At 33.4% G+C, this 72,089-nt stretch overlaps 3 protein-coding genes and 1 long non-coding RNA gene across 9 annotated transcripts; 1 reads left to right on the forward strand and 3 right to left on the reverse strand.

The window, feature by feature from the left end:
• Nucleotides 1–12,695: 12,695 nt before the first annotated feature.
• LOC114278148 (uncharacterized) lies at nucleotides 12,696–13,496 on the reverse strand. The gene has a single exon (XM_028220151.1). It carries the CDS (start codon nucleotides 13,494–13,496, stop codon nucleotides 12,696–12,698), a length of 801 nt encoding a protein of 266 aa, XP_028075952.1.
• A 3,253-nt stretch (nucleotides 13,497–16,749) lies between these two features.
• LOC114278150 (uncharacterized) lies at nucleotides 16,750–20,599 on the reverse strand. 2 transcript variants are annotated; one of them, XR_014362956.1, is made up of 5 exons: nucleotides 20,196–20,599; nucleotides 18,962–19,158; nucleotides 18,719–18,773; nucleotides 17,612–18,602; nucleotides 16,751–16,987 (listed from the first exon to the last, which is right to left on the reverse strand). It is a non-coding gene; the product is annotated as an uncharacterized LOC114278150 (long non-coding RNA). The 2 variants fall into 2 exon arrangements; XR_014362955.1 differs by having other exon boundaries at nucleotides 16,750–18,602.
• A 5,270-nt stretch (nucleotides 20,600–25,869) lies between these two features.
• Nucleotides 25,870–38,165, forward strand: LOC114278165 (phosphoinositide phosphatase SAC8-like). 5 transcript variants are annotated; one of them, XM_082919043.1, is made up of 21 exons: nucleotides 25,870–26,313; nucleotides 27,307–27,378; nucleotides 28,463–28,587; nucleotides 28,711–28,802; nucleotides 28,923–28,980; nucleotides 29,440–29,496; nucleotides 29,701–29,733; nucleotides 29,864–29,945; nucleotides 30,035–30,141; nucleotides 30,317–30,403; nucleotides 30,485–30,562; nucleotides 30,920–30,984; nucleotides 31,989–32,087; nucleotides 32,211–32,310; nucleotides 32,537–32,645; nucleotides 32,735–32,807; nucleotides 32,890–32,983; nucleotides 33,089–33,175; nucleotides 34,955–35,021; nucleotides 36,129–36,206; nucleotides 36,700–37,051. In XM_082919043.1, exons 1-20 carry the CDS (start codon nucleotides 26,163–26,165, stop codon nucleotides 36,191–36,193), a joined length of 1,701 nt encoding a protein of 566 aa, XP_082775169.1. In that variant the 5' UTR covers nucleotides 25,870–26,162; the 3' UTR covers nucleotides 36,194–36,206; nucleotides 36,700–37,051. The 5 variants fall into 5 exon arrangements, with proteins under 5 accessions (XP_082775169.1, XP_082775170.1, XP_082775168.1 ...); XM_082919044.1 differs by lacking the exons at nucleotides 36,129–36,206; nucleotides 36,700–37,051 and adding an exon at nucleotides 37,183–38,165; XM_082919042.1 differs by lacking the exons at nucleotides 36,129–36,206; nucleotides 36,700–37,051 and adding an exon at nucleotides 37,188–38,165.
• On the reverse strand, nucleotides 37,668–53,483 carry LOC114278166 (acyl-coenzyme A oxidase 4, peroxisomal). The gene is made up of 15 exons (XM_082919046.1): nucleotides 53,318–53,483; nucleotides 49,065–49,169; nucleotides 48,433–48,539; nucleotides 48,111–48,188; nucleotides 47,903–48,026; nucleotides 47,702–47,775; nucleotides 47,529–47,593; nucleotides 44,554–44,562; nucleotides 43,632–43,727; nucleotides 42,847–42,888; nucleotides 40,159–40,258; nucleotides 39,421–39,497; nucleotides 38,746–38,917; nucleotides 38,577–38,669; nucleotides 37,668–37,958 (listed from the first exon to the last, which is right to left on the reverse strand). The coding sequence occupies exons 1-15, from the start codon at nucleotides 53,343–53,345 to the stop codon at nucleotides 37,827–37,829; spliced, it is 1,302 nt and encodes a 433-aa protein (XP_082775172.1). The 5' UTR covers nucleotides 53,346–53,483; the 3' UTR covers nucleotides 37,668–37,826.
• Between the last annotated feature and the right edge of the window lie 18,606 nt (nucleotides 53,484–72,089).

The raw sequence follows: 72,089 nt of genomic DNA on the forward strand, positions 1-72,089 counted from the left end.
ATGCCCTATACTAACCATTGTAAGCGAATAAATAAAAGTGAGAAAGACGTGGAGTTGGTAGACATACACATTATTACAACAATTGATCCCTCACGCAGGAAGGTGCGAATCAATGTCTGAAAGTCCGAATTAAACTAATTATTATAAAACCGAATGAATGGATAAATAAGCAACTAGCTAACTGTGCTATTACAACAAGGATAACTAAGCTAAATAAACTAGCTATTTAAACTAATTAATTACAACAATTCCAAATAGACAATAATGAATAATTACAACAATTAATAATTAACGAGACTAATTACAATAAACAACATTAAATTAATTAATTACAATGATCATAACATGAGCAAGGATGCGCAAGAATTGCATGCATGCACATGCACAATGTTCAAGAACAGCCCTGTCTGCCCCAAGCTTGCTCTATTTTACCTCAGCCACCGCCCTCTGTTTTCTGCAAAAATACACTGCTGACCAAACTTTGAGGGCCACCCGGCCCTCAATGAAGCTTGGCCGAGCATAGAGAAAGCCGGTCGTGCCTCAGTTTTATGCAAAACTCTGTTTTGTGTTCTGAAGTGAAAATAGTGCAGACAGAGTTGTTCAAGCTTTGTTTGTCCCTTTCTTTCTTCTCTGTCACGGAAAAGCCTCAAGAGAAGGTTAGAATTGCTTCTAAAGCCATCAATGAGCAAATTGATTGCTTTATGATTTCGGATACAACTTTGGACAAAAATCAATGAAATGCAATGGATATGACTACCTCTCCCTCTTATCATGGAATAAACTCAAAGATGGTGGTAGAGACGTTTAAAAAATCATCAAAACGCCATGAATTAGCGCATGATCGTTCTTGACTCGATTAACTTGGCATAACGTCTGGCTAAGCCTAAGCAAGATGACTTATTTTCTTTAAGTATGTTGGTTGCTTTTAAACCAATTTTTTTAGTCATTTCCATTCTTTAGTCCATTTGTCCGAAATGATGATTAAGTCCTCTAAAAGGAGATAAGCATCAAATGGGAAGCAATTCTCAACATGAAAGAGAGATTACGCCGTTGACAATGAATCTCCATAGAGATTAAGCCATTAAGCGTAAGTCTTTAGTTCATATGTTGAATAACCATCAACCGATTGAAACAACTCTCAAATGAAAGAGATGAATGGCAAGTTGATTATTAAAATGAGGTTATTGAACATGGAAATGAGTTGAAGAAAAGCTACAACAACATGCAACAAGCTATGTACAAGGACTTATGATACAACAAATGAACTAATCAAAGCTTCAAGTAATTAAATAGAATAAGACAACCCTAAAACAATCTAAAATAAGCCTAAAACAGTGGTTGAAAATGCAAGAAAAAAGCTCAAAAGCTAAGCAAAAGCAAATACATTAAAGCTATATAAGCAAAAGAACAAGGAGGGATGGCCAACCCCTCTAATTTCAAGACTTCAAATCATGTTTTTGGCCTCAGCTTAACTCTGAAAATTAGTTCAAAATCTAAAGAAAAATAGTGTAAAAGAACCAAGGGTTGAGCTACAAAAATAGGTACAAGTGAGGGTGTTAACCTTACCACCTTTGGTAGCTTATCCAAACCCAAGTTCCGAGCTACAAAAATAGGTACAAGTGAGGGTGTTAACCTTACCACCTTTGGTAGCTTATCCAAACCCAAGTTCCAACTCTTAGAATAAGTGTAAAACAATCCAAGGACACAAGAAATAAATAGAAATGAAGAAATTAAAAGCAAGAACAAAAGTTATAAGCTTATACCTCTCAAAATGAAGTAAGCTTTGGTTGATGATCAAACTTACTCTTGACACACTCTCAAGCTTGAATTATGCTTCTCAAGGGTCAAACAAGGCTCTAAGATGATGAGTCAAGGTTGTGTATGGTGTATATAGATGATACAAGGTTGGTAGGTCAACTCAAAGGTAGCTTGCAATAGAAGAAGGAGGAGGAAGGAGCTCTCTCAATGTATATAGGCTCTTTCTAAATTGTGTAACCCCCAAAATAGAGGTATATGGTTGTATTTGTAGAATTTGAGCACAAAAAGTGATAAATATCTTCAAAACAGAACAGCTGGCGAGCTCCCGACCAGAACAGTGTTTATCGCTATCGAAGCCCAGCCGGTCCTCAATGACTTCTCCTGTTTTTCTGTTGCAGCCTCAACGAAGGATGGCACAAGATGTGAAAATGGATTTCTTGGGTGTAACCATTAGGAATAGGGAAGGTTTGGGGTTGTTTCGAAGCTTAAACAAGACTCCCTCATTGAGATCTCGAATCACGCATAATACCACTTTCATCATCGAGTGTACCGCGCAAAGCGCTCGAGCCTTGCGAGCAGTCAAAAATGGGATGTCTACAAATGGCGACATCGGTGGTTTGCGACGTTGATTTCGGCTCTCTCTCTATCTCTATGTCTATTCACCCTCCCTTTTCTTTCTTTCTTCTCTCTTCCTCTATTTTTCTTCTCTAGCCTCTCTATTTCAGAGAGAAAAGAGAGGAAGAAAAAAAAAAAAAAACCAAAACGACGTCTATAACAACCCCAACCTATGATTAGATGATAAACCATGATTAATTATGTCATATGAGTAATTAGGATGAAATTCTGAATTGATTGCATATGTGTTGCATTATTTATGTTTTTATCAGTTTATCGTAGGAATATATGTTTAAGATTCTGTTATATTTGCGGACTGAAGGCCTTATCGACATCCGATCATGAAATTGAATTGGTATATGTGTTATGTGAAATTTTTAGAATATTATGGTAGGTTGAATTGAAATTCAATTCGGAACAAAATAATTAGAATATACTAATCGTCATTACTTAGTTTAATTAGAAATCCCTAATCAAGCCTATTTAAGGCCACTTCTAGCACTATTGAGACACCATACACTCCTATGACATCACTCTTGAGCCTAAAAAACGTGAGAGAGGGAGACTTTAGAGTGAGAGACTTGAATTCAAGAAGGAAATGAGGATTTACTAGGGAATTAAAGGGCAATTGAAGAATTGACCAAGAACTCACTAGGAATTCAAGAAATTGAGAACTTTAGGTAAGACTTTCAAGAATTAAACTTGTGTTTGACTCACTCATGCTTGAATTCAAGAGAAGTTAGAGGTTAAGAACAAGAATTGACCTTAAGAATAAGAATTAAGATCAATTCATGCATTGCATGCATAATTCATGATTTTTTAGCTTCATTTTCACATATTCTTACATGCAAGTGCACACCATTGCTATATTGTAAGAGCTCACTATGATTTTCCTTGAAAACACTTCATCTATTCATGTTTTGGGAGCTTTGTATTCAAATCATTGCATGCATGTTATGTTTTCATAAGTTTAAAGTTTACTTTAGAAGAATTCACTTGTTTTTGGACTTGATTTTGCAAAATGACTTTCAAATCATGAAGTTCTATGAGTTTACAAGTGTTTTCTCTAGTTTTGAGTCCAAAAGATGTGTTTTGAACCATTGAATTCGCGTTTTGAAGCTTAGAAGCAAATTTGAAAATTTCAGAATTTTGCTTTCCGCTCGAGCGACAGAACCTGCGCTCGAGCGACCACTCTTTCTTTGGCACTCCCGCTCGAGCGGCCTAAAGTTGGCTCGAGCGTAAAATGCATGCTCCCAGAAGTTTACAATTTTTGTAGATCGCTTGAGTGATAAGAGTTGCGCTCGAGCGAAGACATCAGCCTCACGCTCAAGCGACCGTCGAGCGTGCGACGAGTAGAAAAATCAAGCAACCAGTACTTTTGTAAAGTTTACAGACCGCTCGAGCAAAGAAAGTTGCGCTCGAGCGACCACTCACATGCTTGGACGTCCGCTCGAGCAAAGGAAGTTGCGCTCGAGCGAGACTCATGTTTCCAGCATATTTGACTCAGTGTTTTTGAGTGCATTTTAGTATCCTCATTGCATCCTAGGCCTACCTAGGCCAAGATTAAGATATAATAATAAGGATAAGAATTAGAAACACACTAAGAACGAAATGTAATGAGTTAAGTATATTCTGAGCATGTGTTTCAATATGTATCTGCTATGTGTTTGTGTAGGTCACGCGCCATAGACTATCCGAATCGCCCACTTTCTCTATTTTGCTATCGGAGCCATCTATGAGTAATAACTCTGTAAAGTTATGTTTAACTTTAATTATTTCTGATGATACGGAATGATTAGTTTCTGAACTATTATGTTTTGTTTCAACGAATGATTGTCCAAGTTTCTGAAATGTATTCGTGGCATCCTTAGCATCATATGATATGTGCCCCTTTATGGGTCATGGAATGCCTTCACGGCCGTCCCTTTGTAGGTCATCGGATTTGTTAACGCTAATGGATGTACCACGTACTATCATGTGAAATGTATGGACTTGGAATACAAATATGATTATGTATATGAAACTATTTCTGCTTTGAAATTTGATTATGTGCAAGACTCTGTTTTTGTGACGAACATCAGTCATTAAAACCTTTACTTTGTTATTATTCACTGGGCTTCCGTTCACTATTTATGTTATGTATATAAGTGAGCAAATGCGTGACTAGGTCTAAGCTACTACTTGGAGAGTTTTGGGTCAGCTAGCCACCGTGCCTCCAGGGGAGGTTTCCGTTTGTGAAGTCAAGTTTTGTGATTCATGTCAAGGATGTTTTGTTATTTTGTTTTTGTCTACCTGTACACTGGGCTAAGTCCCTTATGATGCTACCTGTATGGTGATGTAAGACTTAAGGAAGTTTGACGTCACTTATGTATGTATATATCTGTTTTGAAATCTTCTATTCCATGTATGTCTACACAGCTCTATGGACATTCTATTTTGTATATTTGCTTCCGCAGCCCCTCTACTATTATGATTTTCAGGTCAGAGGCCTTTGGTAATCCTAGGATTACTGGCCGGTTACAACGATAAACCCATAGGGACGGGTTTGGATTGTGACAACGTCGTTTTGGAATTCGGGTCACTCGAGCCTTCAAAATTTCGAGCTACGAAGCAATTTTCATTTCACTGACTCAGCGTCAGTGTTCCTAATTATTATATCAACCAAGCACACGATGGTTTTGTGAAAGAAAGATAGAAAATGGCGTATCATGATTTTAACTTCCCTAAAATGCGTGTCTCGATGATTGTTATGAAATTATGAATTAATATGATTTAATTTTGAAATATCTATCTGAATTGGGAAAATATCTGTTGGGCCTATGACTTCGGAACTTAAATTGATGACCTTAATGGGTTCAGAAACCGAAATTGAGTACATGAATATACTAATGAAAATTTTTAGAGCTATTTGGGAAGTTTAATTGAAAATTGATTTCGTTTGATTCACTAAGCTGTGTTTGGCTCTTTATTTTGCAATTAGATATGTATATATGAGATAAGAGCTAATATCAGCTCATCCTTATCAATTAAGAGCTCAAAATATCTAGAGAAAGAGAGAAACAAGAGGAAGAAAAAGAACAAGAGGGGATTAAACTAAATTTTCACCAATTAAACCATCCAAGGTAGGATTTATCCTCTAATTTCATGAATCTATGTTGTGTTACCCTTGACATCTAGCAAGTTAAGGAGTTTAGTAGTGTGAATTCTTGTTTAGAACTCTCATGAGTTCAAAGAGAGAATTGTAAGAAAGAGCTCAAGATCTTGACATACTTGGCATGAGTTCATGAAATTCTTGTGCATACATATTTACTTTTTACATGGTTCTTTAATTTGAGAGGAAATCTCCATGGATTTTGAGTTTGGAACCCAAAAGTCCATGTATTATGATTTTACATTTCAAGTCAAGAGTTTGATCTTGTATATGGAAACTTGAGTTTTGATTTGAAGTTATAAGGTTTATTTCAATATGTTTCCAAGAGTTTTGAGCCTTATTTTGTATACAAAAAAGTGAAGATTGCAAAAAGGGAGAACGTCCATTTTTAGCAGATTTTCGGACTATGTTTCAACCCAGACCGCTCGAGCAGCCTGGGCCACCGCACGAGCGGCCAATCCCTTTTTGGCCAAAATAGCATTCTGAAGTTCACCCGCTCGTGCGGCCAAGGCCACCGCACGATATACAAAGCATCCCACAAGCATGATAGAAAGTCAATGAAGCATGGAGGTAACTGAACGAATGAGTGGCGGAAAATCAAATAAGGTTAAGAATTAACTGAATGACTCGAATGTGTCTTGAGAAATTGTGCTATGATGTTTGTAATTGTAGGTCAAGACTTGAAGACCAAGCAACCAGTTTTGGAAGCCCACTATGAGTAACATTTTTGTAAAGATATATTGATATGACTCATGTTTTAACTACTATCGATAAGTTATAACTTCTGAAATGCTATTTTGATCATGTGAACGAATGTACTATTTGCGAATCTATTATGGCATCCATGGATAGTCTCAAGTCATGGAGGACGGCATGTAAATGCGGGTCCATGACATATATGTGATACAAGATCTCATTAGCCACTTCATTGTGGTGATATGTGTTTAATCGATTTCCGGAACCGATTACTCTAGTCGGAAGACGATATGTGATATGTTCTATGGGATGTACCATTATGTTATATTCTGATATGAGACTGATATGAATGATTGTATCATGATTTGTTTTACAGATATGATATATTTGGAATTCGTTCACTAACCCCTTTACTTTAATGTTATTCACTGGGTTTTAGCTCACTGTTTATTTATACATGTATAGGTGAGCGTTCTGGAGGACAAGCCTAGAAAGGGTCTTTAGTCGAGCCACCGTTTGAAGCCTACCGAGTTGTTTGCCTCTGAGTTAGGGATAGACCTGGAAGGCCGTTGTCAAGCTTTGATTAAGATGTACACTTTTGACCCGTGCATATGTTTTGTATACAATATTATAAGTTATGTATTGTATGTGGGTAAATTAATGATTATGTAGGTACATGTTTGTTCATATAGATGCACAGTTCATTGGATCATTGATATTTTTGTATATTACTTCCACTAGCCCCGATTATTTTTAATTGCACAGGAAGGCCTTTGGTAATCTCGGATTACTGGCAAGTTACGACGCCAAACTTTTAAATGCGGGTTTGGGTTATGACAACGTGGGTGTAGGTTTTTTTGTTTTTAATCATTGTGAATTCTTTTAAATTTTTTGATTATACTTGAAAATTATTTTTCAAAAAAAAAATGGGTAAATTATCCTGATACTTGTTAATATTTTTTTTTAATACAGATTTTATCCTCACATTTAAAAAATTATATTTCCCTCCTTGAGATTTGTAATCTCATTACAAATTATCCTCTGAATTGTTGATGCCATCTTCTAAAATTTTTTAAATGATCATTTTGCATTTTTTTTCTATAATTTCTTCTTTCTATCACCATGACTACATTTTACAACTTTTCATCATTAAATTATACCTGAACGTATTCTTATTGAGTAATGATATACAAAAATAATTTTATATACAATTTTCAAACATAATGATATAAGTTAACGGTGACCTTTCATTTTAAAACAAAATACACATAAACATGATTTATATTTACAATAATATCACTATCATAATATTTTTATGATATTTTTTATATAAATTTTATATATGAATATAATTTTTCATTTTTATTTTCATCATTATATCTAGATTAGATCAATTTAATCTAGATATATTTAAAAAGTATAAAATTTGTATAAAAATTTTTAAAAAAATTCATCGAATACAACAAAATAAGAAAATGTATTGAATTTTTATATTTTTTTTATTTGGTAAATTTAAAAAAAAAATCACAAAATATTATACTTTTTAAGTATATTTAGATTAGGTGTTTCTAAAAAATAAAATAAATACTTAAAATGTTAAAAAAAATTAGTACAAATAAAAAAATTCAATTTTTTGTGTGAGTTGAACTAAAGAAGATGATTATTATTTTCTTTAAAATGACATAGATAAAATATCTGTATTATTTTATTATTTTATATGTATAAAGGTTAATGTGCAAATATGTCAATTTAATTTAACAAGGGAGAAAGTGTAATTTTTCAAATGTGAAGAGGGGATCTGTATTAAACAAAAATCTCAAAGGGTATCAGTGTAATTTACCAAAAAAAAAATCCACATAAGTTCAGAAAAAACAAAATAGTAAAAAAATGTTTTTTTAAGCTAATTTTAGCTTTTTATTTTTATTTTTTAAATTTATCTACACAAAACGAACAGAAAAAAAAAAAAAAACTTTAACATAATTTTGAAAAAATATTTACTAAAGATAAAAAAAATTCAAAAAATATGACTTTTTCTTTGTTTGGGGGGGGGGGGGGGGGGGGGCGCATGCAATTGAGTTGCAATACAATGAGGAAATAGATGTAAAATGTGCAATCAATTAGATGGTTGGAGTCCAAAATTGACGAGAGAGTCAGTGCATCTATTAGCTTCTCGAAATATATGATTAATTGAGTGCACTCCCAGATGATCAAAAAATTGTAGGTAACTGTAATGACATATGAAGTTACTGATAAGTTGATGATTGTTATTTGGTTCACCATATATGAGTTGGATAGCAATGAGAGCATCAGTTTCGACTGAGATGTTGGTGAATCCGTCGTCTAGGCAAAGTTTGAGCCCGTCTCTGATGCCCCAGAGTTCTGTAGTGATGATAAGTGGTTATGCCAATATTCCTTGTGAAACCAGTGATCCATCTCCCTAGGTTGTCTCTAATGATGCTACCACAACTATGTCCCATGGATTACCTTTGGCAGCACCTTCAGTGTTGAGTTTGAAAAGGCCTGGGTCAGGAGGTTTCCAAACAATATTCAGCTAGTTTAGTTTTGGTTTCAGAAAGTACTTTTTAGAAAATTTTATTTTTTTTATTTTTCATATATTTTTTTGTTTTTAATGAATTTTTTAATATTTTAAATAATTTTTTTAATTTTTAGACACACCTAACATAAATACACTTTAAAAAATATATATTTATGATTTTTTTTATAAAAAAATCACTAAATACAAAAAATATAAAAAAATAAAAATTCAGTACATTTTTCATATTTTTGTGTATTTATTAATTTTTTACAAATATTTTAGTATTTAGACACATCTAAATAAAGTGCATCTAAAAAAAGTAAAAAAATTACTTAAAATTTTAAAAATATTCACTAAAAATATATATATATATATATATATATATATAAAATAAAAAACTGAATTTCCAGAAAACTGAAACTAAACACACAGATTGTGAGTGTGTTCCAAACAACTTGGCATTCATGGTCCAACTTTTTTTCATCTCAGTTAGACGTCACTATAATATGTAAAAGAGTTTTAGAGACCAAGGCTGTGTTTGGAAAAAAGTTGTAATCATAATTCCACACTCATATTTAAGTATGGTGTTTGGTTACAACTTTCAAAAATTAATTTCATACTACTTTTGAAAACTCGTTTCAGAAGGGATTTTAATTTTGAAATTTGGCCTATCCGGTCGTCCAGCCGATTGACGAGAACAATGCAATTTTTTTTTGGCAATTGGCACATGTTATTTTTCATCTATTAAAATATTTTCTGAATTTTTTAAATTTTTTTTTGAGGTTTGAATAAATTTTGGATTGTATGTTTGATTATGAGTTGTAAGTTTTTGAATCAAATATCATATGTCACATCAATTATTCCAAACTCAATTCAAAACTCATATCTAAACAAATTTTTCACACTCAAATCATAATTTCAAAACTCACAAACTCAAAATACAACTCTATTATCAAATCATAATTCTAAAATTCTACTAAACGCAACCCAAATTTTTTCATTTTTTAAAGTGAAAATTTTGTTGCAAAAAACATTTATGAACCAATTTCTATCATCATGAGGATAGTTATTGAAAAGTCTTCTCAAAAAGTCGAAAACAAAACTTTTAGCGACAAAATTTTGAACATGTCACTAATACATACATTTTTAGGGACAAAATAATTTGGTCTCAAAAAGATGTATTTTTTAAGATAAAAAAATTGGTCCAAAAAAGATAATAATTTATCATTAATGTCTATTTTTCATTGCTAAAAATATAATAACAACACCTTTCGCAACAAAAATATTTGGTTACTAAAAAATAATTGTCCCTAAATTTTAGTCTCTAAAACTTTAATTTTTTTGTAAGAGCATCTCCAATGGATGGCTAAATCAGCTACCAAAGCCATAATATAGCAGCTTGGCAATCTGGGCTTCTCCAATGGCATGCTATAACAGCTGCCAAATTTGGCAACTGCCAAATCAAGTGCCAAACTTGGCAACTACTTTGGCAGCTGCCAAATCTGCCAAGTCACCCAAAATGAAACTGTTTTCTTTCTTCTGTCCTTCCCTCCTTCCCTTTCAGTTGAGATTTTCCAGAATGCATGAAGTTTTATATAAAAATATTGAACAAGAATGAACAAAACAGATTTCTCAAATAATTCATCAAAAATTAAACAAGAGCGAACAAAACAGATTTCTCAAATAATATTGAACAAGAATGAACAAATCAGATTTCTCAAATATTGAACAAGAATGAACAAAACTGTTTTCTTTCTCAGATTTCTCAAAATATTGAACAAGAATGAACAAAACAGATTTCATTCCAGAATTCATCAATATTCAATACCAGAATTCATCAAAAAACATATTCAATATTCAATTAATGATAAAAAATTTGATTTGAACAAAACAGATTTCATACCAGAATTTCATATTCCAACATAAAACAGATTTCCTAAAATTAATTTCATATTCAATATTTCATACCAGATTTCATAACAGATTTAAAAAATTTCAGGAATACCAACATAAATAATCTGAAATTAATTTCTCAAATAATCCATTAAAATCTGAAATAATCCAAAGAAAAATACCTAGATTTGATGGGGGGCTACGGCTTCGATCTGAAGAGGGTAGAAGATGAGGGTTAAAAAGGGTTGGAGAAGAGGGTTGAAGAGAGAAAACAGTGGCATCCGAAGCTGCAGTTTATCCGATCTGATCGGAAGCTGAAGTTTATCCGAAGCTCTGATCTTCACTCAGATCTTCACTCTGATCCGAAGCTCTGATCTTCATTCAGATTTTCACTCTGATCCGAAGCTCTCTCTCTCTCTCCCTCTGATCTTCACTCATCCGAAGCTCTCTCTCCGTCTCTGAAGTTTCCTCTAATCTTCCCTCTGATCTTCACTCATCCGAAGCTCTCTCTCTCTCTCAAGTTTCGAAGCTCTCAAATTGTCAAGAGTAGATGTGCAAAACTTTCCTAACTTTATTGATTAAAAAAAATATATATCTACAACGGCTCTTTAGTGCTACTTTATTCATTAAAAAAAATTAAATAAAAACATAACTGAAACATGACTACAATGGTTCTTTTTTATAAAAAAACATATCTGCAACGGATATAAAAAAACGGCTCTTTTTTTCTATAAATACAAACATTCTCTTCTCTTTTTTTACTCAATTTCATTTCACAACAAACTTTGTAAATTACATTTTTATTTATATTTTCTTTACACAATCGGTATGGAAGGTTCATCAAAAATAAAGAGAGGAAAATCATTCACCATTGCTAAAGATATGGCACTTTGTAAAGCTTGGTGTCACATTTCTAAAGATCCAATTGTTGGCAATTCACAATCTTATACTCACTTTTGGGAGAGAATTTATGAAAATTATTGCTCTCTTCAGAATGATCAGTCAAGAACACAAGTTTCTATCTAATCTCGATAGGGTACAATCATGAAATGTTCTAACAAATTTCGTGGATATTTAGCACAAGTCGAAAATCTACGCCCAAGTGGGATGTCTCAAGTTGATCTAGTAAGATTTCATCTTCATTTATTACGTTAGTTTTTATTTGGGCAAATTACATATACACCCCTCCAGGTTTGGTCAAATTACAGATACCCCCCTGAGGTTTCGGAAATTACATCTCGCCCCCTGAAGTTTGTATTTTCATAACAATTTACCCCCTGAGGTTTATATTTCATAACAAATTACCCCCTAATTTCTTATGCAAATATAGCATTCAGGGGGGAATTCGTAATTTCTCAAACCTCAGGGGGGTATCTGTAATTTTGTCAAACCTGGAGGGGTGTATATGTAATTTGCCCTTTTTATTTTATTTTATTTCATCTCATATAAAAATTAAATAATTACTTAATTCAATGTTGATACATATTTTATTTTATCTAGTAAGATCTCGTATTTTATTTTATTTTATTGATACATACTTAATTCAATATTGATACAGATGCTTCAAGCAAAATTTTTATACCATCAAGATGAAAAGAAACATTTTGCTTTTAAACATTGTTGGTCAATCTTGCAAAACAATATCAGGTAGCTGACATTAACTGACATTAAAAGACATTAACTGACATTAAAAGACATTGTAAAATAAAAAGACATTAACTGAAGAACATTTTATTAGAATAAAAAGACATTAACTAACATTAAATGACATTAACTGTCATTAAAAAGATAAAATGCAAACTTAATCTAACTCTCCAGCTCGGGACCACAAGTGTTCAATTAGATCATTACGAATTACATTATGGGCTTCAATAGATCTAATCCTTTGCCGATTCAATATAAATTGAGCATACTCGTCATTCGGATCACGTGACACTTGACAGCCCAAATTACTGGTATCAGTCTCAAGTTGTGCTACATTGGATTCATTTTCTGGAATAGTACGCTCGTCTTCAATGATCATGTTGTGCAAAATAATGCACGTCTTCATGATTTAGTACAGATCCTCATCACTCCAACCTCTAGCTGGCACGCTGACAATATTAAATCGTGCTTGGAGCACTCCAAATGCCCTTCGACATCTTTCCGACATGCCTCCTGCATCCTCACAAATAGTTGTCTCTTTGCGCCTTGAGGTTGAGATATTATTTTCACAATCGTTGCCCAACGAGGATAGATACCATCAGCAAGATAATACCCCATGGTGTATACGTGATTATTGATGGTGTAGTTGGCAGCAGGGGCACATCCTCTAGTTAATTCAGCAAATAAAGGCGACCTGTCAAGAACAGTAATATCATTTAGAGAGCCAGGCATGCCAAAGAAAGCATGCCAAATCCACAAGCCATAGGAGGCAACTGCCTCGAGTACAACTGTTGGTTTGTGATAGTGTCCAGTGTAAGCACCGGCTTGGGCACTTGGACATTTATCCCAACGCCAGTGCATACAATCCAAACTCCCTAACATTCTAGGAAACCAGCGTTGCTCTCCCTCTTGCAATAATCTGGCGACATCTGCTTCGTTTGGAGATCTTAAGTAAACGGCTTCATAGGTAGCAACAATTGATCTGGTAAAAAAATTTAAGGTGGCAATTGCAGTACTTTCGTCGATTTTAATGTACTCGTCTACAGCATCAGCAGGCACGCCGTATTGGAGGATCCGAAGTGCTACAGTCATCTTCTGTACACCGGATAATCCAAGAGCACCAATAGCATCACGGGTTTGGATAAAGTACTCATTCACTTGTTGAATATCGTGTAAGATACTAACAAACAATGACCGCCTCATTAGAAAATGTCTTCAGAAGTATTCTTCTGGATAAATAGGATTATCTGCAAAATAATCTCTATAAATTTGTTCGTCGCCTTTGACCCTCTCACGATTAATGTATCGACGACCACTTGTAGAACCAACACGTCTGGTGTGTTGGTTTAGGCTTAACATCTGTAATCTTTGTTGTTGCGCTGTGAATAGTTGCATCATGATGATATCATCATCAGATGATGAAAATTCATCAAAATCTCCATTTAATATGGCTTTACTCAAATTGTTCATTGTAGGTGCATGGGTGAGTGAGTGAATATAAAAATTGTAGAAAATCTTTTTGGTGGGTACAAAGAGTTTTGAAGATATAAAATGATAGGTAGGTGAATATGAAAATTGTAGAAAACCTTATATTATATTTAGAGAGAAAATTATGTGTGAGTGAATGATGGATGGTTGTTGGGTGGGTGGATGAATAATGAGTGGTTGTTGGGTGGGTAGATGAATAATGGATGGTTGTTGCGTGAGTGGATGAATAATGGGCGGTTGTTGGGTAAGTGAATGAATAATGGATGGTTGTTGGGTGAGTGGATGTGAGTGAATGAATGCTGGGTTAATAATGGATGGTTGTTGGTGGTTAGTTGTTGGTGGGTAATTGGTGATTGTTTATTTTTTATGTGTAGTCAAAAAAAATTATTAAATATGTAGTGATGTTTTTTGGTGGGGTGAATTAATCAAAGAAATTTTTTTTTTCCAATTTTTCATTTTTTTTAAATTTTTTATATTTGTCTAGGTGGGAATAATATAAATATATAATTTTTTTAACAAACAGATAAAAAAATGTCACAAAAGACAAAAAATAAATAAAAATAAAATCACAAAAAATTTATATCCAAACAACACCTACAAACTTGGAGGGAAAGTTAATTGAGATTTGCCAAAAATAATAAATGACTATTGGAGCACCATTACTATAATTTGGCAAAATAACACTATTCATTGTCAAATTATAACAATAACAATAATAAAATAGCAATAACCATTGGAGATACTCTAATGTGTACACGATTGCACCCATTTTTTTTTCCTGAGAAAATATAAATATCACCATCAATGAAAAAAATATTAAGACAAATTTTACTTTATGTACGAACTAGCATAACACCCGTGCTATGCACGGATTGTGTTTCACCACTTTGTCTTTTTTTTTTTTATACTATATTAAAATTTCATATTTTGATACCAATCATATGTGTTGGACTTTTCAATGAATTTTTTTCATGCTTGTTCTTAATGTATTAAAATGTTATTATGAGGGATAATAATCATGTGTTAAATTTTTCAAGGAATTCATATGTATTTCACAATTATTTTTATATATGTGAATTGTGATTTTTAAATGTCTTTTTTTTAAATGTCTTTTTTTTATATTATATTAAAGTGTAATATTTTGATAATAATCATATGTGTTGGACTTTCAAGAAATTCATATGTGTTGGACTTTCAAGAAATTCATATGTGTTGGACTTTTCAAGGAATTTTTTTTTTATGATTGTTCTTAATGTATTAAAGTGTTATTATGAGGGATAATAATCGTGTGTGTTGGGACTTTTCAAGAAATTTATATGTGTTGGACTTTTTAATTTTTTTTTTTTTTATACTTGGGGGTTGGGAGAAGTTAATAAATGCTAAGGTTTTTTTTTTTAAATAAAAAATCCAAAAATTTAGATTGGGATATTGGAGTTCCCACAAGACTTGGGGGGTTAGAAACCCCATTTTTCTTAATATATATAGATAGATAGATATATAGATATTTTTATTTTATTTTTGTGTGGTTTCTATTCGGGTATTTTTTTTCCAATTTATTTAAGATGGAGTTGTGGGTATCTTTTTTTTTTAATTTAATTTATCTGCGATTTCCATTTGTTTTTAATTATTATTATTTAGGTAAGTTATGATGTGAGTTAGATATGTAATAGACATGTGAGTTTTATTAATTTAAAGTTTAAAAAAAAAATTAGTTTTTTTTGTTATGTTATAATAGAATATATAAAATATAGGTAGATATCTATAACTTTAATAAAAAATATTATCTGATTTTTTTAGAAAGAGAAAAAGAATGTAAGTTTTAATATTTTTTTTTGAAAATTTGTGAGAGAGATTAGAAGAGAGAGATTATGAAATATTTTTGTTATTAAATAAATAAATCAGTCAATAGTTTTTTTAAATCTATTTTGTAAATTAAAAATAAATAATTTTGAAAAATTGATTAATTTTTCCCATTAAGTGATTTAAAATTTTGATAGATATACATAAAAAAAAATACATAATTATATTATTGAATCATAATTCAAATTTAGATGTTATATCTTTTTGAGATTTATAGCTAAATTCTTATTTTTTTTATTTTTGTGTGTAACCATAGTGTATGGGAGAAAATGAAAAAGGTGTTGCAATAATTATGAGAGAAGTCAAAAGGGATTGTGAGTTGGGAGATGTCAATAAATGCTGAACTTGGGTTCGGAGAAGTCAATAAATGTTGAGATTTTTTTTTTAAATCAAAAATTAAAAAATTAAGATTAAGAGATTGGAACTCCTACAGGCCTTAGGATTAAAAACCCCTTTTTACTTAATATATAGTATGAATTATTCCCTCTCATTTAGGCTGAGATGTTGGTGAATCCGTTGTCTAGGCAAAGTTTGAGCCCGTCTCTGATGCCCCAGAGTTCTGCAGTGATGATAAGTGGTTATGCCAATATTCCTTGTGAAACCAGTGATCCATCTCCCTAGGTTGTCTCTAATGATGCTACCACAACTATGTCCCATGGATTACCTTTGGCAGCACCATCAGTGTTGAGTTTGAAAAGGCCCGAGTCAGGAAGTTTCCAAACAATATTCAGCTGGTTTGGTTTTAATTTCCAAAAAGTACTTTTTAAAAAAAATTATTTTTTATTTTCTGTAATTTTTTGTTTTCAATCAATTTTTTAATTTTTAGACATATCTAACATAAATACACTTAAAAAATATAACATTTGTGAAAAATATCTTTAAAAAATTCACTAAATACAAAAAAGGTAAAAAAATAAAGTTCAATACATTTTTCATGTTTTTGCGCATTTATTAATTTTTTAAAATATTTTTTCACAAATATTTTAGTACTAGCGTATGCCCGTGCCTAAAGGCACGGTGTAAATAATTTTAAGATAAAAATGTAGTTATAATTTAAAATGCAGCTAAATTTACAACACCATATGTATCTCATTCTATGAAATCTTGATGTGCAAACTTTTATTTATTCTAAAAGTAGTAATTAAGGAACATGCCTTGACATGGGCCCTGTAGTAGGTTTTGAGAGTTGGATGAGTGAAGAAATCATCTGAAGTCAAATTCAAGCCAGCAGCTTTACCCCATTTCATGTATTGTGCTTTGCCACCATATGCATCCCAGTTGTTGGTTAATGATAATATGAGTCTGATCTTGTACTTCCATGCTTCACTGACTACAAAATCCAAGGCCTGTAATTCATTGAGAAAAAATAAAAGAAAAGAAAAGGAGGAGGAATTTATATACTCACTCCATAGTAAATGCTTACTTAATTGCCTACATTTACAGTCATTGAGAAAAAGAATGACCTTAAAAGCATTTTCATCATAGACAGAGGGTGAAATTTGAAGAGCTCGCCATTGGCCATCGTTGAAAGCCCAAGTACGACAAACAGTTTTTTTCTTTTGTTATTTCTTTAACAGAGCAACAAAAGAGATAAAAAAACAAAGCAGTTGGCTCAACTATTTTTTCTTTAACAAAGCAACTATTTTCTTTAACAAAGCAGCCATGATATAGTCTAAACCATAGCAACCATGGTATAGTCACTTTGTTAACAGAGCAGCAATATTTTCTTTAACAAAGCAACTATTTTCTTTAACAAAACAGATCAGTTGGCTCAATAACAAAAGAACAAAATTCACCTGTATATATCAGTTGGCTCAATATCAAAGCAAAGCAATAACAAAAGAAATAACAAAAGCTGAGAGAGGAAAAAGAGTGATGTCGAGCAGCCAAACATTACCAAAGCATTGAGCAGCTGAGCAGAAAAAAAACATTGAGCAAAAAAAAAATAAGAACCAAAGTAATAAACTAACCGAGCAGCCGAGCAGGATGTCGAGCAACCGAAGTGAATAGCCGAGCAGCCAAAGTGGTATCTAGAAAATGCACAACATAATTTGGCTAATAGGCAAGATAAACATCATTTTTGGAGTATGTCAATAGACTAAACGATAAAGATACCGATGACAATAGTTGTAGGCACGCATCTTGTACAACTGACTGGCTATTTGCACTCTCACAAATAAAATTTCCTCCATAGGCCATGCAACATCAAGTAATAACCCTGGTGTAAACTGTTATACAATATGTTTTAGACTGTGAAACTATCAACCTAATGAACAATACTTCACATCCACCTTGAAGATTGCAAGTTCAGCTGGGAATTGTCACTGAAGCCCCAAAATTTTGTATGATCAAGATAGAAACTGATGACAGATCATATATTAACGGACCCAGGAAAAGGTCTACAAAAGTATATATAGCGCATAGCTCCAAAAAAATAGTAATAATAATACAAAGCAAACTTTGTATATAGTAAACAGGTTTGGTCAAAGCTATCACTCGCTTGTAGCATAAAGAGCACAATTTAAAAATCAAATAAGCTTGAAATTGAATGAACAATATACAGAAAATCATGGAAAGCACAAAAACAATATACTAACACCAATTGTACAGAAAAGGACAATATAAAACACAAAAACTCTGACAAAAAATTGAATGAACAATTCGGCATTCTAACATGGGTGAAAATCCAGAAATCAAGATCTGAGTTCAAAGATCTTGATGACACATATGCTGAAAAAAAAAGAAATAGAACACGAAAATATAGTAAACACAAAGTAGCTTGATCTGTTTGCCATAAGAATATAAACATTCTACTACATAACTGGATAAAAAAATATGAAAAGAAAATACCTCGTAGGGCCAACCATCAACAACAAAGACATCCAAGGAGTACCCGTCTACAGTAGAAAAAACATGTGCTTCCTAGATGTTCAGCCCAACCTCGCCTAGTAAGGCAGTCAACTGCAGAATTCTACTACTCAGTGATCGTGTGGTGGAGGCACTATATGATATTATCAAAAGGAGTTTACTTTTTTGTTCTTTAATATTGTACTAAAATAAGCAAACATGCAAACTACCTGACTGAGGAGCTTCGGCTTGTCATCTGTTGAAAATGTAATTTCATGCATGGGCCTGCATGATTGTCAAAAGCACATTAAAGTATAAGCTACATAATGCAAATTAATGAAATCAGTGTAGCAATTGTTCCATAAAAATCCATGTGAAATGCTTTGAACTCTTACAGAACCACCAAAGATGTCCAGAAAATATCAAAAATTGGGGCCAAAATGAAGCATTCAGTGAATTTCAGCAATATTTACCGGGAGTACTATACATGGGAAACAACACTATCCCCATCTTGAACTTGAGATTTGTTTGCTTCAAGTGAAAGCGCTTCAAGATTAGGAGATGAACCAAAGGCAGGTGGCAGCTTAGGAATGAACCTTTGGGCACCTTCGTCCCTGGGAGAGCTAAAATGATCAAAATCAACTGTATCTCCATCAGAGATGGGAGAAACCTGCATGTGACAGTGATAGACAAAATGCATTCCATCAAGCAACAAAATTTAGACCAACTATTCTAATAAAAACTCCTATAAAAAAAACCGTGGAAAATCATGGAAAGCAAGGGTCATGTTTCATTCTTAATACAATGCAATGCTCTAGAACATGGATATTTAAAAAATATGGAGCAGTTGGACAAACGCTGAATATATACAAACAAATTGGAGGGAATAACCTGAAAATCATAAAAGAGAATTCTTGATATATACATCACTCAGATTGAAACAGTGACCAAACAAAATTACACCAGAATCCAAGCAAATCAATCCAAACAAAATTATTAGGGTAACACCATAATAATTGAATCTCATTCTCCAAGCCAAGTCTGGCAATGGTAAGGAAGATCGAAGGTGCTGTGATTGTGTGAAACCACATTTATAAATTGAAGGCACTTTATGGGTACTTTTTTCCGGGAAAAAATCCGTACACACAATAACATGAATATAAACAACAACAACAATAATATCCAATCGAATATAATCGAATTTCACAATGAACTCAAAAAAACCCCTAAAATTAACCAAGCAATAACATGTTTTCCCTGCAGCAACGCCCCAAAATAAACAAAATTAAATCACCCAAATCCATTTGCTTTACATAAACATAGAATTTTTCATCAACATGATTGAATTTTCTGTACTTACAAACAAACCCATTTGCAAACTAATTCATCACAGTAGTGTGAATTATTTCAAAACCCATTTTCTGAATCCACAAAAACCCTCAACTAAACACACCCAGAGTGAGAAACACAAATCAATACACCACTTCACACACACACACACACACACACACACACATACATCAGGAATTCATGAATATGAGCTAAGAAAATAACATGTTTTCCTTGCAGCAATGCCCCAAAATAAACAAAATTAAATCACCCAAATCCATTTGCTTTACATAAACATAGAATTTTTCATCAACATGATTGAATTTTCTGTACTTACAAACAAACCCATTTTCTGTAATTTTCTGTACTTAATCGTACCTTGCAAAGAGGCAAAGAGGGTTTCGGCGAGATCTGTTGCGAGGAGGAGAGGACTGAAGTGATAAAGGGGGATGAGGAAGAGGTTGTCGTGATGGCGGTGGTCGAGGGATCTGTTGAAGAAGGAGAAACAGAGAGGGTCCTGCGAGGGAAGAGAGGTGGTCGCAATGGCGGTGGTCGAGAGGGTTCTGTTGAAGAATAAACAGAGAGGAAGAGAGGGAGAGAGATAAAGAAGGAAGGAAGAGACGTGCGTGAGAGCAGAGGGGAGAGAGAGATGTGGGTAGGTGTGAAGGTTAAGAAGAGAAGTGTTTGGGCGGGAAATAAATAATTCAGAGCCGTTGATATATACTGAAGATTGATCTCAGCCGTCTAGATTAAATGTATCTCTAAGACATTTTTATACATTTTCAAAAAACCTATTGCCTTATTATATAGATTTAGATACATCTAAGTAAAGTGCATCTAAAAAACTAAAAAATATAAAAAACAAAAAAACTCAATTTTTAGAAAACTAAATTCAAAAAGCTGAAACCAAACACACTAATTGCAAGTGTGTTCCCAAACAACTTAGCATTCATGGTCTAGCTTTTTTTCATCTCAGTTACATGTCACTATAATATGTAAGAGTTTTAGAGACTAAATTTTTTTGTTTTTAAAAGTGAAAATTTTGTTACAAAAAATATTTATGAACTAATTTCTATCATCATGAAGCTAGTCACCAAAAATTTTTCTCAAAAAGTCAAAAATAAGACTTTTAGCGAGAAAATTTTGAACATGTCACTAATAAATACACTTTTAGGGAAAAAATAATTTGATCTCAAAAACATTTCTTTTTTAAGACAAAAAATTTGGTTTCAAAAAGATAATAATTTATCATTAATGTCTAATTTTCGTTGCCAAAAATATAATAATGACACCTTTCGCAATAAAAATATTTGGTTCCTAAAAAATAATTGTTCCTAAATTTTGGTCTCTAAAATTTTAATTTTTTGGTAATGTGTAGACGATTACACCAGATTTTTTTTTTTTTTTTTTTGAGAAAATATAAAAATCACCATCAGTGAAAAAATATTGGGACAAATTTTACTTTATGTGCAAATTATTCCCCCTTATTTGGAAACAATCATATAATCATTTTGTAGTTTGTGAACTGAAATGAACCGTTAGACTTAACAAAAATGATTAAAATACCCATGTGTGTGGACTACGGATATTTTTATCATTTGTTTGGTATGCAAAATACACTTTAACCCTTTGTTCTTTATTTATGTGCGATTATTCCTTTAAAATTTAAAATGAGCATATAATTCCCTTCTATTTGGCACGTGTTTTACATTTACTATTAAATTAGATAGAATATTTAATGGTGTCATTCAATCCATAACCCATAAGAGGTTATGTGATAATTTTTAAATGAGAGGGGTAAACAGCACATAGATAAAAATATAAGGAAGTAAAATGATAAGAGGTTATGTGGTTATTTTCAAATGGTATATATTATATGTACTTTATATTTAAAAAAAATGACATAATTTTATATTTTTTGAGTCGAGAAATGCTATGTATTCTAAATGTTATACTAAATATTCTATCAAACCTCTCATATGGGGTGAGATTCACACAAATCCACATGTGTGTGGGTCCCACACCCATGTGAGAGATTTAGTATAATGTGCCTGTTTGGCAGAGCTTAATTACAGCTTATTTCAGCTTTCAGCTTAATTTAAGCTATTTTGATGTGTTTAGTTTAGCTTATAGCTTATAACTTATAGCTTTTTGGAAGTCAGAAATCAGCTTATTCTTTGAGTGGGGCAGGAGATGCTTTAAGAATAAGCTGGAAATCAGCTTAAGCTGAAAGTTATAAGCTATAAGCTGTTAAGGCATAAGCTATAAGCACTTTCCCACAGTTCTACCAAACAGGGCCAATATTTGGTAGAATACTTGAGCTTCCTACAATAACTCTTTTGAGTCATAACTATAAAAAAATAAAAAATAAAAATAAAAATAAAAAAGATCATAACCAATTACTACATGAGGTATAACTAAAGATCTCATAAATCAAAACTAAAATAATATAAAAAATTACTTACATATATATATATATATATATATATATATATATTATATAAGGAAAATGGACTTTTTAAAAACATTGATTGTGGGAGTTCCAAACTCCCAAACTAATTTTGTTAATTTTTAAGGAAATTAAAAAAAAAAAAAAAAAAAAACTCTATTGGTTAGTTCATTAAGTCAAAAAACCAAAACCAAAAAAAAAAAAGCTCTAATTATCTATGATTTTGAATTTTAAAATTAAAAACAATATGATAAGTCACCCCACTCTTTTCAAAAATAATATTGATTAAAACAATTCAAATAAAGAAACAATAAAGACACTAATTATTTATGATTTTGAATTTTAAAATTCAAAATAATATGATAAGCCACCCTCATCCTTTCCGAAAATATATAAATCCTAAAATTTCAAATTAAAAATTCAATACAATTCTCTCTTTAGAAAAGCCAATATTTGATCGTTTTTTCATCCCGACCAACTCCTCTCCAAATGTAATGATGCAAAGATTAGTCTCTCTCTTTGTCAATAGTTCAAACTTATTTCAAGTTTGTTTGTTTGTATTTTATTTATTTATTTATTTTTTTGTAAATTTCTATTTTCGTGTGCGTATTTTTTTTCTCTGTATAACTTTTTTATCCCAACTAAATTGATAATATATATATATATATATATATATATACATGTGTGTGTGTGTGTGTGTTTAACTATCTTTGTTTTGGGAGTTAATTTAAAGTTTTATTTTTATTTTTTTGGTGGATGTTGTGTATTATTTATATTGTTGTTATTATTATTTTTGATATATGTAAATTGATAATACAGGTATGATTTTTTTAATAGAATAGAGCGTCTTATATTGTTCTTTATGATTTGGCCTTTGTTTTTTTAATTTCTTAAACAAATTTTTCAAATTTTTTTATTTGTAAAAAATTAAAAACATTTAATTGACTTGCCCATCAATAAATAAAATTTTAAATAATGAATACTATTCCATAATTTATGGATTTAAAATATATATATATATCACCCATATATGGAATAAGAAAAACTATAAAGACACATTTTTTTAAAAAAAAAAATTTAACTCTTTAAAACTTTAACGGTACCTTTTTATTTTCCCAACATTATTTTTTAAAATTTACAAAGATAAAAATTATACCGGAGTTGCATAGTGATTAGTGGAGGTGGTGAGTATGACAACAAGAAGAATGATAATGAGCTCAGTCAGAGTATTATTTGGGTGAGTTTTGAAAAGGTGAATATTACTTAAAAAAATAGTAGATAGTTTGGGTTATGAATTGATTTACAAAACTAATGTGTGGTTGAGATTAAGTGTGAATTTTTCAATATAAAAATTGAATATGGATCATATATTATTTTTTTATATATCATTTTGGGTACTTTTGTATAACTATAAAAAGTTATTCTGATCACATGTTATTTATCATCTGATATATTATTACTGTATCATTGTAATGAGTTTTATTATTAATGTCTATTATCAATGTAGTGGTGAGATGTTACATGATAAATAAAAATATGTTTTGTTATTATTATTATTGATAATATATTTCTTTATTTATTTTTTACAATGTTCAAAAAATAATTTATGTTAATTGTTAGTTTTTGTATATGAGAAGTCAAAAATAAATTATATATAATTCAAGTTATACTAATTTGAGACTAAAAAGAAAATTTCAAAAGAAATTATAATTATATATAATTTTAAAATATTTTTAAAAAAATACAAAGAAAAATTGGAACTATAAATTATAATTATCAAACAACCTAATTCTATTAAGAAAAAAATTAAATGAAAAATTGATCAAATTTAAATTTATAATTATTAAATATTTTTAATAAGCCATCAATTTTCTGTTCAAGTTCTAGCATAATATGGTCTTAAATAGTTTTTCAGATATAAATATATTTTAATATTGATACAATCAATATTAGACATATTTTAATAAGGGTAAATTATATCAATAGTCCTTGCATTTTGTCTCTTGTGCCAATTTGGTCTCTATAATTTTAATCAGGTTGTTTTGACGGTTAATTTTAGATTTTGTATCAATTTGATCCAATCGATAATGTTAGTCAAGGTTTTTAAAAGAAAATAGTTATTGGGTTAGTTGACATTAACTTACTGAGTTGAACAAATTTATAATTTTGCCTATAAATTATAACAGATGCTACTCATGTGTGTATTTTCAATAAAAAAAAAAAAACACTAGCAATTATAACAATTAAACCAAATTGAGACAAAGTTATAAATTCAGGATCAAAATCGAACAAATTAAAATTGCAAGGACAAAAATAACACAAGAGTTAAAATATAAGGACTACCAATGTAATTTATTCTTTTAAGAATTATTTCTTAATTAATTTTAAAATTATTAATAAATATACCAAACAAATATGTACATATTTCCTATTTTTGTTATAATTTTTTTAAATATATATATATATATATATATATATATTTACTAATTAAAAATTAAATAAACAGATGGGTCTACTAACTTATGCATTGAACATGAACTAGACGATTCTCCAAAGACTAGGCCTACATCAAGAATTATTGGCAAAAAATTGACCTGAACTAAATTTTCTTGACTATTTTTTAGTATTTAATCCAATATTAAAACTTCTCAATTTAGCTCATATGAGTCATGAATTGATAAGTTATGATAAAATTTTAATTTATTAGGATTAGAATATGACCTACAATTTAGAGTGGCTCTATCTTAGATTTTTTTTCATCCATAAATATATATAACTATTTATTTAATTGTTTTAAACATAAGCTATGTTCAAAAATTTTAATTATTATAAAAAATACTCACAGATATCTATTTACTAATTTAATAAATAAATAGGTTAAATGATTCATATATATTGGGAATAGACAAAGATAATTTTTAATGATTAGGTGAATGACAAGTTGGCATAAATCTAATGTTAATGCTAAATAATATCACAAGTGAATTATAATCCATTTTTACGTAAATCTAATAACATAAGATAAATTATCATTTTGATCCTAGACAAACTTTTAGACTTTACAAAATATGAAAAATTAATATATTGACAAATGTAATTTACCACTATCATATGATACATTAAATTTACAAAACTCATAAGATAAAATGTATTTATATTTTATCATAAATATAATTTTTGTGATTTATTTTTTAATTTTTACCAATTAAATTATGATATGTATTAGTTATTAAGAATTTAAAGCACACAATTAATGATATAAAAATAAAAATAAAAATTCTCTTATATGTAACTATGATAAAAATAAATAAAAGTTAATTATTTAATTTTAAAAATTAATTTTTTATTATTTATTTCACGGGTAATTATGCTAGTAACTAAAAAATAATTATATAATTAGATTATGATATACTATTTTCAAAAGAGTGTGTAGTTGAATTTTTTAAATAAAATTATTATTACAATTAAAACATGATTGATTATAACGTGATTGATATATTACCTGTTGATGACAGTGTACCCAATCTCATCAAATTATTATCTCAAATCATTGGGGGTCATTAACGTCTTTTTAAAAGTGAAGTTGTTAAGACCCTTTTGATGCGAAAATTATTCCGTGTCACCAATTGTTAATATTACAAATTCATCTCAACCATTGATTTGTAAACGGCCCACGTACACTCCCAGATCAAAGGCTGACATCGGTTTGTGGGCATGGCCACGTCACTGCCGTTGGTGGCAGTGGATAAGCCTTTTTCATGCTGACGGTGAAGTTTGACCTTTCATCTTCTTCATCATATTCATCAATCGATCACCACCGAGTCATCGTTCGATTCGATCGCAAAGCAGTTTCTAGGGTTTTCTATTCCTATTTTGATTTTGATTTCTCTTAGTTCATGGAAATTCAACCACATTCAAGCAATTTCAAGCTGTGGAGCGAATTGGAGTTGCACGAATTCGAAGACAAGTTCGTGATCAAAGCCGTCGAATCCCCCGATCAAGGATTCTCCATCCGCCGATCCGACGGCAACGTCGAGTCAATTAACAGTGAGTATTTTCATGTTCAAATTTTGAAAATCTCTCGGGTTTGTTTGGTTGCTGAGAAAATGTAGGATAGGGAAAGAAATTTAAAGGATTTGAGTATTCTGGATTTTTCGCTTTTTTATTTATTTTTAATGTATTTCAACGATTTAGCTTAGTTAAGCTATGGAAATTTAGGAAACTTAAATCGCAGGAACTTTCATTTTCTTGTTTTTGAATGTAACTGAATGATTGAAATTATAATCATTGAAACTGATATCGAATGTTTTTTTTTCTTCCCTCTCTGATCTTATGTTGTTGCCTATGATGTGCAAATCTAGATTGATATGCATTTTGTTGAATATAGAGGCATGTGTACTTGTAAATGTCAGTTTGTCAAGAAGGTTAGTGAAATGTAACTGAATGATTGGAATCATAATCATTGAAACTGATATCAAATGTTTTTCTTCCCTCTCTGATCTTATGTTGTTGCCTATGATGTGCAAATTTAGATTGATATGCATTTTGTTGAATATAGAGGCATGTGTACTTGTAAATGTCAGTTTGTCAAGAAGGTTAGTGAAATGTAACTGAATAATTGGAATCATAATCATTGAAACTGATATCAAATTTTTTTCTTCCCTCTCTGATCTGATATCAATTGTAACTGATGTTGTCAATTGTGTGTATGTAGCATGTAAATTGTCACATAAATTCATTCAAGAGTATACACTAAACAATTAAATACCTAATGCATATCACTCAAAACACTCAAAACATTAATCCTGATACTTCTATTCATTAGTATTATTTAGAACTTATGACAAATTTTTTAAGTTTTGTATGATTTTCAGCTGGAGTATCAGTAAAATTATAGATATGGTGTAGAAAACAAATCTCAGTCCAAGGACTTGCTTAATTATTGTCTAGTTTTGCATACATGTTAGAACAAATGGGCTGCTGTGTTGGAAAAGTCAATGTATTATTCCCCGGAATTTAATGTTTTATTAATTGTCACAGGCGATACTTCTGCAAATCCTCTCAAAGTTTCCACAATATATGGGGTGGCCGGAACTATTAGGTTACTTGCAGGTACCTACTGAACGAATTACTGTATGAAGTACCCTGTTCCATATGAGCGTGTGTGGTTTCATGCACAGTATGTGTGTGGGCATGCGGATTGGTGACTTGATCTTAAATGGGGCACATGTACAATCATGTGGTTTTTATGCATTTGCAAATTGACGGTTCAACTTGCAGCAGATATAGTTGCATGCTTTTTGTCAAGTTAAATTTAGAAACTTATCCTTCAAAAGTTTGAATGATCTCATATTTTGATTTGTCAAAAAGCGGTCCTACTATGGATCTTATTCATTTGTATATTATGGATTAGTTATTCCTTAGACCATTGCATGACATAGAAATTATTAATGCCTCATTTTTGGCATGGGCTGAATAGTAATGATAACAACTCTCCACCAGGTCCTCAATTTGATATTCAATACCTCAAGAACCTAGGCTATAATGATGGGAATCAAGTGAACCCATCTAGTGTTGGGTGACATGTAAAAATGAAAAAAAAAAACTGTGTGCTATCTTACAGTGCTACGGCAGTTCTTATTTTTCCCACATCATGCGCTCAAGGAGATAATTGGCTCTTTAATTCTTCCTTTGAACAATGTCCTGCATGTTGACATTTTGAAGAGTATCAACTCAAACAGGGGTTTTGATGTTTTGAAGGACTTCGATTTCTCAATTGGCTTAATTGGAGGTGTTGATTGAAGCTTTCCATTGATCAATTTAAGAAAAAATAAAGAAGTATTATGGAAGAGGATACAACTAGGCTCCAATGTTAAAATGGTAGCTATGGACCTTCATTTTAGAATTGAGATCATTTACATTATGCTGCATGATGAAAATCCAAGAGCTGGATTTTTAATGTGTTCACAGAGATTGGGTATAGTAGAATTAGGTGCAAGAGTGAGACATCATTGGGTTGACAAAAAGTGGTGTTGCATTTATGCTTTGGGTGCTTTTCAATTTTCCAGGATAATTGGCTTAACAGGACTAAACAAAACAGTAGGCAGAAAAAATGGAAAATAGTAAGAAATCGTGTTTTATACTTTGTGTTGTTTAAAATTGGGTTTCTAAACATGTTCTTCTAATTTTGGTACAGGGACATATGTATTGGTGATAACTTCTCGGAAAGAAGTCGGAAGTTATCTTGGTTTCCCTGTTTTTCATGCACTGTCCATGAAGTTCTTGTCCTGCAATGAGTCTTTGAGACTTTCAAATTGTCAAGTACGATTTTCTCATCTTTTTTTTATTGATTCAATTTATGGAATCAGAAATTCATGAGGCACCCCTTGAGGTGACTGAAAGTCCAATCATCACCCAAAACCTAATGAAAAATTTGTTGCGCAGAAAAGAGATGAGACTTACTTCAGGACCCTATTAAAAGTAGTGGAATCGACTCCAGGATTGTATTTTTCTTATGAAACAGATATAACGTTGAAGTATGTACTTTTACCATACAGTCTTTTCTTTAAGTAAATTGGCTTGTGCTATACTTCAGTTATCCTCTTTACTTTCAGCTTCATATTTTCTTCATCTCATATTTGAATAATGTTTGCCAGCTTGCAAAGAAGATTCAAGTTGGCTGAAGGGTGGATGAGTAAACCAATTTGGAAGCAGGTTTGTCTGCTTACTGTGTTTCTTAGCTAACTTTTACTCGAAGTAACTCAAACCTGATGAATTTAACAGATAGTATCAGTGTGACTTCCAAATTGCATGTTGTACACTTCTATATAAGGAAAAAGATGTCTCTGTGGGCCAAATTACTCATACAGTACTTTGACAAAGTTGCTTGATTACTTTTTAAAATCTGAAATGACAGTTGGGTGAAGATATTAACTAGTTCAAGAAAATTCAAACTCATCATAATTAAGTTTCTCTTCATTCTTCAGAATTTGGTTCATTACTCCATAGTTGTAAGATCTGTTTATAACAGACTGTTGGTAAGAGACTATCAAGTATTGTCTGGGGTGTGTCTGTAAAAAATTTAACATTCTTTGTTCTTTCATTGTTTTCAAGTAACAGTAGCTACAACTTTGCTGAATAGTCTGGGATTCTGAATTCTTATTTGTATTTCAGGTTGACCCCCGATTTGTTTGGAACAGAAATATTTTGGAGGAGCTCATTGAGAATAAGGTTAACATTTCTTATGTTCAAAAGATGTTATCATTGCTTTTGTACTCACCTGTCTTTCCTTAGGAAACAAATATTGCATTAAGTTTGCAATAAAAAACAAAGCAAGTACTTCTAAGTGATTAATCGACGTTGCCTATTTGGACATCTGAAATATGATCACTGAAACAAATTCTTTGTCTAATATGTTTTATTTTTCCTATGCAGCTTGATGGGTTTATCATCCCTCTGTTACAAGGGAATATCCTGAAACTTTTCAATGCTTATTTTGTGTGTGTGTGTGTGCGCGTGTGTTTATGCATGAGCACATGCGTGCGTGTTATGCGAGAGTAGTTTCTTATTTATGGTGTTTTCACTTAACCAAGGCATAAGCTATCAGACTGGACAACTCAAGCTGAAAAATTCACCAGCCACAATTACTTTAATTTCAAGGAGGTGTACACGGCGCCTAGGTGGTGCAATATAGACATCACTGGTTTTTGTTCCTATTAAAATGGCTATGGAAAAACATTGTAGTAACTGGTTGTTATATTGAATGTAGGGACCCGAATGTGGAGAAGAGGGGCTAACCTTGAAGGTGATGTTGCAAATTTTATTGAAACCGAGCAGTTATTGGAGTTTGAAGGTTCTATGTCTTCATTTTTACAGGTATTATTTCCACAGGAAATGTGCCTTCAGATACTGATTGTTCCGGTTAATATCTTTTCAACTCAATATCTTAAGTGGACCAATTCACTGGCTGACTTGCTTTTTTCTCTCGACCCCAAAGTAAATTTCTGGCAAGTGAACCAATGAGTAACAGCTACTTCTTAATTTGCTTCAGATTCGAGGTTCAATTCCACTCCTTTGGGAGCAAATTGTTGATTTGAGCTATAAACCACGACTTAATATTATTGATCATGAGCAAACAGTATGTATTTTCTTCTGGATACAGCTCTTTATGTTTAAGTTGTGTAATGATGAGCATCTAACTGTGTTTTTCTTCCTTTAGTCAAAGGTTGTGGAGCGCCATTTTCATGATATTATAGAAAGATATGGAGAGACTGTAGCAGTTGACCTAACCGATAAGGTAAGACTTTCCAGCACCACACTAGGACATTAACCTGGGGTGTAGTTTCAATATGATTTCCTTACTGGAAGTGGAGAAATCCAGGTAACAAATATGAATGTTCTTCTTTGAAGTCTATTTGTTATGTAAAAGAAACTCTATGATGGTTCAAACATTTTAGGAAATTATCACTATGGTAGCAAAAATTTTTTTACATTCTTTGAGTCAGTTTCCATGAAATTGTCTGGGTCAGCTGGTCCACTTTATGGAATTCCAAACTGGAAATTTATGCACATAAGTTTACATATAATTTTATGCAATTATTGTTTTGTATTCTCCGATTGCAAATATTGATCTTTATGTTATCTTGTGTTGTAGCATGGCGATGAGGGTCAACTGAGTATGGCATATGCTACTGAAATGGAAAAGCTGCCAAATGTGAGGTGATTTTCTTTTCATGTTCATTGCAATTTGTGAACTTTTTTTAGATTTCTATGAGTATGGAAATCTTTAATTTTGAACAGATAATATCCACAGTGACAGATGTTTGCTTAGACATCCACTGATCGGTTTGGTTTGGTTTGGTTTGCAGCATTATTTTCTGAATTTTTTTGAAAAAAACTAAAATCTAATTTAGTGAAAAAATAATAAGTAAAAAACACTCATCATTTTTATATAGTCTTACAATTTTTTAGGGAGAAAATAATTTTTTAACATTCAAAAATATCATTATGGTGTTTATTTTTGTCAAACTAATTTCTATTTTTCAGAAAAATTTTAGAAAAACAGATGTCTAGATCTGATGTTATAAAATGTTGAAAAGATTGTATTTTTAGTAGAAAGAGATGTATAAATGCAAAAGAGATGTGTCATTGTCTCTTTCTGCTTGAGTTCCAATTTTGGTGCTGAGAAGAGGTTCTACGATATGTGCTTGTACTTGCGCTTCAGATTATGCCATGTTTCTGATGCATTGATTGGAATATATTTTATATTGCCAGTACATTAGAAACCATCTAGGTCAACATGTGACTTGGATGACTGAAACACATCATAAATAGAATATTTGTTTGCCTTTTCGGCTTCTGGAAATCTTATTAACAAGATACCTGAGAGATAAACTAAAGAAAGATTACAGGAAAAAAAACAGTGAAAAAGATTGGAGGAGATGAAAGCAGGTGACAGCTTCAGTTCCCATTCGTACATGATCAACTTTTTGTTTCTTCTTCAACCACCATTATCACGTGCAATTAGGAAGGATAAGATTTTCCGGCCTTGCTGAAATTTGAGAGATAGATTGAATCATAGCAGCTTTTCATTTTTTATGGAAAATCTATGCATATTACATATCATTTTCACATGCTCTGTTTCTAAATGAAAACATCATCTTTTAGACTTTCATTCCCTACTTAATATAGGGGAAGTTTTAATTTATACTTTGTTGATTCAGATATATTTCATTTGATTTCCATCACTATTGTGGCAACTCAAACCTCGACAATATACAAGTTCTCTATGACCAAGTCTCTGAGGATCTTCAAAAGGAAGGGTAATCAACAGAACCAGAGTATAATTTTCATAATTTAGAACATTTTCTGAATAAAATGTCACAATCCAGGTATATGGGTTTTCCATAATTCTGTTTTTAATCATTACTATTCCAGCTGAGCAGATACTTCCTCGTGGACGCGGAAGGAAAGATACAATCAGAGCAGAAAGGAATTATTAGATCTAACTGCATTGACTGCCTTGATCGAACAAATGTTACACAGGTTTGAGGAAATTTACTAATGCTCTGGTTGTTTTTCCAAAAAGACATTGGAAATAAATGAAAACTTGATGCACTATTAAAGTTGAGATTGTGTTGTCTGTCGTAAAATATGCCAAGTTTCCATTTATTTCCTTAATTTTATTAACTGTCAAAGACAATTCAACTTATTGAGATGAGATTGGTTGTGCTAATAATTTTATTTACCTTCATGTTTTGTTTTGGCACAGAGTTTCTTGGCTCAAAAATCATTGAATTCACAGTTACAGAGACTTGGTGTACTTTCTCGCACAGAGTGCATTTCTATGTTCAGTGAAGATTTTGCAATTTTCAAAACTTGTAAGGTTTATATTCCCCTATCTTTCAAGAACTGAAATTGTGTGTGATTGTTTTTCTGCTTTCTTTTGAACTTGGATATTTTCTTATAGTGTGGGTGGAGCAAGGTGATGAAATAAGCGTTGAATATTCTGGCACCCATGCACTAAAACGGGACCTTGTCAGGTAATATCTTCAGGAACCCAGATTTTACGGTATCTAAACTCATTTTTATCCTTTTCTGATGCATAGTGATCCCCAAATGCAGATATGGAAAACAGACTATGGCAGGACTAATAAAAGATGGGATCAGTGCAATTTCAAGATATTATTTAAATAACTTTCAAGATGGTGTTCGCCAGGCAAGCTTCCTATAACCATTTTGATTATTAAATAATCTCAATTACTAAATAGGCAGCCAATAGATTTTGATGTATGCTCATCATACGAATTTTGTTCGTCTTCAGGATGCTATGGATCTTATGAGTGGCAGATATACTGTCAACAGAAACAGTCCTTCCCCATTTCTGCTAAATGGTTTTGACACATTCTCTGTAAGTAAATATTCTAAGAAATATTTTATTTGGTACATAGGGATTCATGGGATGGGATTTCATGTACTTTCAACCATCTTCTTTGAAAAGAATAATTACACTTTTAACAGAGGTGATATGAGGGACAACCACCTTGTTGCTTTAGTCTCACTGTCATCAGACAAGTATGTTGGATTCTTAAGACAATGGAGGATTTGGTCAAAGTCCCCTCATAATAAAATTTTAATGCATCAAGGACAAGCACAAAAAGTTTTCTTTAAAAAGTTCAGCACATACTACTATTATCAAAATATTCTTAGTCAGTAATTTAATATTTTAAAACTTTAAAATAATATAAATTTTGATCTAGAAGTCGGTTTTTAATAAAATTAATAATTTTAGTATCCTCTTATCAAGATCTATCAAACAAGATCCATATTCAAACAAGATCCATATTGACTATGAAATTCATAAAAAAAAAATTACCATCGAAACTGACGTAAATAGTATTGTCTTCTTAAACAGAGCATTAATAACAGAAAAACATAGTATGAACTTAAGGAAGCTCTACAAGTTCTTTCACTACAAATTCACAAACAAATCATCAATAATCAACAAACAACAATTCAAATAAAAAACTATTCAACAATAAATCAACAAGGATACATGTAACCATCAAAAGCCGAAAATTGTCTCTTCTCATCGTAACATGAGGCGGCGAAAAATCAATCAGTTTCTTCAAAAAGCTCTGTTTCAACTTCAAAAGCAATTTCAATGGGTGGAGAGAGACATAACGTGAGAGAGAGAGAAAGTTGGGAATCGTAGAGAGAGAGAGAGAGAGAGAGAGAGTTGGGTAGGTTAGAGGGCAAGATTTGTCCCAAAAAGAAAAATAGAAAAATGTTTTTGTGTCCTCCATCAAGTATGGGTCTCCAGTTGAGGGGGTTTATGAAGGAAAAATTTATGGGCTGTCCTTTTCACCAAAGAAGGGCCCAATGGAGGGGTTTTGACCAAATTTTCCTAAGATAGTTGTTGACATATTGTAACATATATGGGATGGGCAATTTGGTGGAATATATAACTCAAAGATGTTGACTAGGTTGTTATCATAGATCTCAATTCATGATTGCGATAGAAAATAAGTTGAGAAAGAATAGATTGAGATGGTTTGGTCATATACAATGAAGACCAATAGAGGCAGTAGTGAAGAGATACGATATAGTGACAGTAGATGGAAGTGTTAGGGGAAAGGGCAAACCTTGATTGATGTAGGCTAGTATATGAAATAGTGATATGAATCTCCTTAATTTTGACTAACCAAATGGCCGTTGATAGAGTCGAGTGGAGAAGAAGGATTCATGTAGCCGATCCCATTTGATGGGACTTAAGGCTTAGTTTGGTATGGTTTAGTTTGGTTCGGTTCAATTCATGATTGCCAATTCAGGTCTAGACCTTTTGGAGTTCATTAGACCGGATGATTTGGGCCTATGAAAGATGAGAAGAAAAAATTGAAGGTATTTTAAATTAATTTGGTTAGAATCCTGATGTTGTTTAGCACATTTAGCTCCAGGAAATGTGGATCACAAATCTTTAGGATCCCAAAAAATAAATTAAAAAATATATATATATATAAGTCCTTCCAGTTGGGTCCATGCTAGGTGTCTTGCTTAAACTTACAGAAGTTACTCAAGTTAGTAGATGTGATTAGTCTATGCTAATATAGTAGGTAGTTCATTGGCCTATTGGTTGTATTTTGATTCCATGCTGCATTATATTGATATGGATCAACTGGAAATATCGCAGTATCTTCCAGTAGCATCAGCTCTGTTAATTGGAGGATTGACAGCAACATCAGTCACATTCAACCAAGGTATTACCACTCTTTTATGCCGTTTCTTAATGTCAACTACTTTTTCTTTATACATATATATATATACTAGAAAGCATGGATACAGATACGAGATACGATACGGATACGGCGATACAGCAAAACCTAAAAAAGTAGGATACCGGTACGGCTAGAATACGTTTGTAAAAAATAAAAAATAAATAAATTATTAGCCATGAGTTACACATAAGCTCAAGAATGTTGAGAAGCCATAGTAACTTTATAATGCAAAATACTAATCTTTAAGAATTAGGTATTAATTTAAGCCTATAGCTAGTTTAGTTTTTAAATTTTCAATAAGTCTTGCAAATATTTTATTTCAATATCAAGTCTAATATGTTGATATTATAATATCAAAACAATCCATAACTCGACCCTATGTTTTTTCCTTTTACACTAGTCAAAAATATTCTATGCAAGTTTATTTGCTTATTTATTTATTGATATTTAATTTTACTATTGTTATATTATCTTATTAATCCTTACTTCTATGTAGTTATAGGGGACATGCATGATACAATGAAGATATGTCAATTTGATGAATTCTATTATTTGAGCTTACTATGTTATTTTTATAAAAAAAAAAAAAAAAAAAAAAAAAAAAAAAAAACAAAGCAAAGTATTGTAAAAATATTCTAGTTATTCTCGCAATTATATTATATCATGATGTTATGCAAGAAATAATACAATTCTAATTTCGTAAAATGAGTAATACGTGACTTGGAGCATTTGATATTTCAAAATTAATTAAGAAGTATCCGAAAATATGTGAGTCGGAGTATCCGATACTTCAAAACTAAGTATCCGATACTTCAAAATTAATGAAAAATTAATTAAGAAGTATCCGATACTTTAAATAAGTATCTGATACGTATCCGTAAGTATCCGAGGAGTATCGGTATCCGATATGGATACGATACGGATACGTCTTTCTATTTGAAGTATCCGTGCTTCATAATATATATATATATATATATTTCCCCTCCCTTTTCTTTTCCCTCCACAAATCCCTGTCAAGATCCAAGATCCAAAAATAGCCTTAGAATTTTCTGTGTTGTTTTATTTGTGCCCTATTGGGTTTGTATCCAGTCAACATATACATGCCACATACATTGCCAATTTCAGAGCCGACTCAAGCTTATTTGGAACCTTAAAAAAAAAATCTAGGTGAGGCCTTTTATAATTTTTTTACAATGTAATTTTTTTTTCACTATTTAAAATGCAAAATTACTAATTAAATTTTTATATTTAAGTTTCGCTAACATATCATTCATAAGGACAGTACAATTTATTTGTCTAGAATTGACCCATTGCTAATGCAACACTACTACCTACACACATGGAATCAACCACAAAACTAACATTTCTTTTGTTGACGCTGACTTTATTTTGACACACAAAGTGATATAATGATGAGAGTTTTTTGTTTTTACCAAGAGAGATGTACGATGATGAAGGCCTTTTGTGTGTATGATAACAAAGATTTTTTTTTTCCTCTTTTCATATTTAGCAGTTGATTTGATGAGTATTTACTTTCTTTTGCCTTTTTTGCCTTTTTTTTTTTTTCCCGTTCTTGATAGAGAGAGGGCAGAGTATAATGAGGACATATGCACTATATATATAATGTATATAATTAAAAATGGGACCGTCTTTTGTGCAGGGCCTTAAGCGAGCACGCAAGTTGCGTAATGATCGAGACCTTGATCTAATCTGTGTTTTTTTTTTTTTTTGGGGGGGTAGCTGGAAGAAATGCACAGCATTTGATGATGTCTTCAGTAATCTGTGCTGGTATAGCTGCAGGGATGATGGCATTGGTCAAAGTTAATGGGAGGCAGTTCTGTTCTAGGCCTCGCTTGTGTGGCCTTTTGTAAGTGTAAATTAATTCTATGTACTAAGAACTTGGGGGTTCTAGATTGCCAGGAAAATATATGAACATAACATTGTTTGTATATAACTCGAGAAATAATGTTTGGCTATCTTCAATGAGGTTTGCCTTTGTTGCATTTGGCTCATTTTTAGTGGATAATTTCTGCATTTTATGAGTTTCCTATATATATATATGTATCAGATTTGTCCTAAAGTCCCCTGAAAAATTATTGGGTGTAAGATTGATACTATCTCTCGTAATGTTACTGACTAATAGAACAGACCAAATGAACGAGGTGGGACTGAGCATGGCAGTGCCACCAATGCTGGAACTGGCAAGGCTTGAGGGAAGACAAGACGGTTAAGGGATGGAGAGACTCGGGGAGGTGGACATGGTGCTTGAAGCTTGGAGATCAACAATGGAGTTGGTCTGGGCAAGTGTACTCAGATGTGGGGGTTGCAGAAAGAGGCTGGGAGACCAACAACAAATGAAGTGGTAAATTTGGTTTGCTTCGAAGTATATTCAGTTGGACAACATGTAAAAACTTTTTTTAAGCAAGTCTCATACACAAGAAATATTTGCACCAAACACATAAAAAGACTTGCACGATACAAGAGACTTGCAATTCATGAAAATTACTTCTTTTTTTTTTTTTTTGCAGTCCAACTGAAATGCAATTTTTCAACCAATATTATAAATTCCAGAACACAGAATTTTATAAACTTTATTGATAGGACCCACTTCTCATAAATCTTATTGCGTAATCAAACAACTGTTTTCTTTATTTGGTTTCTGGCTCCACCCCTGGAAGGAAGCAAGACTTACATCCAAGGTAAAGTGAAATTACATATTTTTATTTTAATATCATTTTTTCTCTTTCTGGAACCTGTTACAGCCTATAAGAATAGAGTTTTACAACATTACAGGCGGCTCTGTTGGGTTGATGCAGATGGCTTGAAACTGGCAATCCCAGTGATTTCTCTGCCTGTAACCAAGGTGTTGATGTCGTAAGTGCCTTCAAATGTGTAAATGGGCTCCAAGTCACAGAATGCCTGTAAAACACCGGAAAAGAGACTGTCAATGTTAATTGTTTAAATATATATATATATATATATTAAGGCTAGATGGGTAGAGGTTAGCCATTAAGTTTCATTTCTAAACTAGAAATTGTTGAACTCATAGGGTCCCCTTCATTCTTCCTCTACATTGTTTAAGAAATTATGTTCTTTTGGAGTTATAGTTGATAGCAGTTTCTAAAACCGATCTCTACTACAGAACTGGACATGACAGTTTCTTCCCATCCAGCTCCTCACGAATAGAAGGACTAGTATTCCAAATCCAATGGTTAGAATCAGGTGCAAAGGATTCTCAAAATTAAAACATTCCTCATACATTGCATCATTCTTCCGGATTTTTTTTTTGGCAAAATCATGAATTCAGATCCTATTCCACTTTTGGATTGGATATCAATAGACACATGAACTTAGAACCTATTCAGTTTATTTATTTTTTAGAAGAAGTGTCTAAGATCCTATTATTTATCTTCGTGGAATCTAGGATTCATTACTTGTCAAAAGGCATTAACATTACAATCTAGATTCAATCAAAATTCAATCCTTCACAAGTCAAGTTAAAGGGAAAGTTTTGAAATCAAGGAAGTGTTTGAAAACCTTTGCAACGAGAAAGTCAGTCAAGATTCCATTGCCACCAAGTAACTCGCGCCCAAGAGATACAGTCTCCCTTCCTTTTGAGGTAATCCAAGCCTGAACAGCGGTAGAAATTTGTTGTCAGTGCTAAATCAAGCAGAGTATCACCGCAACACTAAATAAAAATTCTTACCTTCCCCAAGCTAACATGACCCATAGTCATTGTTCCCTTCTCATACATCTTACAAAGCCGCCAACCAATTAGAATCATTGCTTGAATATTACCCAACATTTGAACTAGTTTCTGTTGGGTTAGTTGGAAATCTGCCAATGGTGCTCCAAACTGTTTCCTCTCTTTTAAGTATCTGTCAATTACATAAAAAAAAAAATCGCATGGTCATCAAAATGAAGCATGAAAATAAAATACAAGCACATTGAACAAGGGACTAGGCATACTTTCAGAAAACAATGGGCCAAAGTTTTATTCTACACAGATCTTTAAAGTTGTATCTTTAAATTTTACTGTTTAAAATTTAGAAATTTCAGATTTTTAGTTGGAATGGTCATGAATATGAGCATTCACCACTTATTCAACAATATCCTCTCTTTGTGTTCATATATAAATCAGTAATAACAACAAAAAAGCGGGCTCGTGCTTCAAGTATTGACATTCTTGGAAGTAGAAGTGATAAGTGAGTTTTGGTTAAGGATGAGGACCATCCTATATGGAAATTTCACTCGTAACACTCCATAGCTTGCTTTTTCTCCACCAATTTTACTTGAATTCGCAATTTGATTTTGACAAGGGGACAAAGAGTACAACTGAAAAGCTGAACATTAGTGAGATCATCCCCCCATGCTAGCATACCTGTGACACATATCGTAGACACCCATTGAAATGCCAATAGGTTGCCAAGCAACCATGAGACGTGAAGCAGCAAAGACCTGTATTCAGATAGCAGTAAGTAGATGAGTAAATAAACAATACAAAGGGACCAAACACTGACTCACTTCTTTCATAGTTGTTCACACCCAAAATAAATAAATAAAAATAGAAGAAACAAAGATTTCAGTTCCTTCAGATGTGAGAGATTAAATCAGCCCATGGCATATGGTACAAGACAACATTCAGAATTGGTAGAGTAAGATGTTTTTCAATTATATTGTGCAGTATTCAGTATCCAAGGAGCACCATGGATAAGGATTACAGAATCTTATGGCCTTGGTGGTTTGTTTTCTGTATTGTCTCATTAACCCTCAAGTAGATCACAAATAATTGCATGTGTGATACTCCATTTTCACAACAACGTGAATGGTGTGAAAGGATGAAGAATAGGAATGAATAATAAGAGAAGAATGCTCCAAGAAGCAAAGCAAAAGCACTTTTTCTTTGGAACAAGAGTTGAATTTAATAATAATAAGAAAGTTGCACAGGCACAAGTGTGGGATGCAGAACAATGCTAGAAGCAAATTACACTGTTTGTTTTACTATTTTGACAAGGACTAAAGCAGCACTCATAATGGTGTGCCCCTAATGGTGGTGCTAAAAATTGCTTTTGTGACGCTCATGCGAACACTGTTAATAGAACCCCATTTGTTGCCATACCTTTTTTGTGTCCCAAAAAGAAGTCATACCGGGTAATTTGTCCTCGTCAGGAACAAAAACTTTCTTAAAGAGAATATCTCCATTTTGGACAATCCGCAGTAGGAATGGCAATGGGGGCAATGGGGTGGATATTAATTCTCCATCCTCATTCCCTTATAATAAATTTTTCCCATTCCCCATTCCCCATTCCCCATGGGTACCACCCTCCCTATTTTTTAATGGGTATGGATTTTCCCCAACCCACTTTAATCCTCATTTTTATTTTTTATATTTAATGTTAACAACCACTTTTTTTTTTTTTTAAGGTTCACAACAAAAACTAAATATACCTTCAATCTTTTTTCTTTCTTTTTAAATATATTTAATGTTAACAATTTTTTTTTTATTTTTTTTTTATTTTTTATTTTTTTTTAAGGTTCACAACAAAAGTTAAATATACCTTCAATCTTTTTTCTTTCTTTTTTAATATATTTAATGTTAACAATTTTTATTTATTTATTTATTTATTATTTATTTATTTTTATTTTTTTTAAGGTTCACAACAAAAGTTAAATATACCTTCAATCTTTTTTCTTTCTTTTTTAATATATTTAATGTTAACAAATTTTTTTTTATTATTTTTATTTTTTATTTAAGGTTCACAACAAAAGTTAAATATACCTTCAATCTTTTTTTTTTCTTTTTTAATATATTTAATGTTAACAACCTTCTTGTTTTTCTTTTGTCTTTTTTTTATAAAGGTTTTAGCTAAATATACCTTCAATCTTTTTTCTTTCTTTTTTAATATATTTAATGTTAACAACTTATTTTTTTATTTTATTTTTTATTTTTTTAAGGTTCACAACAAAAGCTAAATATACATTCAATCTTATTTTATTTTATTTGGTTCAACAACAAAATCAAATACACATTAATTAATTAATTAAAAAGTTTGTTTTATAATAATCAAATATATAATTTTGAGAAAATCAAAAAGTTTGTTTGAAGAAAGTGTTATAAGACTCATATTAAATTGCATCAGGACATAAACAAGGAATTGTTAGCCACGGACAATTTAGACATTAAACCATCTTTCTCTTAGCAAATTTGAACAATTCATTTAGACATTAGACATCTCCGTTTGGCAAGAGCTAAACGGGACTTTTTTGGCTATTTTAGCCACAAAAGATAAAATAGGCTATTTTAGCCACAGAAAACAAAATATCACATCTAACCCATAATCATTACATTCTTCTCTCACAAAAAAAGTCAAAAAGCCAAAAAGCCCTACCCAAACCAAACTTTTTAGCCCAGGCTAAAATAGCCAAAAAAGCCAAAAAGCCAAAAAGCCAACCCACTTCCCAAACGGAGGCTACCACTCATTTTAAGATATCTATGCATTACCACACCCAATCCACCCTTCATCTTCTTCCTTTAGTCCCCATGAATTTTGTTATTTGTTACTTTTAAAAAACAAAAAATATTTTTTCAATTAAATTTTTACTAATTTCACAACACCATCACCACTATTCTCACTTTCACGGTCACACTACCATCACTATAGCCACTACCATCATCACTGCCGCCATCACCCCACCACTATGTAACAATTTCTACTTTCACCTTCGTTCCATCACCACCACCACCAAATATAAAAAAATATATTTTGAATTTTTTTTATAAAAAATATTTTTCATTAAAAAATATTTTCTACCTAAATAAATGAAGCATAACATTGGGAAACAAGCTGATTTCAGTTAAATCTGTTCATAACTAAGAAAAATTCTTTTAATTTAAAAAAAATTATTTAGTATGACTTTGTATCCCCTTTTTGTTTTTCTAGCAAATAAATCTATGTACCCATCATTTCTAACCAATCACAACTCATGCTTGTTTTGATTAATTTCCTTATTTTCAAATACATTCATATATATATATATATATATATGTTGTATAAATTGTGTGATAACATAAAACAAATAGATTCATACTCGTTAATTGAAATTTCAGAACAAGCAAACCATTCTGAAAATTACAATACACAACAAAATAAAATAATATAGAAAAGCAAACCGAAACCTACACTAGACAATGTCCTTAATTTTTTTTAAATAAATTTAAAAAATTCTAGATATGCATAAAATTTGACAAGAATAATGTGACAATGTTAATTAATGTGTATTTGATTTTATTGTTGAGCCAAATAAAATAAAATAAGATTGAATGTATAGCTTTGGTTGTGAATCTTAAAAAAAAAAAAAAATGGTTGTGAACCTTAAAAAAAAAAGAAAAAAAAATTAAATATATATTTAGCTTTGGTTGTGAATCTTTAAAAAAAAAAAAAAAAAATGGTTGTGAACCTTAAAAAAAATTAAAAAAAGGAAAAAAATTAAATGTATATTTAGCTTTTGTTGTGAATCTTAAAAATTAAAAAAAAAAATAGTTGTGAACCTTAAAAATAAAATAAAAAAAGATTGGAGGTATATTTAGCTTTGGTTGTGGATCTTAAAAAAAAAAAAAAAAAAAAAAAAAAAAAACTTATGGGGAAATTAGTGGGTACCCATCCCCAACCCATCCCTGTGGATATTTAAAGAATATCACCTACCCTACCCAATGGATAAGAAAAAGATGGGAAAACCCATGTATTTGGGTTGGGTCTCCATGGATACCCACAGGGTAGGTTATCCATTGCCATCCCTAATCCGCAGGCCAATCTTATTTTCTATTTTAGCGTCTTTCTTTACCAGAAATCTGGAACAGATGGAATTAACACTGGCCATGTTAAAAGAAAAAGAAAAAAAAGGAAAAGAAAAAAGGAAGATATAGAGATATAAGAAGCCCGCAAACAGTTAAGCAGCTATCTGGGTGTTGCAATAAAAAGAATAAAGTATATCAAAACCCAGAAAAATATAAAGATAATGCAGTGAAATCCAGCACTGTTAAACGGATTGCCCTGCAGGACACATTGATGTAAATGATAACACTATGTACTAATTAATTAACTTCAGGAAAGCAGTTGTTAGCCTGGGTTGGACACAGTCAAATGGAAATCAATTTAACCTTCTCCATTTTTGAACATTCAGAAAACTAAAAATTGCAGGTTAGATAAGTATGTTGAATTATCAATTATTTGAAATATCGAACTGCAAGAATGTGGCAATGCAAGAGACCAGTTTCTTGCCCTTGAAACTTTAGTTTCTATTCAGTCTGAGCAACCTTCAATGGATTAACACAACACTCTTTCCTTTGATTTTTTTCCTTGGTATCTTCAGGGTTGTATGTTTGGATAACCATGTATATTTTATAATATGTATCCTTTTTTGGTGCTACAATGACTATTATTTGATATCATAGAGAGCCTGGGTCTATCCACAGGATCTGGTTGATGTAGTTGGGGTTTTCATTTGTGAACTTTACATGTATTCATTCTTAATGATACACTTTCAATATCTCCATAATAGTACAGACACGAAAACTGCAAATAGATAGCTTACGCATTTATCTGATTTGTGGTTGTGTTCCTAGCAAAAATAACCAACACATCTGCAAAAGTGCTGTTTCCTATCCAGCGCTTTTGACCTTCAAGGATCCTGTTAGGATCAAACACACCCAGAGAATTATCTCACACACACAGAGAACACAATATTTACGTAGTTCGGCCCAATGCCTACATCCACGGACAGAAATGAGAATTATCACTAAAATGGAGCAAAAATACAAATACAGAGGAGGAGATAAAACTCACTCAACTCACAGCTCTCACACTCAATTTCTGATGGTTCTCTCTATCTGTACATTTCAACTCTCCCCTCAACCTCTATTTATACACCAATGAGGGAGAGCCTCATTGGTCACCACCTACCCTCTTCCACTCTCTAGTGGGGTTGGTAGAGTGGGAGAGCCACTTCCATTGGGTGGAGAAAGTGGGTTCTCCAATGGGAGCTCACATGGGATGATCCAACAAATCACCCCCTCAACTCATGTGAGGTGATCCAGTCCACACACTGCTGCTAATCTTGTCACGCCCAAAAGACCAACAGAATCTTCATCTCCTCACTGAGACATTGCATTCCCTGAAAGCTAGAGATAATACACCAGAGATACAAGAGGAGGAGGGAATCCTACATCCTCAACTCAACTCACACCACTCTCTGATTTGGAGAGAGCCTCTGCTCCTATCTCCCACAAATCTCTTCCACGCTTCCTGTCTCGGATATCTTCACTTGCTATGCTTGAACTTGCGCAACCAAGATATCTTGACACCCCCTGATTGGATGTCCTGCACCCCCTGCTCGGGATACCCTTGCATTACCGTGCAACTCCTTGCATGATGAACACGGGAGCAACTAGAAAACTTCAGAGTGTGACACATCAACATCCTCAATTTTCCTTGCTCGGAGCTTATTTCTGAACAACCAGCCTTTGCTTTCTGCACTTTAGAACAACTTCCCAGCGATCTCATACGCCCGTTGTCTGTGCTGCAATCCCTGATGTTCGGTTTAGTCTCACTTGTACGTCCGTACTGATGTTTGACAGTTAGCCCTTCTGCCAAGACAACTTCCATCGGTCTGTACAAGTTATCACTATGCAACTCCGTGCATAGTGCTCGCACCCCCTTATTGGAGTGCATTGCAACGCTCACTTTGCGACTCGAGATTGCATCTCTCCTTTCCATGCATCTTTTGAGAGGTTGCAAAATGTCTCTAACACGGAAGCAAAAGAAACTCTCTTCTTCACTGGCATAGTCTCTACAGACTTGGTTTCTTTGCTCTGAACTTTCTTCAAGATTGGCTTCACTGGCTCAGCTCTGTGCACCTTTGAACTGCCTCCTTGCGTTCCCGTGCACCGTTTTCGCCATTCCTGATGAAAGCCTTGCTCAATCATACGCTTTGGTTGCGTATGTTCTCTCTTTGTACCCTTCGACTGGCATTTGACAACACTCATCTTTGTCAAAACTTCTCCTTCCAGTCTGTACAGTTTGTTGCACAATTTGCCTTGCAACATTTCTCTATCACCTCTGCGTACATGAAGAACCCCGCCACTAGATGAGAAACAATTTCCTTTTAGATCTAGCATACTCAGGGAGATTAGATTCCTCCGTACTCCTGGCACATGTCGGACCTCAGATAAAATTACTTTTCTTCCATCCTTAGTAAGGAATCGCACTGTCCCTATGCCGACAACTCTGTTCACTGTGTTGTTGGCCATCCGGATAATGCTACCGCTGACTCTTCGGTAAGTGGAGAAAAGCTTCCTATCCGCACATATGTGGAACGTACACCCTGAATCCAAAATCCAGCCGGGTGTTTTCAACTCTGACGAGACTGTAAGCATCACCTCTTCATCGTCAGAGGAATGCACTGCAACTGCTGTAGTTGAGGGACCTCCGTGTCCCTTAGCCTTCTCTTTGGCTTGTCTGTCCGCCTTCTTCTCCGGGCAATCTCTTATTACGTGATCCTCTTGATCACAGTAAAAACACCTCCTCGTGTTGTCCTGTCTGGACTGTGAACGCCCTCTGCTTTTACTTCTTCCTCTACCTCTGCCCCTTTCTCTATCTCTGCCTCTACTTTCTGTGACAAGGGCATGGGACTGCTCTCCTTCCATCTCTTTCTTCCTTGCCTCCTCGTTGAATAAGGCGTCTGTGACCATCCCCATGGTCAGCTTCCCTTCGGGTGCAGAATTACTGAGAGAAACCACCAACGTCTCCCAGCTGTCTGGTAAGGAACTGAGTAATAATAATGCTTGCATCTCATCCTCCAACTCCATTTTGATTGATGCAAGCTGGTTCACAAGGCTGTGGAATTCACTGGTGTGTTCAGCAACAGACACACCATTCTTCAGCTTCAGGTTTATAAGCCTTCTCATTATCAAGGCTTTGTTCCGTGCGGTCTTGGACTGGTACATGCCCTCCAATTTCATCCATAGGGCATAGGCGTCTGTCTCTTGGGCAACATGGTGGAACACACTGTGGTCAATCCACTGTCTGATTTGACCGACAGTCTTCCGGTTATTTTTTATCCAGTCCACATCCTTGTCTCCATTTGGTTTGACCCCCTTTAGCGCTATAGGATCAAACAAATCTCTACAATACAGGATGTCCTCCATCCGCGGCTTCCATATCGCATAATTAGAAGCGTTCAACCGAATCATCGGCCCTGAAACTGATGTGGATTCCCCCATCATCCAGAAAATAATCTCTGTTTGAAAAACAGGCTTTGCTGTGAAGTCCGGACTACTCAAATTAGCTGGAAAAGCACTTCGGATTGCCAAAATAAAAACTGCAAATTTTTGAAAGTTTATTTGCAAAATCTGACCGTACGGATGTGTCCGAAATATTCCAAATAGTTGGAAAGTACTATTGGATCACCCAAATCGGACCTCAAATGGCTTAGATGTAGCCAAAACAATTTTAACGGTTCAGATCGGCAGAATCTGGTGCGCCTGCGAAGCACCAGATTAATCCTCCGGTTATGCTGACGTCAGGCTGACGTCATCGGCTCGGTCAGCGGCTCGGTCAGCGGCTCAAACTCGATCAACGCGGCTCCGGCTCGAGCGGCTCGTACGCGCGCGTGCGGCGCGTGTCGCGCGTGAACTCACGCGTCTTCTTCCTTCGTCCGCGCGTGGAGCGCGTGGGTGAGAGTGGGATCACGCGCCGTCTGCCTAATCGGCGCGTGGAGGCGCGTGGCGAGACTGGGACTCACGCGCCAACTTCCAGTGGCGCGTGAGGGCGCGTCCGGCCTCCGTTGGGTGTGTGCTTTATGTTTCTGGACTCCTCTCGTCGAGCCCTTGCTCCTAGTATGCTCAAAATCTGATTTCAAGCAATACGATTTCTGGGCAGTTTCGAAACAACGCTCTGTTTTTCCGAAAAACGTACAACTTGGCTCTGATACCACTTTGTTAGGATCAAACACACCCAGAGAATTATCTCACACACACAGAGAACACAATATTTACGTGGTTCGGCCCAATGCCTACATCCACGGACAGAAATGAGAATTATCACTAAAATGGAGCAAAAATACAAATACAGAGGAGGAGATAAAACTCACTCAACTCACAGCTCTCACACTCAATTTCTGATGGTTCTCTCTATCTGTACATTTCAACTCTCCCCTCAACCTCTATTTATACACCAATGAGGGAGAGCCTCATTGGTCACCACCTACCCTCTTCCACTCTCTAGTGGGGTTGGTAGAGTGGGAGAGCCACTTCCATTGGGTGGAGAAAGTGGGTTCTCCAATGGGAGCTCACATGGGATGATCCAACAGATCCAACCTCCTGAAACCTGATTATCCAAAAACAAAAGGCATAGCACAGACATAAAATGCCAAGAAGTTGATGATCATTAATCAGCACTACGAGATTAATAATTGTATAAGAGATTAAGGCACTGGACCTTTGTTGCTGTTGTTTTCAGAGAACTTGCATCGCTTCCATAGTCAGGTTCAGTCAAACCCTGATGTGTGAATAAAAGAACCGAGTTACATGCTTGAAGCAGAGACAGAAACAGATGTAATATTAGGAATCTAAACACATGCCAAAACAAAAAGATACAGATCGTTACCCAACAAGCTATAGTTTTAAATTGTGCCATTGAAGGTAAATATTTCTGCTTCTGTGTTTCAGTTCCGGCTATTGCTGTTGTTGATGAACCAATAAAGTATCAGAGACCTCATCATTCATCACCCATAAGCATAAGAGTAAGGAACATTGTAATCTCTAACAATGAAACATTATCGAGAAAAGTAAAAAATACAAGATTTACCGATGGTGAGCATTGCCAAAGCAGAATGCACCAAGACAAAAGTAGAGCAGCTTGCATCAACTCTGGCAAGTTCTGCCACGGTGATTGCACTTGCAGTAATGGAGAGACCTGGACACCCATAGCCCTGGAAGAAAAAAATCAATTGAACTTTCCACCTACCTCTATAACAAGCTCAAAAAGAGAGATCAAAGCAAAATACATAAACTACCTTAATTGTGCCACCTGCAATGCCTAGGGCACCAAGCTTTGGAACAACATGAAATGGAAACTCTGCCTTTTCCCAGTACTGAAAAAGTGAGAAAGAGAGAATTTTGTATCGGCAAGACTCTAAAATAATAAAATAGAGGGCCCTAAGCATAGCTACCATTACAATTGAATCTTAATTGTACTCGTCGTCATGTGTAACTCTCTTAACATACACAGGAGGAAATGAAAATGAATAAAAAATTTGCTCCGCCATTTATCTATCAGACAAACCAATCAAGTTATATGACATCTGCAGGCAAGTTGAGCATATAAAGAGAAAGTACCTTTGCCATTATTGGTGCTATTTCTTTTTCCATGTACTCTCTTACTTTCATCCTGATGGACTGTTCCTCAGGAGTCAATAAGTCATCAAACTGATAATAGTCCGAAGCTGTAATTATAAGAGTTCTCCGTAATTAGTACAAGGACTGTGGCATTTGTTAGGAACCCAATAAACAACTTTTAGTTTTCAGGCAGGAAGCAAATATGTTTTGATGTTGAAAGCAAACAGTTGGCAACACAAGGCAGAAGCTCTGCATGTATTTCAGTAGGAAACATCATGTATGATATCAATATATGTATGTATATATGCATAAAAAATTGAAAAAAAGCACATCCAACCTCAAACAAAACAAAGACATACCACAAATCTCTAGGAGTATGTTTGATTCACAACACTAATAGTGAGGTATTAATAATCCTATCAAATTAGTGTGGTATTAACTATCCCACCCCTACCCCATTACTAATAATCCTACAAATTTGTTGGATTAATTATCCATTAGATTAATAATCCTAAATCAAAATGTCAAAACAAACATAGGATGATTGGGCCCACTGATTAATAATCCCAATCCCATGCTTTAATCCTTCCAATCAAACATGCCCTAGAAGAATAAAATTTTATCAATCTTACTGCAAGGAGGAAAGAGAGAAGCCGGAGTTGCTTGGGGGAATGCAAGAGAAACATCCAATGCCGGTAAGTTGAAATAAGAGCTCTTTGGCTTGTTGTATTGCTCATCTGCGTTCATTGAAGCCAAGTCTCTCAATTAGATGAACGGCCAAATCACAATAAAGTAGAAGACAATTTCACTATCTAGCTAGCTACAAAATTTTGTAACTATAAGAAAGTTAGTTTCACTTCATAAAAATAAATAAATAAATTCGTTCCTCACCACCCACCACCACCATCGCTAATCACCACCACTGACCACCGCCACCTCCGGCCACCATTGCTGCTGACCACCTCCGGCTACCACCTCTTGCCGGAAACAACCTTCAGCCATCACTTAACCATCTCAGAACATTGGCACTCACTTTCGGCTACCACACCGGCAACAACCTCTCATCACCACCTCTACGGCACGCAGCTGACAACCACTTCCAATCACCATTTGCGATCATTGACAAAACACCTCTCAGCGCCTCCACACTTTCATTGCTTTCAAAAAAAATATATATATATACACATGCATATTGTCCTTATTTTTATTAAAAATAAACATAAACACGTTTAATATCTATATAATAAAGAATGATGGTTTTTAAATTTGTCCTACACATATTTGTCTTACGAAGAGATCTATTTAATTTATAAAACAACGATTGAGATATATTTTTCAAAAAATATCCTACTTGTACATTTTCTATTTTTCCAATTCTCTCTCTTACTTTTTCCTTTTCTCACCCATCCTTTTATGATTTCATGATCCCACCTTCCTCTCTCTTTTATTTTTATTTTTTTATTTTCTTCCATTTTTATTTTGCTCTCTATTTGTATTTTTTTTATTTTTTCCTTTTTGTTGACTTATTTTTTATTTATATTATATGGAAAAGTTTGCGATCCCAGAATTAAGAACCAGATTTTACTCTGTTTAGTAGATATTAAATTAATGAATTTTATAGTCTACAAATTAAATGAATTTGAACAATTAATTATTATTTTTAAATATATTGAATGCATGATAGACTTCATAAATTTAGATCTCAAATGAATCTTCAACATCTATATAATAAACCAGGATGGTTTTTGAATTTGTCCCACACACATTTGTCTTATTAGGACATTTGAACGACTTAAATCTATACAATTTATAAAACAACGGCTGAGATATATTTTTCAAAAAATATCATACATATACATTTTCTATTTTCCTTCTTCTCTCTCTTACTTTTTTATTTTCTCACACATCCTTCTATGATTTCATGATCCCACCTTCCTCACTTTTTTCTTTTTTCTTTTTTTTTATTTTCTCCCATTTTTATTTTTCTCTCCATTTGTTTTATTTATTTTCTCCTTTTTGTTCACTTATTTTTTATTCATATTACATGGAAAAATCTGCGATCCCAGAATTAAGAACAAGATTTTACTCTGTTTAGTGGAGATTAAATTAATGAATTTTATAGTCCACAAATTAAATGAATTTGAACAATTAATTATTATTTTTAAATATATTGAATGCATGATAGACTTCATAAACTTAGATGCCAAATGAATCTTCAACATCTATATAATAAAACAGGATAATTTTTGAATTTGTTCTACACACATTTGTCCTACTAGGACATTTGAACGACTCAGATCTATTCAATTTATAAAACAACGACTGAGATATATTTTTCAAAAAATATCCTACATGTACATTTTCTATTTTCCCGCTTCTCTCTTTTTTACTTTTTTCTTTTTCTTACCCATCCTTCTATGATCTCATGATCCCACCTTCCTCTCTTCTTTCTTTTTATTTTTTTATTTTCTTCCATTTTTATTTTTTTCTCTATTTGTTTTTTTATTTTTTTATTTTCTCCTTTTTGTTCACTTATTTTTTATTCATATTATATGGAAAAGTCTACGATCTCAGAATTAAGAACCAGATTTTACTCTGTTTAGTAGAGATTAAATTAATGAATTTTATAGTCCACAAATTAAATGAATTTGAACAATTAATTATTATTTTTAAATATATTGAATACATAATAGACTTCATAATTTAGGTGTCAAATGAATCTTCAACATATTTAATAAAACATGACAATTTTTGAATGTTCAACATATTTTTGTCCTACTATGACATTTGGATGGCTTAGATCTATTTAAATTATAAAACAATGTTTGAGATATGTTTTCCAAAAAATGTCTTACATGTACATTTTCTATTTTCCCGCTTCTCTCTCTTACGTTTTCTTTTTCTCACCCATGATCCCATGATCCCACTTTCCTCCCTCTTTTCATTTTATTTTTTTATTTTCTCCCATTTTTATTTTTCTCTATATTTGTTTATTGTTCTATTTTCTCCTTTTTGTTCAATATATTTTACACATATTTCTATACAATGTATGTATGCCCGTAATACACTAAGATATTACGAACATACATACAATTTTCATATAATTATATAAGCAAAAGCATTATTGTATATGTATGCCCGTAAAAATTCTACGTATGCTAGGTACATCTATCTATCTAGCTATATATTGTATAAGTAAAAACTAGTTAGGTACATCTATCTATCTAGCTATATATTGTATAAGTAAAAACTAGTTTTCGTGAGGAGTTTTATGAGAACTCTAAGGCTCCGTTTGGTAAGCCTCTCAAATTATAGTCTCACCCATTGATTTGAGTGTGGTGTTTGTTTTGAGATTTCAAATCATAATTCTACACCCATTTATCAAAACTCAATTCAAAACATAATCATTATTTTTTAAAACTCATAACTAAACACATAATTCAAAACTCTTTTGAAAACTCAATTCAAATCAATATTTTAATATTTTAAATATTTTAAAAATATTTAATTTTGTTAAGATTTTAAATATTTTAATATTTAAATATGTTGCGATTTTTTAAATTTTTTAATATTTTTAATTATTAATTTTTAAATATTACGATTTTAATTTTTTAAATTTTAAAATATATTATAAAAATAAATTCAAACTCTATTTTATAAAAATATTTTTAAATATTTTAATTTTTTTGTTCTGTATTTGGGTACGATTTGAGTATAGAGTTGTGAAAGTAGTATAGAGTTTTGAGTTATGTGTTTGGTTATGAGTTTTAAAAATAATTTCTTAATTGAGTTTTGTTTTATGTGTTTAGTTACAATTTGAGTGTAGAGTTGTTTTTAAATTTAAAATATTAAAATTTTAAATTTTTTAAATTTTTAAAATTTTTTAAATATTTAAATTATTTAAATTTTTACGATTTAATTTTTTTGAATATTTATTTTAATTTTTTACTTATTAAATTTTTTAGATTATTTAAATTATTTAAATATTTATGATTTAAATTTTTTTGAATATTTATTTTGAAAAAAAATTATTTCCTTTGTAGTATTTTCAATTAAAAAATTGATTAATGTTATTTTCTGTTAATAATAAATTTTTTTAATTGAATTTTAAAAAGAGTTTGGTTATGAGTGTTACAGAATTTTCAATAGTGTGAAACTAGTGTGTTTTGTTATGAGTTATAACAATTTGAATTAAGTTTTAAAAACTCTTTCCAAAACTCATAACTAAACAAATTTTCTTACTTCACATGTCAAATCAAACTTTCAAAACTCAATTCCACAAACAATTTAAAATTCAATTCAACACTCTATTCAAAAATCATAACCAAACAAATTTTCTACACTTAAATCATAATTCCACAACTCACAAACTCAAAATATAACTCATACTCTCAAATCATATTTACAAAACTCTACCAAACACAACCTAAAATTTTATAATAAATTTGTGAATTTATCAAATTAAAAAAATAAATTTAAATAATATTAAGATTACAATTATATTCAAATCTTAATATTATTTATATCGTGGCTTCAAGTAGGGACATCCGCTAATTTTATAATAAACCAAACAACATCTAATAGTTTAAGCTGTTGCTTTTGAGAGGGATTGATGTCTCCATTAATTTGAACTCACGTATTTAAGTAATTAATCAGTCACGTGACTCCTGTAGATTTGGATTCTACTGGTTCCAAATTCCAATCCAATTTTTATTGAAGATTTAACTCGTAGACTGTCAACTCTCAACTAATCCAACTATCCGACCAATCTTCAGCAGAAATCAGAAGAAAAAACAATCTAAATTACCAAGAGAAAATTGCATACGCATATCTGTATAGATAGAAAATTGAATATTTACAGAGACAGAGAGAGACGAACACAGACCTTGAGTTTCTGAGGATCGAACAGTCATGGCGATTGAGCAGAGAGAGAGAGAGAGGGTTTTGGAAGAAAAATCAGAGAGATGGGAAAGGGGGAAAGTATTGTAATGCTTCGTTGTGTTGTGTACGCAAGTTTAACGTACGACATGTTTATTGGCAATGGCAAACCAGAGATAGTTATGATACAGTATTTGAGTGGTGGTGGTTTGACGAGTACGATGTACGACGTACGACGAGTATGAAAAAGGCGAGTATGAAAAGGGTGAATTAATAAGGGTGATTTACGATGATTTAAATAAGTGTATTTTTTAATTTTTTATGAAATATGAATTGGATATGGATTGAGTTTGAAATGATGTGATATGATTTAAATAAGATTATATAATTTAAATAGGATAATAACTTTTTAATTTTTTAACTTTTTTAGATTAGAATAAACCAGGCCACTTTTTGTTTAGGGATTTGAAATATATAAAAAGATATAATAAATGACGGTCGGTAACGAATTATAAATTCTTCAAGCAGAGCACTAAGAGCACGAGAAATTTTTTATGTGAATAGGATCAAGGAAGGGCGTGGGACACATTAAAAATGCGTAGAATAGGTGGATTGTTTTGAGAATATGCTTAAAAATTGATTTTTAAATTTTTTTTTTGAAAAAATATTTACAAATTATAAGGGATAATATGATTTAAAATGAATTTAAAAGTTGAAAAATAGTTTTTAACTATCTTCTCCAAATAGTCTTACAAAAATAAATTCACTTTAATTGATAACCCTTTTTTATTAAAATAAAAATAAATAAAATAAAATAAAAAAACAAGACTTCAATTGATAACCTCATTTTATAGTTATAAAATAAAATAAAAAATGGCCAAGCTTCTCTGCAGTTTGAAATTATATTAGAATATTTTGTTGGACTGTGGAGATCTATCATGGATCCTGTTTCGATAATCCGAACCGTTCAATGTGTAGAATTCGTTAAATACTTTATTTTTGTAAAAAATACCTTGATTAGATATCGATAGTGTCACGACCCCAAACCGCCCCTAGTAGTTTGGTGCCGTGATGGCCAGTAATCCGAGATTACCGAAGGCCAACTTTCAAAAGTTTAACACAAACAAAGTATAGTATATGGGGCTCACAGATACGGAAACGATAAATCAAAAAACCAATGGTCCATAAGAGCAGTGCATAGGTCAAATGGAATGGCATACATCTTTACATAACTTTACAAACTTGAATACAACAAAGTAAAATACGTATTACATCTTAATCAAAAGGCTTCTCAAGCCGACATATACAAAATACAGTGAATACAAGCCAAGAAGCATAATTTTCAAGAATTGCCGACATAAAAAGAATGACATCGCCGACGTGAATACAAATCTTTTCGACATAGAACAGGTCAAGCCGACATGACAAGAATCCAAAACAAGCTTTGCAAAACACATCTAGGCGTCGCCGCCGTCCTGCTCATCACCTACATATATATAGAGAGGGTGAGCTTGGATACTCAGTGAATGGTACTAGTAATAAAGGTTTTGCATGAATATAGCCGAAGTCTTTTCCAAACAAAACATGCCAAGCCCATACAAATATTAGCCGAGATCCTTTTAGAGCAAAAACGCATCAAAACTTTATCAAAACAAGAGATGAACCGTATTCATCTATCAAGTCTTACAAGTCTCAAGGGATGCTTACTGGCATCGGCAAAACGCAAATCAAGCTTTCTGAACAAACGAGTCCACGCGGTAACCATCAGTGGCAAAACAAGACTGCACGATCCGTAATCGATTAGTCAAAGGTACTGCGAAAGTTTATAGTCCTCCAGCACAAAGGGACTTGTGTTACTTAAGCCCGTAGCTCTTTTTAACACGATGGTCTTGTGTTACTTAGGCCCGTAGCCCGCTTTAACACGATAGTCTTGTGTTACTTAGGCCCGTAGCCCGCTTTAACACGATAGTCTTTCCAAGAAAGGACCGTATCCTTTTATACTTAGTGCTGCAAAAGTTTAGAGTCCTCCAGCACAAGGGACTTTTCAAGGATGACATCAAAACAAAGCTTATACTTGATACATCAAAACAGAGCTATTCATTCATGCTTAACAAATACTTTCATCAAAACAAAGCAAAGCAAGATTTATCAAAACAGTATAACATAGTCTTTATTAAAAATACCACTCACCTAGATCTCCTCGGGTGTAGGCTCAAAGCAAAGATCAAGGACCTACAATCACATGGCAACCACATTCTCAAAACAAGCTTTATATGCATGCAAATGATCCCGGCATTCTCACCAAATCCAAGTCAATGACAAAGCAAAACATGCTGGGAGTTTAAACACTGCTCCCGTCTCATGAAAACACACTGGGTACCAACCAGGTCTTTGCCGAGGTCCCACACCTCCTTGCCGAGGTGTGGTCCCGATGGCCTCATTCAAAAGCAAAGTCGGGAAAACCTGGGTTTCCCTTTGAAGAACATGAAGAGCATGATGAACATGATCATGAGGAAGATGAATGCAAGATCATAACTTGTTACAAAAAAAATCTGCGATTTCATGCCATGAGTTCAAAACATGGACCTGGGTACCCATACAAGAAGGTCATGCAAGAACAAACACAAAACATGGTTCTTTTTCCAAACTTTCGGATCAAAACGAGACTTTTCTTCGAGAACACATGAATACTATTTTTCTCTTCCGAAACTAACTTCAAATCGATGCATGACATGCAAAACAAATTCGATCATGCAATGCAGCTAGATGATCAATAACAACAACCAGAGTAGATTAAGATTCTTACCCCAAAGCTCGAATCCAACGGCTCAACTCCAAAGGTCAACTCGAAAATCTACTCTCTCACTCTAAAACTCCTTCTCCCTCTTCTAGAGCTTCTCTCTCTCTAGAACAAAACTTGCAACAAAATGATACAAAAGAATGATATGTTCACAGGCTTGCCGGTTGACTTAACCTTCAGCTCGGACACGTGGCGCTATCGGGTTGGTTCAACTCAAAAAGTGACTGATTGATAAGACAAATCTATGACAAAGCGTATTCAACAAGCTAGGTGGCAAGACACATCGGCAAGTAATGGCATCGGCTAAAGTCAAAGCTTCGGCAACAGGGTAACAAAGACATCGGCTAGGGAGGACGACACTTGACTAAGCTGTGCCACACCTTGGCCTGGGTGTGTCACACCTCGGTCTAGGCCATTCCTGCCCAAGGACAAGGATCACTAAGTGCAAAACATCTCGGCAAACATACCCGGGGTGAAGATGGGGCTCAACCAAGTGGTTCCAAAACAGTTCTAAGTACAAAGGTTCAGAGGTGAACCAAGCTCAAGATGACCTCGGCTACACACCAAGCAAGGAACAAAATCATGCAAGCAATACTTAAACAAAACAAGGCAAGGCAAGACTTGCAAAACAACATAACAAGACAAGATCATGCATGAATGTATGCAAGTATGACAAGAGTAAGGTGAGGGTTGCTACAGTCTACCCCCCTTAAAGAAGTTTGGTCCCCAAACTTAAATTACCTTGCTCTATAAACAACTCCGGATAACAGATTCTCACGTCCTCTTCCTTTTCCCACGTGGCTTCTGTGCTATAATGCTCATTCCATTCGACCTTTACCATTGGTATCGATTTGTTTCTCAACTGCCTCACTTGCCTGTCAATAATCCTCATTGGTTTCTCCTCGTAGCCCAAATCCTCATTAACCGAAATCCCAGAATGATCAATTATATGTAGTGGATCTCGGATGTATTTCCTCAACATCGAAACATGAAACACATTGTGGACTTGGCTTAAGTCTGGCAGCAAAGCAAGTCTGTAGGCAAAGCAAGTCTGTAGGCAACGGGGTTAATTCTCTCAAGAATTTCAAACGGTCCAATATATCGGGGTGCTAATTTACTCTTCTTTCCAAATCTTGAAACTCCTGTCATCGGCAAGATCCTCAAAAACACATGATCCCCAACCTCGAATTCTAGCTCCCTTCTCCTCTGGTCGGCATAACTCTTCTGTCGACTCTGCGCGGTCCTAATCCTCTGCTGAATGAGCTTAATCTTTTCGGTCGTTCTTTGAACTAACTCGGGGCCAATCAAAGCTGTATCTCCCACCTCGGTCCAACATATCGGCGACCTGCACTCCCTTCCATACAAGGCTTCGTACGGCGCCATTCTAATGCTGGCTTGATAACTATTGTTGTATGCGAATTCTACTAATGGCAGATGCGATTCCCAACTTCCCTTGAAATCCAATACACACATTCTGAGCATATCCTCAAGTGTCTGAATGGTTCTTTCCGTTTGCCCATCAGTCTGGGGGTGAAAAGCTGTGCTAAACCTCAACTCAGTCCCCAAGGCTCCTTGCAGGCTCTGCCAAAATCTAGAAACGAATTTCGAATCTCGGTCTGATACAATGGACACCGGCACACCGTGAAGCCTAATAATCTCATTCATATACAGTTTGGCAAGTCAGTCGGCATTGAACGTAGTTTTAACTGGAAAGAAGTGTGCTGACTTAGTTAACCTGTCAACGATAACCCAAATTGAATCCATACCTCTTTGCGTCCTCGGCAAACCCACCACAAAATCCATGGAGATGTGTTCCCATTTCCACTCAGGAATTGACAAGGGTTGTAGAAGTCCTGCTGGTCTCTGGTGTTCTGCCTTCACTTGCTGACAACACAGACACTGCAATACGAACTCAGCTATTTCTCTTTTCATATTTGGCCACCAGAAGGTCCGCTTCACATCTTGATACATCTTGGTGCTTCCTGGATGGACGACAAATTTGGAGTTGTGGGCTCCTTGCAAGATCTTCCTTTTTAACTTTGGGATGTCGGCCACGCATAACCTTCCTTCAAACTTGAGCACTTGATTTTCGATGGTGTATCCTGATCTCGGCTTTGTGACAATTTCCTCGGCTATTTTCTTGAAGAATTTATCCTCCATCTGTTTTGTCTTTACCTCATCAACAATAGTCGGCTCCACTGCTGTCATGGTCAAACACGCCAAATTTCCATCTGACTTTCTGCTCAAAGCATCGGCCACGCTGTTAGCTTTACCTGGGTGATATTGAATTTGCATATCATAGTCTTTCAACAACTCAAGCCACCTTCTCTGTCTCAAATTCAATTCCTTCTGAGTGAACAGGTACTTTAAACTCTTATGATCTGTAAAAACCTGACAAGAAGCTCCATACAAATAGTGACGCCAAATCTTTAAAGCAAATACGACGGTTGCTAGCTCCAAATCATGGGTGGGATAGTTCCTTTCATGTGGCTTTAACTGACGAGATGCATATGCTATGACTTTACCCTTTTGCATCAATACACAACCCAAACCCTTATGCGATGCATCACTATAGATATGAAACTCTTCATTACCTGATGGGAGTACGAGTACTGGTGCTGTAACTAACCTCGTCTTCAATTCCTGGAAAGCTGACTCCCGATCTTTAGTCCATTCATACAGTGTTCCCTTCTTAGTCAATTACGTTAATGGAATTGCAATCCTTGAGAAATCCTTCACAAACTTCCTGTAATAACCTGCCAAACCTAGAAAACTACGAATCTCGGATACATTATTCGGCCTCGGCCAATTTACTACGGCTTCAATTTTGCTAGGATCAACCGAGATACCCTCTTCATTAATCACATGACCCAAGAATGAGATAGTATGATGCCAAAACTCACACTTGTTAAACTTAGCATACAATTTCCGGTCTCTCAAAATCTGTAAGGCAAGTCTCAAATGATTTTCATGTTCAGCTTTACTCTTGGAATAGATCAATATATCATCAATGAAGACAACTACAAACTCATCTAAATATGGCTTGAAGATTCTGTTCATTAAATCCATAAATGCAGCAGGGGCATTGGTCACCCCAAAAGGCATTACTAAAAACTCGTAGTGGCCATATCTTGTCCGAAAAACAGTCTTCTCAACGTCCTCGGCTTTAACTTTAAGCTGGTGGTAACCAGACCTAAGGTCAATCTTAGAAAAGACTCGTGCTCCTTGTAATTGATCAAGCAAATCATCAATCCTAGGTAATGGGTACTTGTTCTTGATAGTGACCTTATTGAGTTCTCTGTAATCGATACAAAGACGGAGTGTGCCGTCCTTTTTCTTAACAAATAAAACAGGTACTCCCCATGGTGAAGTGCTCGGCCTAATAAATCCCTTATCCAACAATTCTTGTAATTGCAGTTTCAATTCCCTAAGTTCAGCTGGGGCCATCCTGTAGGGGGTTTTGGAGATCAGCTGGGTTCCCAGCATGATATCAACAGTAAACTCTATCTCTCTATCGGCTAAGTGGCCAGGCAATTCGTTCGGGAAGACGTCGGGGAATTCACTAACAACTGGGATGTCGGCTAAATTAACATTTCCATTCTGGTCACTCAGTATACTACACAAGTAGCCTCGACACCCTTTCTGAATTAACTTATAGGCTTTAATGGACGAAATCAAGTATGGTGGGGACACTACCCCTTTACCCTGGAAAATAACCTCGGCTAGGTTTGGGGGTTTCAGTGTGACACTTTTCGAAACACAATTAATAAATGCATGATTTGCGACTAACCAATCCATTCCCAGTATAACATCAAAATGAGTTATGTCCAGAGGCATTAAATCCACTAACAATTTAACATTCTCAATCACAACAACACATGCTCTATAAATGGATACAGCAATCATAGATCTCCCAGATGGAGTAAACACAGATAATACATAATCAAGGGGCTCTAGTTCTCTATTAATCTTCTCGGCAAACTTAGTAGACACAAACGAATGCGTAGAACCTGAATCAATCAACACATAGGCATTTTGGGAGCAAATTAGGAGTATACCTGACACCACTGTCTCAGCATTCTGAGTGTCTCCTGGTACTAGCGCAAATACTCTGCCCTGTCTCATCTGTCCCTTTCCAACATTACCCTTCTGGACGGAACCCAAGATATTCTCACCTTTCTTGTTGTTATCAGCCTTTCTCTTAGGGAAATCTTTCACATAATGACCCATTTCACTACATTCATAACAAGCTCCAGACATCCGACGACAGACCCCGAAATGTTGCTTCCCACAATCCGAACACGTCGGTTTAGCATTATCTTCCTACCTTGGGTTACCAGCACTGCCCATGTTCGTCTTCTTCTTGGTGCCCAGCTGTGCTTGGCGATTGTCATAGTTCTGTCTCTTTCACTGGTTCTCCCCTGAGCTCTGGTATCGATTCAAGTTAGCTTCGGCCAGAATGGCTTTGTCCAACACTTCGGCGTAAGTCGGCATATTGTGCAAGTTAACCCGGTCTTGAATCGGTCCGCGAAGCCCACTCTCGAACTTCCTAGCCTTCATGTATTCATCGTTGGCCATGTGAGGTGCAAACCTCGCCAATTCAGTAAAAGCGCGGTCGTAATCCGCCACTATTCGATTGCCTTGCGTCAAAGTCTGGAATTCAGTAGCCTTGCGGTTTCGAACACTTAGGGGAAAGTTTTTGTTGTAGAACAACTCCAAGAATCGGGTCCAGGTCAAGTCTGGATTGCGTTCTCGGACCATCATCCACCATCTGCGAGCGTCATCATCTAACGTGAATGTTGCCAATGTCACCTTTTGAGCGTCGGTGCTAGGAAAGATCTCGAACAACTTTTCCATTTCCAAAACCCACGGCTCAGCCTTCATCGGCTCTATACCCCCAGAGAATCTCGGTGGTTTCATTTTCTTGAACTCCCTGATCAAAGCTATCGTGCCATCCCCATATAAGGCTGGCTGCGGAGGAACTTGCGGCACTGGAGGAGGCGGAGACGGAACTACATTTCGGCCGTTGGTCTGCTCGGCCTGAATCGACGTAGCACTAGCGTACTGCTGTCTTGTTTGCCTCAACTCGCGGGCCAAACCTTCAACTAATCTTTCCAGTCTGTCCAATCTGTCTTCGGGCTGATCCCGGCCAATTGGAGGTCTACATCTCCTCATGATGCTATGAGCATGTAAAGTGTGACTTTAAAACAAATAAGCAAATAACCACGTGGGCAAGTAACAAATATATATGTCAAGACAATGCACACCTCGTTCAAATAGCAAGCACCATGATGCAAATCCTAACATCTTTCTAAGGGAAATCCTATGCTCTTTAGGACTCAAAGTGTGTGAATAACGTATACTGAGGAACTTGTGCTCTGATAACATTCTGTCACGACCCCAAACTGCCCCTAGTAGTTTGGTGCCGTGATGGCCAGTAATCCGAGATTACCGAAGGCCAACTTTCAAAAGTTTAACACAAACAGAGTATAGTATATGGGGCTCACAGATGCGGAAGCGATAAATCAAAATACCAATGGTCCATAAGAGCAGTGCATAGGTCAAATGGAATGGCATACATCTTTACATAACTTTACAAACTTGAATACAACAAAGTAAAATACGTATTACATCTTAATCAAAAGGCTTCTCAAGCCGACATATACAAAATACAGTGAATACAAGCCAAGAAGCATAATTTTCAAGAATTGCCGACATAAAAAGAATGACATCGCCGACGTGAATACAAATCTTTCCGACATAGAACAGGTCAAGCCGACATGACAAGAATCCAAAACAAGCTTTGCAAAACACATCTAGGCGTCGCCGCCGTCCTGCTCATCACCTACATATATATAGAGAGGGTGAGCTTGGATACTCAGTGAATGGTACTAGTAATAAAGGTTTTGCATGAATATAGCCGAAGTTTTTTCCAAACAAAACATGCCAAGCCCATACAAATATTAGCCGAGATCCTTTCAGAGCAAAAACGCATCAAAACTTTATCAAAACAAGAGATGAACCGTATTCATCTATCAAGTCTTACAAGTCTCAAGGGATGCTTACTGGCATCGGCAAAACACAAATCAAGCTTTTTGAACAAACGAGTCCACGCGGTAACCATCAATGGCAAAACAAGACTGCACGATCCGTAATCGATTAGTCAAAGGTACTGCGAAAGTTTATAGTCCTCCAGCACGAAGGGACTTGTGTTACTTAAGCCCGTAGCTCTTTTTAACACGATGGTCTTGTGTTACTTAGGCCCGTAGCCCGCTTTAACACGATAGTCTTGTGTTACTTAGGCCCGTAGCCCGCTTTAACACGATAGTCTTTCCAAGAAAGGACCGTATTCTTTTATACTTAGTGCTGCGAAAGTTTAGAGTCCTCCAGCACAAGGGACTTTTCAAGGATGACATCAAAACAAAGCTTATACTTGATACATCAAAACAGAGCTATTCATTCATGCTTAACAAATACTTTCATCAAAACAAAGCAAAGCAAGATTTATCAAAACAGTATAACATAGTCTTTATTAAAAATACCACTCACCTAGATTTCCTCGGGTGTAGGCTCAAAGCAAAGATCAAGGACCTACAATCACATGGCAACCACATTCTCAAAACAAGCTTTATATGCATGCAAATGATCCCGACATTCTCACCAGATCCAAGTCAATGACAAAGCAAAACATGCTGGGAGTTTAAACACTGCTCCCGTCTCATGAAAACACACTGGGTACCAACCAGGTCTTTGCCGAGGTCCCACACCTCCTTGCCGAGGTGTGGTCCCGATGGCCTCATTCAAAAGCAAAGTCGGGAAAACTTGGGTTTCCCTTTGAAGAACATGATGAATATGATCATGAGGAAGATGAATGCAAGATCATAACTTGTTACAAAAAAAATCTGCGATTTCATGCCATGAGTTCAAAACATGGACCTGGGTACCCATACAAGAAAGTCATGCAAGAACAAACACAAAACATGGTTCTTGTTCCAAACTTTCGGATCAAAACAAGACTTTTCTTCAAGAACACATGAATACTATTTTTCTCTTCCGAAACCAACTTCAAATCGATGCATGACATGCAAAACAAATTCGATCATGCAATGCAGCTAGATGATCAATAACAACAACCAGAGTAGATTAAGATTCTTACCCCAAAGCTCGAATCCAATGGCTCAACTCCAAAGGTCAACTCGAAAATCTACTCTCTCACTCTAAAACTCCTTCTCCCTCTTCTAGAGCTTCTCTCTCTCTAGAACAAAACTTGCAACAAAATGATACAAAAGAATGATATGTTCACAGGCCTGCCGGTTGACTTAACCTTCAGCTCGGACACGTGGCGCTATCGGGTTGGTTCAACTCAAAAGGTGACTGATTGATAAGACAAGTCTATGACAAAGCGTATTCAACAAGCTAGATGGCAAGACACATCGGCAAGTAATGACATCGGCTAAAGTCAAAGCTTCAGCAACAGGGTAACAAAGACATCGGCTAGGGAGGACGACACTTGACTAAGCTGTGCCACACCTTGGCCTGGGTGTGTCACACCTCGGTCTAAGCCATTCCTGCCCAAGGACAAAGATCACTAAGTGCAAAACATCTCGGCAAACATACCTGGGGTGAAGATGGGGGTCGACCAAGTGGTTCTAAAACAGTTCTAAGTACAAAGGTTCAGAGGTGAACCAAGCTCAAGATGACCTCGGCTACACACCAAGCAAGGAACAAAATCATGCAAGCAATACTTAAACAAAACAAGGCAAGGCAAGACTTGCAAAACAACATAACAAGACAAGATCATGCATGAATGTATGCAAGTATGACAAGAGTAAGGTGAGGGTTGCTACAGATAACTATTTGATCAAATCAGATTTCTATCAACGGTAAATATAATTTTCAAAAGAAATTGTTGACAAAAATATGATCAAATCATGTAACTATTGATATCCGATTAATGTGATTTTTTATAAGATAAAGTACTTGACAACCTCTATACATTGAACTGTTCGGATTATCGAAACAGGACCTGTGATAAATCCTACGGGCCCAACACAAGTTTCTGAGGATTGAACAGTCATGGCGATTAAGCCGAGAGAGAGAGAGAGAGAGAGAGAGGGTTTTGGAAGAAAAATCAGAGAGATAGGAGAGAGGGAAAGCATTGTAATGCTTTGTTGTGTTGTGTTTGCAAGTTTAACGTACGATATGTTTATTGGCAATGGCAAACCAGAGATAGTTATGTGTTTTAAGTGGTGGTGGTTTGACGAGTACGATGTACAACGCACGACGAGTATGAAAAAGGTGAATTATTAACGGGTGATTTAGGATGATCTAAATAAGTGTATTTTTTAACATTTTATGAAATATGAATTAGGTATAGATTGAGTTTGAAGTGATGTGATGTGATGTGATTTAAATAAGATGATATAACTTAAATAAGATACTAATTTTTTAATTTTTTAGCTTTTTTAGATTTGGATAAACCAGGCCGATTTGTGTTTAGGGATTTGACATATATAAAAAGATATAATAAATGACAATCGGTAACGAATTATAAATTTTTCAGACAGAGCACTAAGCGTAGGAGAAATTTTTTATGTGAATAGGATCAGGGAAGGGCGTGGGACACGTGAAAAATGCGTAGGATAGGTTGATTGTTTTGAGAATATGATTAAAAATTGATTTTTAAATTTTTTTTGAAAAAATATTTACAAATTATAAGGGAAAACAGGATTTAAAATGAATTAAAAAGTTGAAAAATAGTTTTTAACCATCTTTGCAAATAGTCTTACAAAAATAAATTCACTTTAATTGATAACCTCATTTTATTTATAAAAAAAAAACACAAGACTTGAATTGATAACCACATTTTATAGTTGTAAAATAAAATAAAAAATGGCCAAGCTTCTCTGCAGTTTGAAATTAGATTAGAATATTTTGTTGGATCCGTGGGGATCTATCATGGATCCTGTTTCGATAATCTGAATCGTTCGATGTGTAGAATTCGTTAAATACTTTATTTTTGTAAAAAATACCTTAATTAGATATCGATAGCTATTTGATCAAATCAGATTTCTATCAACAGTAAATATAATTTTCAAAAGAAATTGTTGATAAAAATATGATCAAATCACTTTAATATCCGATTAATATGATTTTGTATAAGATAAAGTACTCGACGAGCTCTACGCATTGAACTGTTTAGATTATCGAAACAGGACCTGCAATAAACCCTACGGGCCCAACAACACTGTCTAATCTACAAAGTAAAGAGGAGACAAGCCTGGTCTAATAAAAAATTCACATCTCCTATTATGGTTTCATATTCTTATGCACCTTTGGTTACAACATTTTAGTAAATGGTTATAACTTACTATATGGTTAGTTATGACATATTGTGATATTGGTTATAATAAAATTTTGATTCTAAGAATTGTTCTGTTATATCTCATAGATGTTTAGTTATAACTTATTTATTTATTTTTTTTAATAATTATAACTCTCACAGTATTAAGTTATGTCATTTATAATAATCAAACTCACACCCATATTTTTTCTTGAAAATTGATTTATTTATCGAATTTTAGTTTGTCTGAATTATGTTAGTTGACTATCCGAACAATTACTTCGGACGATTAATGCGACCCATATCAACCGCAACTGCCACCATTGTTGTCGAATACATGTTGAATGACCGGCATACACAAATTTTGACAATTCAAGTAACCTAAAATTCGGTGGAGGTAGGTTTCTTGTTTTTTCTTTTAAGGGTTGAAAAATGCTACATGCCCCAAATAATTTACCAAATTTTCTACCAAAACTTATATAAGTGTGGGACCAACACAAACCCACATATGTGTGAGTTTCATATCTATGTGAGAGTTTTGGTAAAAAATTTGACAAATTATTTGGGATTCCCAGCATGACTCTCCGGCCATGTTTGTTTGACGGATTAGGTTAGATAGGATTATTAGGGAGAGGATTGTTAGTGAAGAGATTGTTAATGTGTGGATTGTTAGTGAGGGGATTAAGTAAAAGTGTGTTTGTTTTGATGATAGTTTGAGAGATGATTAGTGATGAGATTGTTAAATTATTTTTATATAAAATAAATAAATAAATAAATTATTTATATATTTAAAAAAAAACTAAAACAAATAGTTGCACTTAGTAAAAAAAATAAAATTAAAAAACTAAATTTTTTATATAAAATAGATTCAATCCCCTCACTGTTTTCCTAATCCTACCTAAAATTTACCCAAGCTAATCTCCCTACATAAGGGGATTACTAAGGCTCCGTTTGGGAAGAGCTATTTTTGGATCTTTTTTGGCTATTTTAGTTACAAAAGACAAAATGGGCTATTTTAACCACAAAAAATAAAACATCACATCTAATCCATAATCGTACACTTTTCTCTCACAAAAAAAACCAAAAAAACCAAAAAGCCCTTCCCAAACCAAGTTTTTTAGCCTATGCTAAAATAGCCAAAAAAACCAAAAAGTCAACCCACTTCCCAAACAACACCTAAACCCCCTTCATTACTAATCCTATGACATTTTATTGCATCCAAACAAGAGTTTGATGGGTCCCACAGATTGATAATCTAATACACCCTCCCAAACTCTCAATCAAACATCGCCTCGATATTTAGGGCTCGACTCGCTTTGATCCGTAACTTTTCAATTGTGAGATATTTGATCTTAAATTTTGAATATTGTTCTAAATAAGAATAATTGAAGATGCTATTGCTTAATTTCAATAACAAAATCGTTAATTTAATAAAATATAAATTAATTTGACAAAAATAAATGTCAAAAAAATATTTTTAAACTTTGAAAAACTATTTATACACACCAAAGATAAAATAATGTGCAATCGATATATTTAATATATAAAATATTTTTGGCAAATTACAACAATGGTCCCTATAATTTATCCGTGGTTTCATTTTGGTCCATGTACTTCCAATTGCATCAATTTTGTTCCTACAGTTTAGTTTTTGGCTCTATGTGATCCAATAGTTAACGGCCATTGACTTTTTGGACAGAAACCCACGCGTGCCTTGCACGCACTGGATGAAACCACTCAATCCGTAAATGAAACCACCAAGGGAAGGTCTTCTCTCTCTCTCTCTCTCTCTCGCGTGTTAGCTGTTTCACAAATGCTTCACGAAAATTATTTCAGCTTGTTTGGAGTGTACTTGAAGAGAAAAAAAAAAGTTATTTATTTATTTTTTCACATTATTTCTCTATTTTTTAAAATATTTTTTCATAAAAAATAAAAAAATACACTTATTTAAATGATCTCAAACAACCTTATATATATATATATATATATATATATTATTTTTAGTGAATATTTTTAAAATTTTCAATAATTTTTTTTTTATTTTTTTAGATATACCTTACTTAGATGTGTCTAAAAAGTAAAATATTTGTAAAAAAAATATTTTAAAAAATTAATAAATCCACAAAATATGAAAAATATACTAATTTTTTTTTAATATATTTTTGGTATTTAGTGAATTTAAAAAAAATCACAAAAAATATACTTTTTAAGTGTATTTATGTTAAGTGTGTTTAAAAATTAAGAAAATTACTTAAAATATTAAAAAAATTAATGAAAACAAAAAAAATAAATAATAGAATTTTTAAAAAAATGAATTCTAGAAACAAAAACTAAACAGAGTAATTGGTTGCTCCTGCAGCACCATGCGACATGTTCTAAGTTAATCATAAATTTTTATATTTTCTTATATTTTTTTGGTTATTTAATATAAAATTATAAATTTGATCTCTTTTACCAATTAAAACGCAATTAAAATGTCACGTAACTATGCTCCAAAACCGACTAATACCTTTTCAAAACAAGGCATTGTTTGTTTGTGTGCTGCTGACATGGCACAACAAAGAGATTATTTGCTTTTAGAAGATTTGTCGCTCCTCCTCAGCTTAGGCTCCATTTGGTTGAATTTTTAATTATTACTTTTTAAATATTAAAAATTAATTTAATATAAATAACTATCAAAAATAAAATTTTTAAAAAAATTAACAATTATTTCCTTCCCAAAAATAAAAAAATCAGATGAAAATAATATATATTTTAATTTTCTTACCAAATTAATTTTTAAAATTTTAATATTTTTCAATACATAATTTCTAAAACTCAACCAAATAAAGGTGTAATGAAGTAACCTGTCTATTTGTTAAAATATAATTTTTATTAGAACTTTAGCTAAAACATAATTTATTGACTTAAAATTAACTTATAAAAATTTAATATTAAAAAAACTAATTTATTTGATACATTATTAATTTTTGGGCAAATTACATATACCCCCTCGAGGTTTGGCTAAATTACAAATACCCCCTGAGGTTTGAGAAATTACGAATTCCCCCTGAATGCTATATTTGCATAAGAAATTAGGGGGTAATTTGTTATGAAATATAAACCTCAGGGGGCAAATTGTTATGAAAATACAAACCTCAGGGGCGGGATGTAATTTCTGAAACTTCAAGGGTATCTGTAATTTAGCCAAACCTCGAAGGGTATATGTAATTTGCCCTTAATTTTTTGAGTCGTGCAATGTATAGTAATCTATTTAATATTTATGTAAAATTACCAATTTATCCATGAATAAAAAAAGTTCATAGGAATGTTGGATGGAGACGAAGTGGGTAAATTACAAAAAGTCTGCCCTCACGGACAACTTTCTCGCAATCAACACTCAACTCTGTGACTCGCTGGTTGTGGATGTGACTGTGAGATAAAGTTTGGCACGTGCGAAGGCTTCCAGATGCCTCTCTTTGGAGGAGAGAGAAAGAGAAAAGACCTTTCCCTGCTGGACTTTGCTGCAGCGTGCCATTCGTCCAAATCACAAAAAAAGAAAAAAAAAAAAATAGTTTTTTTTTTTTACCAATGGGAAGCCTCCATTCATGACCCCAGTGACTCCCACTGGGGGTCTTAGGCATTTTTGTTCCCTGCTAGTTTCATTTACAGATTAACTGGTTGGAAAATGAGTAGAGCACTAATTAGTGCTACTACTAATGATGTGGTAGTGGGTGGGACTTACTGTCACAATATTTTTGTGCCTTGTTTTTTTTTTTTTTTTAAAAAAAAAAAAAAGTGGATGCCAACTCATTAGTGGTGCTTTAGAGCACCACTTTTAGTGGGTTGTAGCGTTGCTGTTAACTGGTTTCATTCCGTACGTGCAAGGGAGGCGTGGGTTTCTGTCCAAAATGAAATTACCGATAAATTATAGAGACCATTACTATAATTTATTCAAATATTTTTAGTTTTTAATTTTTTAATTTAATAGATTGGTTTAATAATAATATCAAAATTATAGACATATTTGACTTTTGAAAAAATAAAAACTAATTTAATGAAAATAAAAACAACCACTCATTACATGACCATCATCCAAACACATAACAAAAATTAATTTAGTAAAAAAATAAATAAATAATGTCTAAAAGATTTATCAATTTTACATAATTTTATCTTTAGTAGGTATAAATAATTTTTTAAAATTCAGAAATATTTTTTTGACATTTATTTTTATCAAATTAGTTTATATTTTATCAAATTGTTTATTTTTCTTGTGAAATTAAGCAATGATATCTTCAATTGTCCTTATTTGGAATAAGATTCAAAACTAGGAGTCAAATGTAGCTTAATTAAAAAGTTAGAAATCAAAGTGATACAAGTCTCAAACTATAGGAATCGTTAGTGTAATTCGCCCTAAATTTTATCACTGATGTGTAATTATTTTTCTAAACTTATACTGAATGGTAAATTCTCCATTATTCTTTTGAGAAATTATAATTAAAAATTCTGAATTTATCTATAATAATAAAATAAAATTTTAATTTTATCAATTTAAATTTCAATATTTGAGTAATTTTTGAGAAATTTTTATAAACTAACAAATTAAACCATGAAGCATCACTCACCAAATGAATTGAGAAAATCAAATAAAAAATACAATCCAACAAAATACATAAGTTTAGTTAATAGGATCTCACCATATATATTGAAAAAACCAAATCAAACAATACAATCTAATAAAATAAATAAGTTTAATTAATAGAACTGACCTACAAGCCTTCCATGTTAATATGACCCAATAATAGTTAGAGTTGTTTTGAGAAGTGATTTATAAATTATTTTTTTGATTTATTACCAAAAAAATTAAAAAAATTAAAAAACACGTTTAAAAGTAGAATGTGATGTGGCCTCGCATCCTAAAATGGCCCTGGCCCAATGCTACTTCCGTGTGGAAAATAAAAGAGTCCCAACTGGGTAAGCCCAGACTTAAAATTGGGCTCCTACTGGATCTGGCAAAATTATGACTTTGTTTGGGCTGATTTTCTAACGAATTTGGAAGCCTGGCCCATATATCAGAGATCTGGTTTGTAAATGGATGCCCAGTGACTTCGTATGGTTGGATTTTTTTGAGCACTAACTTAATGTACTAATGGTGCTGTAGGGTTGTTCAAATTATTCAGTGAATTGAAAATTTGAACTAAATAGATCTCTCTGGATTAGGTTAGTTTGATTTTTGAGTGTATAGGTTTGGTTCTGTGTTTACAAATCATCAAACAAATAGAATTAGGTTAGTTCTTAGTTTAGGTAAACCAATTTAACACGAAAACCGAATATATATATTTCAAAACTTTCCTTATATTAACATGTGTTCACTTAATTGGTCTATTATGTGCTCACTTAATTGGTCTATTATAATGGATTTGATTTCAACTAATGATTTCCCACCTACAAGAATTATTAGGTGAACAAAGAAAGTACTAGAAGTTTAAAAGTTTGCGTCGGATTTCGTAGTTTATTTAATTTGCATCAGCTGTATTAATAAATTTAGTTAAAATTGGTTATGTTTAAGTTTGAGTTTGATTACATTTATATTAGTTTGCATTAAATAATATTTTGTTCTTTGTTTGTACTATGTTTTAATGTTAAAGACTTATTTATTTTAATTATTTATTATTGGTTGATTCGTTTATTTTTAGAGTAAATTATTGAAAAGTCCAAGCTAAGGAATGTATAAGTCATTAGGTTCAGTGGATATTTTTTGTTAGAGAGAGATCTACCCTTTTGTGAAATAGTTTAGTGAGAAATCCTTCTGCTTATTTTGGACACCTTATTTTTAATTCTACCCATTAATTTATCTATTGATTTTATTTATCTGTTGACTTTCATTGATTATCTGTTCAAATTTTGTTACTAATTGATTTTTTTAATAGTTTTTTTTTTTTTTTTACAAAAAGACACCCAAAAATAATAATAATAAATAGATAGAGTGCATTGAACTTTTTTGTAGTCATTTCTTAATTTTTTGAGTAAAAAGTTGAGTTGCCAAACCACCCATTAAGATTCGCTTAGGAGTTGACTTTTTTAGTATTTTTTTTTATAAAATTTTTTTAAGAAAAAATATACAAAAAAAATTAAAAAGATTAAATTAACTTTTTGTATTGGTTTTTAGTTCACTTAGATTGATGCAACAGAATTAAGTCCTTACGACTTAAAAAAAATAAAATTTGTGACATTTTCAAGATTGATGTTATCACATCATAAATTATTCCAACTACCAAACTCAAAATTAATTTAAAATTTATAAATCAAAACTTAAATGATTTTGAGCCGAGTCTAGATCGTCTGCTGTGGTTTCCTACGGTGGTCCCTGCGGCAGTCCAAGACGACGTCGTTTTGGACCTTTTTTTTCTTCTTCTTCTTTTGCTTTTGAGCATCTTTTTCTTCTATCTTAGCTCTCAAATTAGAGAGACGAAGATGGACGACGATGGCGATGATGGCGCAACAACAACGACAACGGCCATCCCCACCTTCACCCGCTCTTTCCCAACACTCAATGCCATAGCCGCCGAGGTGCCACCGCCATCCACACCCTTTTGTGTCTAGGCCACTCTATTACACATCCTCCTTGCAAAGAAGAGGTAGCATTAGATTTCT

Source organism: Camellia sinensis, chromosome 3, assembly GCF_055761805.1.
Source record: "Camellia sinensis isolate YWXY chromosome 3, ASM5576180v1, whole genome shotgun sequence".
NCBI lineage: Eukaryota > Viridiplantae > Streptophyta > Magnoliopsida > Ericales > Theaceae > Camellia > Camellia sinensis.

Excerpts from the sequence above, each read along its gene's own strand:
- LOC114278165 (XM_082919041.1), top strand. The coding sequence starts at position 26,163 with ATGGAAATTCAACCACATTCAAGCAATTTCAAGCTGTGGAGCGAATTG. Across the intron at positions 29,734-29,863 it reads TCATCCCTCTGTTACAAGGG|AGCTATCAGACTGGACAACT; the intron begins AATATCCTGAAA and ends AACCAAGGCATA. Across the intron at positions 35,022-36,779 it reads ATCAGTCACATTCAACCAAG|CTGGAAGAAATGCACAGCAT; the intron begins GTATTACCACTC and ends TTGGGGGGGTAG.
- LOC114278166 (XM_082919046.1), bottom strand. The coding sequence starts at position 53,345 with ATGACTGTTCGATCCTCAGAAACTCAAG. Across the intron at positions 48,189-48,432 it reads TAGCACCAATAATGGCAAAG|TACTGGGAAAAGGCAGAGTT; the intron begins GTACTTTCTCTT and ends TCACTTTTTCAG. Across the intron at positions 47,776-47,902 it reads TTTGGCAATGCTCACCATCG|CAATAGCCGGAACTGAAACA; the intron begins GTAAATCTTGTA and ends CATCAACAACAG.
- LOC114278148 (XM_028220151.1), bottom strand. The coding sequence starts at position 13,496 with ATGAGGCGGTCATTGTTTGTTAGTATCTTACACGATATTCAACAAGTG.